The sequence below is a fragment of the Solanum lycopersicum genome, chromosome 11 (assembly GCF_036512215.1).
Source record: "Solanum lycopersicum chromosome 11, SLM_r2.1".
In the NCBI taxonomy this organism is placed as follows: Eukaryota; Viridiplantae; Streptophyta; class Magnoliopsida; order Solanales; family Solanaceae; genus Solanum; species Solanum lycopersicum.
This window is the reverse complement of record NC_090810.1, coordinates 37,680,538-37,752,626: the sequence shown is the minus strand read 5'-3', so window position 1 is coordinate 37,752,626 and position 72,089 is coordinate 37,680,538. Positions and strand designations below refer to the sequence as shown.

Here is a 72,089-nt window from a genome sequence, read left to right as displayed (position 1 = left end):
GTGGTGAATTTTGAACACAAAAGTATTGTATTTTTGATTCCCTCTCCGTCTCTTCCCTTGCGGATCCTTGTATGACATCTTTAATTCCAGATAACTTGGATTCAAAGTCATTTTCTAGTAGTTTTTGAAATCTTCATTCATCTTTGACCCAATCCTACAAGAAAATTACGACATCTAGAGTCTTCCGGTGAATGAGCTCCTTCGTTCACCAAGTCGTAGACATCCTTGGTGTCACAACTGCTTTTACATCATGAGCCATGACGAAAAGTACGGGAAATCGCCTTGTCTTGTCCTTCCACCTTGTTATTTGGTACAAATTTTGCTGAATGATTGGCGTTAAAACTACAAGTCTAAGATGGATCATATAGTGCAATCAGCTGATGGATTGCACTTCCTTTTGGGGGATAACCTCTGCTGATTGAACTTGTATGATGATATTGAATGCAGTGGTGATTTTGGTTGTTCTTTATCACCTTTTGGTGAAAGTCTTACTTCTTCTGTTGGCTGAATTCCTATTTATGATTTGAGTTACTGCTCTATGAGGATATTTTTCTAACTTTAACTTGCTAGTGAACATGTCATCAACTAATATAGCTATGATATCAGTTCTGTGTAAGGAAGCACAACAGTGTGAACAGAAGCAGAGGAAGAAATACACAGCCACCTTGGAACAATTATCGGCATTTGAAGTATTGCTTGATGAGGTTTATGTGGATTGTCTCCCTAAACCAAGCGATTATGATGCTCGAAGAGATTTGCTTCGTATCTTTAATGAAATAGCAAAGGAGGTTTATGGTAATTGAATAACAATATTTCTGTATTATGCTATTTGAATTTCATAATCTTTTGATGTGTGAGTTACACAATGTTCATCAAATTTGTCAGGCTACTTCTCTTTTCATTGTTATAAGTAGTAGATGGGGGTGGGGAGTCAAAATTGTAAATCCGTAGCATAGGGCCATACTCTCTGTACAAGTGCTCATTACTCTTTGTTTCAGGCTATTCTGCTGATGCTCCTGTTGTTGAGGTGTTTGGTTCATATTCAATGGATTTATTCTGTGTTAAAAGTGACTTGGACCTATCTGTCAACTTCACCAACAGAAAAGTTAACATTACACGGGAGAAGAAGATTCAGACTCTGAGGAAATTTGCAAAAAAGTTTTATCAACTTCAGAGTAACCTTTGAACTTGTTCTTCAACTTTCTGTGATTTTCATGCATATTGTTCCTTCAAGAATCTTGTAATCCTAAAATGTCATCATAGTGAGGAATGAGTAAGTTTAGGAAGGACTTTGAAAGCAAGTACTTAACACTGGCAAAATGAGCTAAAAGTTTAAGCATATTCTGGTTGATAAACTTACTGTTTATATTGATAGGCTTTGCAAGGGAATATGGAATTGTGGTAATTTGGTCATTACACGATGCCTGTTCATATTATACGTAATGGTGGTGACGGCTCTTTATAGAATTTCCTTAGATGCTAGTCTTAGTTTATTTAGATTTGGTTTGTGCGGGTGGGGTGGGGTGGGTGGGTGTCTTAAACATGTGTAAGGAAATGGGAGTATTTGGGTGGGTTGTGAGATTTGACTTGGCTAAGTCGGCTACACTAGGTAGAGTATCTAGGATGCTTTCTGTTAGCAATTTACTAATACTAGTTTTTTGTAATAAGTTGTTTAGCTCCATGTCAGTTAGGTTTTTTTTTTTTTATAACTTTAAGCTTCTAGAATCAAATTCGTAGATATTAAGTTTTTTTTTTTCAATCCTAGAATACCTTTCAGTTATGTAATTAAGTAGTCCAATGAATATTATTATTATTTAACAATAGTGAGTAGTTAAAAGTTAATAATTTGTTACTTCTTCTTATATGAAATTCCTTTGTACTCGTTCGAGAAAGTACGACATTGAGAGGCATTCTTGTCAAATTAAAGTTTATACTTATCATATTGTTATACTCCTAAGACCTAATATGATTATCCTTGTAATGTTATTCTCTCGTTACCTAAATTTATATCTTAGAAGTTCCATACGTTACTTCGATGACCATTCTAGCATGCTCACTGTAGGGGTATTACATTCTGACTCGTAAGAATTTTTTTTTTTGAAATCAGTAACTTTGTATCATATCAGGGATCCAAACAGTACTTGGGTAGTACTGAAATCATAATTACAATAGAGCTCTCTAGTGTCTTCCCTCGCTAGCTATAAAGAATCTAGAACATCTATCATAGACACGTATCATTAAAGTAAATCTGATTACACCAAAAATATAGCAGTAAGATGTAGTTCAACTTGATCTGCTGCACATCATTCTCTAAGCTCTAAAAACTTCTGGAATTCCTCTCCTTCCAAATTGTCCACCAGATACAAGGTGGGGCAGTTTTCCATCTACTCCTATCCTTAGCATGTGAACATGTTCCCTCCCAGTTCTTATCCTCTGTTATCTTGCCTGGCATTGTCCATGCTATGTCCTTAAGGTTTAGGATGATTCTCCTCAGATGAACTGTGTATGGACAATGCAGAAAAGATGGTTGACTGGCTCAACTGTTTCTTTACACGGGAAGCATATTGAGCACAATGTCATACCTCTACCCATCAAGTTGTCCATGGTTAAAGTGGTCTCCTTTGCTAGTCACCTCTAGGCTATCACTCCCTGCCCTAGCTACCTTAAAACCTTTATCTATCCATACAAATAACTGTTTTGAACATAGTGTTCAGTCCTTCCATGGCAATGATAAACAAGAAAGGAGACAGGATCTCCTTAAGAAATTTGGTCCCCTACTTCATTCTTGTCCTCCTAAAGACTTGGAGTGTTGTGGGTGTCTTATCCTCAAGTCATCCTCGAATTTCCAAGTTTTTTCTTTAGCTATGTAGTTCTTACATATTACCTTTGTTGATAAGACATTCTTCAAACGTAGTTTTCACACTTGACGATCCACTATAGCCACTGTTCCTTCTTGGAAGTCATGCCCTTTTCCACTGGTATGGTAGTAGTTCACTATTTTTTGGTTTAAACAAGAGTTGGTAGGGTAGATTTCATAGGAAACTTGTAAAAGTACCCAAATGGGGGGGGGGGTGTCCACCACTCTGTGGGTTGTTAGTTTCCAATTCAATATTCATTGAATGATGAATTGTTTGTGTGAATACAAAGTTACCCTTATCTAAAAAAAAAGTAATTCTTCGTACACGCTTGTGTTTGTATATTTCCTTCGAATTCATTTCTCCTCCTGTACTGACCAAAAAACTTATTAGCATTCTATCATTATCTTTTCTCCAAGTCAATAAATATCAAACCATTTAATTCCATGTCAATGACTATCTTTTCTTAGATCGATGCTAGGAGAACTTTGTGGTATGAAAATTTTCCCTCTGTTTTCTTCTTTCGCTCAGTCAGATATACATTTTTCATGTTCAAATGAAGAACATAGCAGCTTATTTGATTTAGTAATATTTATATATTCAAATTCAGTAAAAGTATAGAGATTAGAAGATATGATGCAGTAATGAAGCAGTGGAAGGGATTGAGCTGGCACTGGAGACATGTCTTGAATCATACCCATAGGGCCAATGCCATGTGCATTGAGTTATTCTACCAAAGCCCCTATCAACTACTGGATCTCAAGTATTTAAGATGGTAGAGATAGAAAGCTCTATGCAGTGACCAACAGATATACCATGATACATTTACAGTAATCTTCTGTTATTGTTGAGAATATAATTAAATAATAGAAGTGTGCTTTCTCTAACAACTTAAGCTTACACTGAGATTGAATTTCATTGCCACCCATATAAAAAATAATTTTCACGTGCTTGGCCCATGAAAAAGAATCGGGCCCACATGTGAACGTGTGTGTTGAGAATATAATTAAATACTAAAAGTGTGCTTTCTCTAACAACATAAGCTTTTAGATGAGATCACACACTTCAACAAATATGAAACAATTTCTTTGAAATTTCTTCAAAAACATACATATATATGTATGTATTTTTACAAGGTAAGAAGACTTCGAACTTCATTTCTGGTATTCAAAGTTAATTTTTTGATACCCATCCTTAGAAGTTGATTATCTTGACATGATATTTAAAGCATTTTCTGTAGTTATAGCTTCTATTAATGTTTTTGGTGACTCTGATGTTTAAAATTCTGCCTCAGGGAATGGTTTTGTTCGTGGTGTCAATCCAGTTACAACTGCCAGGGTGCCAGTTCTAAAAGTTGTTGACCGAGGAACTGACATTGAATGTGATATATCAGTTGAAAACCAGGATGGGATTTCAAAATCAAAGACAATTTACATGATTGGTTCCATTGATGAACGTTTTCGGAAATTGAGCTTCTTGGTAAAATATGCTTGTTGTCTCGCACACACAAATACACACATATCACAACAGAGTTTTAGCTTCCTTTGCACAGGAAAAAGGTTGCAGAATCATGTTAAGGATCACATTACATATTTGCAATATATTATGAATATCTTTCTTTTCTTGATATTTTTTTGGTGTCCTGGTTGGGAGGCCTTTTAATTGGATGCAGCCTTCGAATGAGGTCCTACATTTGTGATCTCATACATATACTTGGGAATCAGGAATATAAGAAAGCTGAAGAGTCTCCTCTCTTTTTGTTTTTGGTGGTGTTTTCATAAATATCCATCCTAATTTGGCCTCTCAACTAATTCATTCACCTTTTGGGATGCATTTTAATTGAAGGTTAAAAGCCTCCAAAAATGTTATTTGATGCGTTAATAATTTGAGAATATAAGGGACTTTTTATCCTGCAATTTCTGTTTGCAAGTTCTGAATTGGACTTCTAGGGGTGAGCTTCCATCATTAGGAGAATGTTAAGGATGCACCTCTTTGAATAGCAACAGACATAGTTGGAGCAGACATTTGGTGGACGAAAAATGAATTCGGGGTGCAGGCCATGTGCCTCTTTGATAAAGAATTCCGGAAAGAAAACAAAACCAGTACACTTGGCCTCAGTTTGCAAAAAGAACCTGATGTGAAGGCTACAAAATCATTGTAAACTGGTGCCCCAATTTTAGGTGGAGGAAATTTCGAAGTTGAGAATGAACTTTCATATGTTTCAAATTTGTTAATTGTTGGAGTTATTGCTTTGTCATATTGTCAGAGCTTCAACAAAATTGCTCGTGCGAGCAACCTAGGTTAAGAGGTTGTAAGACTTTTGAGAGCTAGAGCTCATATTCTAGGAAAGAAAGTACGAAGTATGTGGCTTGTACGAGTGTCTGTTCATAATCCATAGAAAGAAAAAAAAAGAAGCTTTTATGTGTATCTTCTAAGATTTGACAATGTACGGATGAAGCTTAATTATATGCTTTTTGTCTCCCTTTGCATTCAATTTTTGGAATAACTTGTATAGAAGATAAGACTGAGAGGTGACAAAGCCCCTGGGTCTAATGGTTATACTATAACTTTCTTTAGCAAATGTTGGGAAATAATTGGATCAGATGTCATAGCTGCAGTACAAAATTTCCATGATCAAGAAGTTTCTGAGAGGAGCTTCAATGCCACCTTTGTGGCACTTATATTAAAGAAGGTGGGAGCTGTGGATTTCAATGATTTTAGACCTATCAGTTTTGTTGGTATTGTCTATAAAATCATAGCCAAGTTGTTAGGTGAGAGGCTGAAGAATGTGATCAACAAATTAGTTGATGGTCATTAAATGACTTTAATAAGGGGAAGACAGATTACGGATGCAATACTAATAGAAAATGAGTGTGTGGAGGCTAGACAGAGAAGTAAAATACCTGGAATTTTATGCAATCTGGATATCCAGAAGGCATATGATCACCCAAATTGAGATTATCATTGGGATCCTACTGAAGATGGGCTTTTGCTGTAGGTGGGATCGGATGGACGGACCATACTTGCATCAGTACAGTGCAGTTCTCAATTCTTGTTAATGTTCACCAACATGATTTTTCTCTTCTAATAGGGGGCTGAGGCAGGGGAGATCCTTTGTCGCCTTTTCTATTCATTATAGCAATGGCGGGGATGAATGATATGCTCCAGACTACTAGAAATAGGTAAATACCAGAATAGACAACAACATAGAAATGTCTCATCTCCGGGCTTCACATTAATTGGGGGAAAGACCTTCATTTATTCAGTTAATATTATGGAGGAGATTCATTTTTGGGAGGCAAAGTGGGAGAGTTGCCACAGTTTACTTGGGTATGCCTTTGGGGGTAAACACAACTTAAAAGGGGATAAGAGTGGTGTGATAGGGAAGGGTGAAGTAAAGTTGACTGTTGACAAGTAGGAAGATGCAATATTTATCTGTGGGAGGGAGATTGACACTTATTAGTAGTTTGTTAGATGCTCTACCTACTTATATGATGTTCTTATTCCCATCCCCTGTTAGTCAAATGGGATATCATGAAAAGAAGCAAGGGAGTGGGAGGAGTGTAATCATGAATCTGAAGGCTCAAAATCATAGTTTGATGCTGAATTGGTTGTGCAGATATGCTACAAAAGGAGGACCAATATGGAAAGAAATTATTAGAAAGAAATGTAGGGAGGAAAGCAGTTGGACCACAAATTCAATCAATACTCCTTATGGGTGGAGTATTTGGAGGTTCATCAGGAATTTGTGGCCTAAGATGATGAGCAGAGCAAGATTAAAAGTGGGGAATGATATGAAGACTTCCTTTTGGAAGATAAGTTTGATTCAGCAAGGTGTTCTGCAACAGCATATATTATGCCAACAACAATCGGATACAGTTGCTTAAGTTTGGTCTTAACAAGGATGGAATCTGACTTTTAGGGATTTTAAATGATTGGGGAATGGGAGGATAACTGAGTTTTACAATACCCTAAATAATCTAAAGGGTTCCACTGGAAATTGGGATGTTATGGCATGGCTAGGAAATGATCAAGGAACTTTAACGGTGAAAGAGGTTTACAAGATTTTGAGCCAGTTAACTTTCCTCAAAATCTTTTTCCCTTCTCAAAAAAGATTTTGAGCGTAGTTAATATCAAGTAGGCTATCACGGAAAATGATTTGGGAAGTAAAAATCCCACTGGAAGTAGCTTGGTTCTCTTGGCTTATGGCTAAAGAAGCAGCGTTGACACATGAAAAGTTGAGAAGTACGGGATTTAATGCTCCAGATGTTTTTTATATGGGGAATGGGCAGAGATAACCAACCATCTCTTTTTGCACTGCAAAGGGACAAATCAATCTGAAAAATATTCATTAACCAGAGGGGAATCAGGTGGATGGTGCCAGGAAACACAAAGGAGGGACTAGACTGGTCTTTGTCCAATATGAAGGAGAGGTGGAGGGTTGTCCCAGCATGCATTTGGTTGGGGGGGGGGGGCGAGAGGAAGAGAGAGCACTCTTTACTATTTTTGGGGAACAGGAATGATTTAGTACAATTGAAAGATATTTTGATGTTTTAGGCAATAAGTTCTCTACTGATTTGGGGGACCGTACACTTGTTATAGTATACCTGTTAATATATAGAATGCTACCATTAAAAAAATGATAGCACTGCTGAAGATTTTTAGCTGTCAGTTACTTTATCAGCTTATTCTAATAAAAAATAGTTTCACCACATATATATGATCTACATGGACATTTTTACAGCAGTCACATGTATGAGTTGTCTTTGTTTTTTTTACTTTAGTTAAATACATTCAGTTCCTCGTTTTTTTTCTTTCCTTTTCTCAGTTTTGAGCAATGAGGTTTTTGAAGCCTCAGTTATGACTTGAATAAGGATTGATATTGAAACAGTTTAAATTTGATGTGATCAAATATGTGTTGCGATTCTCTTTTTGGGCTTGTCTAATATTTAGACCCATAAATTGCTTTGGGATTGATATCCCTTATGTAAACCAATATTTCTTTGGCTGTGTTTGCTTAGGTGCAATGTTCAATGTTATTCACTAAAAAGAATGTTTTGCATCGTTACTTCACATTTCTGTTTTTAGAACTCATGAATTTCTCTTCGCAGATGAAAGCATGGGCAAAAGCACAAAATATTAACAGCGCAAAGGATCAAACATTGAATTCTTTATCTATAATACTCTTGGTTGCTTTCCATTTGCAGGTATTCTTTTTAGGACAAGTTCATCATTTGCAGAAACCCTCAAGTTATCATTATTTTTCTATTTCCTCATTCTTTGTGACATACTAAAACCTCTTGTTAATCATGTCTTCTATTTGAAATTCCCATGTTTTCTATTCATCTGGATGTCATGTTAAAGAAACTTTAGGCGTCGAGCATTTTTTCGTTTTTCTTTGGGATGTTTAGCTGACGTGTTTTTATCTCCGCGTATAAGACCTTAGAGTTTATTATATGATAAGGGCTCCCGAATCTTGAATATGCTGATGCATCTAGTTCCTTAGAAATGTTGATTGAACTTTTTGCCATTTATTGGAAGACTATAATAAACAAAACTGCCATTTACTATTTTCTTAATATTTTTATCTTTGATAATAAATAAAATTTTGTTTACTATAAATTTCCATATTTGGATTATAAACATAGATATTGAATTCCCTTCATTAGCAGACAAGGCTTTAATAACTCACGTCAAATCATTAAAGGAAATTATTGAAAACTTACCAACTTTTTTTTTTTGACAAAAAGGATTACACTATCACGACAAGAAGTCATTTAAGGAAACATATTGTCCCTTTTCTTTTTCCTCTCTTAATTTCTTGGAGAACTTTTCCTAAATTATCAAGTTTCTAATTGTCTTCCTAGGCTTAGAGCTCGTTTGGATTGTTTTTGAAAAAGTAGTTTTTAAGTCAAAAATAATAAGTCAAACTGAAATGACGTTTAAGTCCAAAAAAAAAAAAGGTAGGGGGAGACCTTCTTTTGGGTTTTGACTTATTTGAAGTCATTTTTGACCTTGGCAATCATTTCCTAATTTATTTTTCAAGTTATTTTTTATATTTGCCAAACACTCACAAAAGTAAAAAATTGACTTAAAAGTAGGTTTGATCAACTTTTAAGCCAATCCAAATACTCTCTAAGTTGCTCGGATTCTTCACTTTTGGTGTTGCACCCGTGTCGACACGACATGGGTGGTGTGGGTGTAGGATCCATGTCCGATTTGGTTAACCAATTTTGGATACTTTGACCAAAATCGATGAAGAAAGTCCGGACAGTTTTAATGATTTCTATAATCCATACAAATGCTAAGGTGAAATTGAAGAAAACGCAATACATTTTTTATAGAAATTTCTATGTCACTCATTTTCCTTTTATCTCTTTTCAAGATTCTCCTCAAGTTCTCCACATAATATCTCATAATTTAGGTTTTATAACTCTATATTTAGATATTTCAATTACATTTAGGCGAATCCCTGCCTCCTTATCCATGCATGGATCCATATTCCTGAATCTTAAAAATTAGATCATGAAAGATCCGACCTCTAGATCCGCACCCTATCAGACACCCGCACTCGAGTCCGAGCAACTTAGTTCCTAGGGTGCTGTTTTTCAATAGAAATATGGCAATTCTCAATGTTAGTAATATTATTATGGCACGATTAAAACAATAAATACAAAAAGGAAAGAATTGAAGTAGTGAAATTTATACAAGACAAAATAAAGTATGCCTTTTTTCACATAAGTGGAGTTTGGCTAATTAGTTGGCGTAAGTTTCCTTTCACCTTGTATTTATCTCTTAGTTCTTTCCTTTTCTTAAGAACTTATCAATAATGTCGCTCTTCTTTGTTTTCTATTTTTTGTTCATGTTGAGAGTTCTATAGTAAATTCATGGACAAAATCAATATGTTTTTTTTATAGATAACCTACTATAATGCAAACATTAGTGATCGCTTCCACTAATTTGGGAGTTAAATAGTTTGGTGGTGTAACAGTTCCTTAATGACCAATTACAAATAAATAATGCATATGTGATATGATATCAGGTGAAATACCAGACAATCGTATGTTTGAGATACAATATTCATTTATAGGATTTTTTAACGTCAATTGCTACTTTTTAATAATTTTGTTTTTTCTTATTTCTGGTTTTATTGATTGACGTGAGATACACATGCAAAGCATGTACACTAAGTGACTAAACTAGTATATTTATACACATGTTTATGTGTGTATTTCTGATCCTCATCAAAGCATATAATTAGATCTTTGTATAGATTATTTATGAATATTTTTCCTCATCATAACTTACTCGGCTTAATTGAAAACCTTGCAGACGCGAAATCCTCCCATACTGCCTCCATTTTCCGCCTTATTCAAAGGTAAAACTCTGGCTTATTACATTTCAAGTTTCCCGTAAATCTATGTAGCATATTTGATTCTGGTTGAAATTTCTCAATCCATCATAAAAGGGCAAATTTCGTTTTAGAATCATTTTGGACTTCAGTATGTTTCTTTGAATATTTAGCATTTGATTTGAATAATTGCTATGTTGCTTAATTGTACTATTTACCATCTCTTAAACAATATCATGTTAAGTTTAGTTCTGGCATTTTAGGTTTTGGTATTAGACGTATGATGCTGTGCTGATATAGTGTTCTGTGAAAGTTATCTGTGAGGTTGGTTTTGTATTTAGTTCTTGTATATTGAGAGCTGTAAACAACTGTCAAGTCATATCCATGTCGAATGGTGGTGCTAGCTCAAAATTCAAGTCATGAAAAAGAGGTCATATTTAAGAGGCTTTTAACTTGGAGAAAGGCAAAAGTTTGTCTGATCAACCAGAAGAACGTATGCAAGTGCTTGTTCAAATATGAGGATCGTGGATTGTCATCTTTGAAGAAAACCGTTATCCTGTTCCATCTTGGTGCAGCCGTGAGTTGAAGGGAAGCTGCACCAAAAAAATTTATGACAAACATTCATTAATATACTATATGGACTTCATTGAGTTCGAGATTTAGGTTATATGAATGTCATTCATGTGCATGGAAAGTCTTAGGCAGAAAGCTCTAAAAGCCATAAATATGAAGCATTATTTTGCTTTGATGCGGCCTAAGTTTTCATACATCTCTTTAATTATTAGTCATGAATCTGTCTCGTTCTTTCTATTTCCAAGTATTATATATCCATCTTTCAGTTTGTATTTGATTGGTCACCGAGTATTTTAATTGACTTCCCATCTGTGTGCTAGATGGTAATGACTCAGTAGCAGTGGAGAGCTCTGTGTGTAAGTTTTCAAACTATGGAATAAGCAATAAAGAATCAGTGGCTGAGCTCTTTGTTTCTCTATTAAACAAGGTTGGATTTTTTATCCTCCGTTGGTATAAAATGGTTCATGTACCATGCAGGCTGCTATTTTTACATATTATGTTCTAATCTCTATATTGGCATTATATATAGTGTGATTTAACTATTGCAGTTGCTATCAGTTGAGAAGCTCTGGTCCGAAGGTTTGTGTGCCAGCACATTTGAAGGATCTTGGATATCTCGAACACGGGGTGATAGAGTTGGCCGTATAAATGTGATTGTGCTTGGCTTTGTCATTTCTTGACATGTTCTTAACAAGTAATAAATTTATGTCAGTTTAACGGTTTTCACAGGTTGAAGATTTCGCTGATAGATCTCAAAATGTTGCAAGGGCAGTAGGAGCAGTAGAAGTTAAACAGATTTACCGCTGTATCCAGCTTTCAGTCCAACACATATTTGATTTCTTAAATAAAAAGATTGGAGGGAACTCTTTAAGGGAGTTCCTATTTGGCCAAGATGTAGCCTCCAAGCTAGCTGGCGCTGGTACTGCAAAATCTGGAAAAAAGGAGGTGCAATCTGTTGCACTTTCAAAAGGAAATAAAAAAACTGTACATGTTGATTCTATCTTGACAAAAAGCAGGACATCTGTGAAAAGTCCGAGAGGGATGGCACAAGGAAAGCATAAACTTCTGGGGCCAACTGACTCCTCCTTGACAAAAAGAAGTCGAACAGATGATTGGTTGGGTGGCACCTTCTCTGAGTTGTCAAGAAGGCAGCCAGGAGAACAGCCTATGCCTTACTACTTGACGAATAGTTGGGGACCAATGTCAATGATCTCAAGAGAAGCCATGTACAATAGGCCTCAACCTGTTCCGTTTGAACCTACCTATGGAAGGATGAGATTCGCAGAACATTCTGGAGACCCAAATCTGATTGCTCCAGCTGTTCCTCATATGTTTCCGTCCAGGCACCCTATAGGTAGTCAAATTTCTTATGAGCCTCTGAGACATCCTGTTGGTTATCTTAATTCAGTTTTTGATTCTAGGCAATCCTCAGCATATATTTTGCCCCCTCATTCTAGGCGGTTTTGATGTGTAAGGTTAAACCTAATGATTCCCCATCAATGTAATTTTGACATGGGGATGTACAAGTTGAAACAGATACTAGTTTAAGGGTACAAGAAAGTTTTCTTTCTTCCTTTATACCTTCAAAGCTCTGAGTTTATACTTTGCATTCTATTCCAATCTGTATTTTTTGATAAATCCTCAGAGAGTAGAGTTGTCATGACAATTGTGTTTTAACTAGTTATTTTAGTCAAAATGCTCGTCTTATGGTTATTGATCTTATTTAACATCAGCCATCCCTTGATGCTGTTAAGTCCATTGCATCTTTACCCTTTTCACTAATAATATGAAATTATGAATATAGCTTAGTGGTTGTGGTTTCAATTTGCAAGCCTGATTGTTTATCATAATGGGAATGGGGATTTGGGCATTTGATGTTCATTGATTGTTGAAATCTTTTTCTAACTGTTTTATGTTGTGGGACCAAAATAAAATTAGTTGAGGATAGGATAAGAAATTAGTTTTGGTCCTATCTGTTGGAGTAGTTGGCAATACCATCTCATTTGGCATCAGAGAATGTAAATATGGATAAGAATTAATGTTTCCATCTTTTTTTGGAATATTAAAATTATCTTCTTTGCAGCTATCCCTATAATTGATTGATAGGAGTTAGGACAGTTGTTTATGGACAAGTAAAATGATTGCCTGATGAGTCATGGACATGCATTATTTTTTCTAATACAGGTTGATGAAATGATTGTTTTTAAGTATATATAACCAAGTTAAAAATCTAATGTCAAGAGCTTTATAATTTCGAAATATGCACAGAGCCCAACCATATAGTAAGTTATAAGGTTTTTGCTATAAGTTTTCTAGCACCATACTGATGACTAGTACAAAATTCTCAAAAGAAAATTATAGTACTATTGAAAGGAAACCAAATTGACCTATAATGTAATAACAACTTGAAAAGTGGTGCAAGTTGCAACATTGGATAAAGAGGCTATGATGGGTTAATGTAACAACTAACGACTTCTTCATTCACTTTTTAGGCTTTTAAGTTCTATACAGTACCGATAAAGTGTACAAATAATATATCGAGAAATCTAACATTAATAATATATTAAGTATAGTCCTAAAAAGTAAGATCTAAAAAGGTAAATTATATTGTATATAAATTTTATCTTTACCTCAGGAATAGATTTCTTCTGATAGACCATCAATCCTACGAAATAATCCAAAAGAGTCCAAAAAAAAGTTATAGAGGTACAAAAACAGTAACATAAATCACCGTTAGTAACAGAAAGTGAAGGACCAATAGAACTATCGGAATAATACTACAACTACTAATATGAACGAGCAACAAGAAAACACTTTTCTACGTACTGCTAACTTTCTGTTCTAATTCATGTCCTCCACACCGTCCTATCTAAAATCACGTCCTCAGTAAGCTAAAACCCTGTCATTCCTATCTAATTATTTTTTACCAGTACTTCTTCGGTCTTCATCTACCTTACGAAAAATCATCCATAGACAACCTCTCATACCTCCACACCGGAATATTCGTACTTCCCTTCTTCACATGCTCGAACCATTTTAATCTCGCTTCTCGCATCATGTCCTCTATCGAAGTCACTCTCACCTTGTTTTAGATTTCCTCATTTCTATTTAAGCTCTTGAATGTGAAAGTTCTTGACTGACCAACATTTTGTACAATACAAAAAAGTCAATCTAACCATCACTCTGCAGAACTTGCCTTTAAATTTTGATGGCACCTTCTTATCACGACTTTGCAGGAGCCGATGACTACTATGATTTATGAGTTTTTGACGAATTCCATAACCACGAGCAACAAAACGTTGTATGCTAACTTCCATTTCATCCATCCTATATCAATACAGTGAATGACAACATCATTAATCTCCTCATTTCCTTGACCGATAGACTCAAGATATATTTTAAATAATTATAGCAAAAATCCAATAAACAAAAATAATTGTGATCCAAAATTCATAAATTACATTCTAGCTTCGCCTTCAAAGCCAATAGTAAAACATATAAATTATTACAACTATCACAATACACAACTGTCAATGTCTTTTGTTCCTTTTTTTTTTTTTCCAAAAGAATTTCAAGTTCTCATCCTTGTTACTATAGATGATTTTAGTGATCATGGATATAATTATTTTTCAAATATCATTATGCATGTGGGGCTTGGACATTGGTTCTTAGCTACTTCATTTTCTTTAGTTTTATTTTATTCTTATCCTTATTTTGTGATGAATTTAAGACCAGCAATAGTAATGATGCAATTGATAGCATGAATATTTTATTAGTAGATCATTCCACTTGTATCATTCTCATAAGTCATTATTAATTATAGTTTCTTCAAATGGGGTCTTTCATGCAAAGAAACTTTGGAGATTTGTCGATATCATGTCTTTATCAAATATGTTGTATGGTCATACTATATTTTTGCAGCCAGCCAGAGTTACGTTAAAGAAATTGCTACTAGCACTATAAAGATATACTCTACCAGTTGCGTACTATGTGAGCACTGGGGGACCCTTGACTTGATATATATGTAGTGCATATGATATAGTAGTGTTTACATTTAGTCATTATCTAAAAGAAGAAAAACATAAGGGACACTTTTATGCAAAAACCGGATTTGAAACTTGTGATATTTAGGCCTCATTTGTTTTCATTAAGGTTAGACGTCAGAATCAGAATGGACATCTGAATGATGACGATGTTGTTTCTTGATGTGAATATACATAATGTATTTTTATGCACATAATAATTCAAATGAAAATTTATTAAATATTAAAAGAATTAATAAAATAAAATCATATTTGATTTAAAAAGCTGAAGCACTTAGACTTGCTAGTGATGGTGGAGGTAATTTGTAGTGGTGGTGGTGATGGTAATAGTTGTTGTTAGTAGCTAGAAATGATGGTGGTGGTAGTTATGACGGTGGAGGTGGTTGTGTATTGTTGTGACTATCATAATAGTGACGATTAGTAGTGGTGTTGGTGGTTGTAATGATGAAGTTGATCGATGTTAGTAGTTGGTTGATGGTGGCGGAAGAATGTGTGGTACTGGTTGGTGATGCATTTTGTGGTAGTTATGATCATGGAGGTAGTTGATAGTAGAGATTAACCATTGTGATTGTAACAACCCTAAAAATGGATAAGATAAGAAATGCTTAATGTGTCAAGAATGCCTATGATTAGACCAGGGTTCACACGGATTGATGTGCGTAGAACCAGACCTCGGAACCCTTGCTACAACCAAGAAAACTAACTTTGGGAGTTAGTTGAGCTTGGAAAGGTTGGGTCCAACCATGTAGGGCTCTCGAATATGAAAATTTACTTGAAGGAGTCTTTACCGAACTTAAAAAGGGAAAATCTTAGGTTTGGAGGTTCTAGGGGTAAAATGGTCTTTTTCCAGGCTAAGGGTAGTATCGTAATAACCCTAAATATACAACTAATTATTTAATTAATAAGGTGGAGGGGTATTTTGGGGAGAGGACCGAAATTGGGCTTTTGAAGTGAAGTCTTGCTCCACCCGGGTTCGAACCTAGGTGGAAGCAATGGATTAAAGTAATTTTTTATTTAAGCTATTGAATTAATGTAACTAATTAATAATTATTATTCATTATCTTATTTAAAATAAAATAAAAATCAGTTTTTTATTAAATAAACAAAACCTTATTGACTTAGTCCTAAAACTAGACTCCTAAGCCTCCTACAACTCCCACTCTCTCGCGTTTATCTCTCCACTCTCACGCTCAATCTGTCTTATTCCTTCTCACGTTTTTCTTCTGCCAAAATAATATACAAAAGCAGAAAAATTAACCAAGTTCTTCACCCTTGAAGAACTCACACGAAATCACAAGAAAACAAACGTTAATCGCACACTAGGCTAAGGGAGGTTGTCATTCGAGTGGAGTTGATATTAGGAGGCTTAGACATGTTCTTGGGTAAAGTTTTTGGGCACCAAGTCAAGATTTTAACGTCGAAAAGGTATGAGTTTTCTTACTCTTGGTCCCTTTCCCAAGAGACCCTTAAGGCTAAGATGAATCTACTCGAAAACTAGGGTTGTTCCCATTCTTGTCGAACTCCTTGTACCTAGTATCCCTTTGATCTCAATGTGAAATAGGTTAGAGATCATGTTGTTGGTATGTTTTCTGGTAGTTTGAGTATGAAGTTTTATTTTCGTGATAATGTGTTCTTGATTATGTATTTGGAATTGTAAGCATGTTAAGATATGTCAACCGAAAGTATGTGAAAAATGATATATTTTTATGGTTGAATTTTATGTGCGAATGTTTGCGTAAATCATGAGGTGTAAAAGTGGTGTAATGTTGCTGGATGAAATGGTAATTCTTTCCTGAATATAATCATAAAAAGTTATACTTAAAGATGCACCAAATGATCCACGAAATGTCTTAAGAATTAACGTATGAATGCTGATAAAAGGAAGCTGAAAATAGTGAACAAATTTTCAGCATTTGGTAGATTGGGTTTGGCCAAACAAAATGGTACAAAATGCAATGAAAAATGAATGTAAAATAAGTGAGATCACTAAGGATTGAACCCAAGACATCATTACATGAAAGTTACAAAAAAAATCAACAAAAGATTAAGACAAAAATGGATTGGAAGAGACTAAATTTTCAGCCTGCTGGAATCTCGGCCAACTTTTAAAAAAATGAGCTTCGTTTATTTTTTTTTAAATGTGAGGTCATTGCGTATTGAACTCATGACATCACTAAATGAAAATTTCATAAAAATTTTGTGAGAAGAATGCAAGAAAAAATAGATGTGGTGAGTGGGGATTGAACCCACAACCTCTTGAATAGATGAGAGAGTTAGGAGAAAATAAATGTGGAGATTGGGGATTGAACCCACAACCTCTTGGATAGGTGAGAAAGTTAAGAGATAAATTATAAGAAAAATAATGAGCTTGTGGGGGATTGAAACCCACAACCTCCTTGACTTAAACGAAAAAGGAGAGGAGAAAAAGAGAGGAAATATTATGGGTTGATGGGGATCGAACTAGGGTCCCCCAAATCTGAAAAATGCGATTATCAAATTTAAAATAAGATTAAGTGTTGTCCAAGGGATTTGAAATCGGGTTCCTTTGCCAAATTCCGTATAGGCACATAAGTCACACGTAAGTAAATATTTAATGAATGTTGCCTCTAAAGATCGAAATCAATATCTTGGCATATCTACAAGATGCATAAATCATGTACCACATAATCTTGGGTAAATATGAATCACTTAGACAAACTATGAATGAAGCCTCATGGATTGTATGTATAGAATCATAAGTCTAGCATACGTTTAAAAGTAAGTAAACCTAAGATGTATGTGATGAAATGATGTAATCCTAAATGGGTTGAGCAAGAATGTGAAACACACTAAATGACCAAGTGCATTGGCGTATGATGAAATGAAAAATGAACAAAGAAATGATGAAATGATGAAACCCTAGAAGGGTTAGGTAAGAGTGTGAAACACACTAAATGACCAAGTGCATTGACACATGATGAAATGAACATTCACATAAAATGGGGTGAGTAATTATGAAGAGCAAATGTGCTAATGTTAATGAATGTGGTGACAACATGATATGAGGCTACTGTAAAAGATGAGAGCAATCTCAAATGAGCCTAAGTAAATGTTACAGAAACTTACTCACCTATGAGATTGTAAAGTTAATGAAGAAACCAGTCTCTATAAACACTCTAATGAAAGTATTGAGATTAACACACTTAATACTAATGATGAGATGAGAAATCATCTATTGAGCTATGATGTCCTCACACTAGAAGCCATCTTCCATGACGTATGAGTTGAATGTAATGAAACTTTATACTGAGCACCGATAGACTAGCTATGAGCTGTGATGCCTTCTTTCGGGAAGGACGAAGGTTCACGTAACTCTCATGAGATGAGACTGCCTGGTATGCCGGGTATGAGTATCCTTATATCTTCTTGTCTTTAAACCTATACTGCCAATAAAGGGATCTGGTGGGGATCAATTCCCATGTATGCTAGCACGTTTTGGGTCAGTTTGGCCGGTGATTCCACCTCTTTTCGGTGTGGGGTTTCATGACACTGTATTTCATGATGCTCACATCTCTATGTCGGTTAAAGTTAAAGTTTCCCATGAATGAATGGGGTCAGCCTCAAATGATGCACATAATGAAATGAATGATACCAAAGATTTTAGAACAGGATAATTAAGAGGTGAGCTAGACTTAAGTAAGAGTGGCAGCGGAACCGGTACCTACCGGTTTCCGGTCCGGTCCGTCCCGGTCCGGTTCTGGAACAGGAACCGGGATGGAATTATGTAAATTCCGGAATTTATCGGTTTTGGTAATTACCGGTCCGGTCCGATCCGGTCCGGTCGGTCCGGTTAAATTTTTTTTAATAGAGCCGTTACTAGCCGTTGGGTAACAGCTAGTGGGCCCCCCCAACGGCTAGTTGAAGAGAAATTCATCCAATAGGGCCCCTACCCCACCCCTAACTTTTTAATACCCTAAAGTTTTAAAAATTACACTTTAACCCATTTTTTTACTTATAAATACCCCTAAATTTCATTCTTTTAAATCTCAATATCATCTATTCATCTTCTACTCTCTCAACTCTCTACTCTCTATCTCTAATCTCTAATTCTATAATATATAATATCTTAAATTCCGGTGTTGCCTTACTTGGTCTTTGAAAATTAGATTTGGAGCTTCAAAATTCAATTTTCAACTTTCCACACTTCGGCTTTCGGTGGTCATAAACGTCTACTTTTTTAAGTAGACGTTCGGTACATTTGTTTTAACTTTTATTTTATGTTTTATTTATATTTAAATAATTATTTATTTATTTATGATTTATTATTTGCAAAATTGCATAACATTTTTCGTATTATATTTAATCTCACGTTTAATTTTTTAATATGGATTTCGGCAAAAATATTGTTCAAAAAGGAAAGGGGAAAAAAGTGCATTAGAGCGTGTAAGAAATATTTGTAACTTTACATCCTCCGATAATGCAAAAACCGATAGTTCTTCTAAATCAAAAACTAAAAAATCTACTATATTAAGAATAAATACGGATGATTATACACATGTTGATGATACAGTTTATAATATTGATAGTAATTCAGGACTAGATCCTTATCATGAACATTTACAACGTCGCTTTGGTAATTTTGATGAGGATTTGCCTAGTGATAATGATAATGATAATGATATTGATGATTATACTGATACGCCTACTTTTGATGATGATGATGATGAAACTCAGCCACCTACGGCTACTACTACTCCTAGTCCCGCTCCCTTTCGTTGTCCTGCCCCAGTTCCCCCAGTACATCCTAGGCTTAAGGTAGAACGTGTTAAAAAATCGGTTGTTTGGCAATTTATGACACAAAACGAAGATAAAACACAAGCTATTTGTAATAAATGTAAACATATATTAAATCATAAAACAGTGGGCAAATCTGGCGGGACGGGACATTTGAGTAGTCATTTAATGTCTTGTTGTAAAAATGAATTTTTGCATGCTAAAGCGGTAGCGGAAGCTAAAAAAAAACGGTACCCCCCTTCCTGAAAATGTAGGAGTAGGCGGCTCTAAAATGGTACAAACACAATTAAATCCGTCTAATGTTTCTGGCTCTAGTTTACTACCTTCATATAGTAGAGAAAAAGATCTTGAAGAACTAGCTAAAATGATATGTGTTATGGGTTTGCCATTTATTTTTGCTGAAAATCCCGGTTTTACACATTATATTCAAATTGTATATAATTCAAATTTTAAAGGTTTTGCTAGAAATACAATAAAAAAGGCTGTATTTGATTATCATGCACAACATTTTCAATATCTTCGTTGTTTATTTTATTATAATACTTGTAAAATAGCTATTACTTCTGATATGGGTCGTAGTGTAAATGGTAACGATTATTTGACTGTTACTGCACATTGGATTGATGAAAATCGGTATATGCAAAAAAGAATTTTAGGTTATAAATGTTGTCAAATGCAAAAAACCGGTAGTTATATTGCTCAAACTATTTTAGATATTTTACAAAGTTATGGAATATGTGATAAAATAAGTAGTATAACCTTAGATAATGCTTCAAGTAATAATTCTGCTGTTCAATATTTAAAAACTACACTTTGTCCTTTCTATGGTGATAATTATCATATTAGGTGTACTGCACATATATATAATTTGATGGTTAGAGATGGTATAAATATGTATGATAACGGATGTACGAAAGTTGAAAATGCATGTAATTTTATATTTAAATGTCAAGTTAAGTCTCGGCGTAAAGATTTTCAAAATCGCTATTTTGAAAATAATCTTCCACCTAGAAAAATTTCAAAAACAATAGCTACTAGATGGAATACTTTATATGAAATGCTTTTAGTCGCTTATGAATATCGAATACCCTTACAAATGGTTTGGAATGCTCATAATTCTGATATGACATATAGACTAGATGATAATGATTGGCGTGATATAAATGAACTTATAGATTTCCTAAAAGTTTTTTACTTAACTACAAAAAGAATTTCTGTACTTTATAGTCCATCAATTTGTACTGTTTTGCCTGATATTTGTATGATTTCTTCTAAATTATATAAATTTAAAAATAAACCAAGATTTCAACCAACCATTAAAAAAATGATTATAAAATTTAAAAAATATTATATTCCTATTCCTCAAATTTATTTAACTGCATGTTTGTTACACCCTACGTATAAAGATTTCGGTTCATCAAGAATGGTTGAAAAAATATATTTTAACTTAGATACTAATGATGAATTAGAAGAAATTCCTAGCTGTCAACAAGTTAAAGATAGCATAAAAATTGAAGCAAGAAAAATTGTATGATTTATATAATGCTAATAAAAATTTATCAAGTGAAAATGAACCTGAAAGCTCTAGGGTTAGATTTGATGAAAATAATATTGATAATTATTTAGAGGATTATCTTGAACTTTTTCACGATAATAGAAATTATTTTGATGCATATATTAATCAAATTACAGAACCTACTGAAGATGTTCTCAAATGGTGGAGAGAGCGCACCAAAGGATTTCCAAGACTAGTACCGATGGTTCGAGATATATTAGCAACGCAAGCGTCGTCGGTAGCTTCGGAAGGCGTCTTTAGTGCAGCAAGGTTTCAACTTGGAGAACATAGGCATTCACTAGCAGCCGACAGCTTGGAGATATCGGTATTATTTCGAGATTGAATTAATACCGAGAGAAGAAATTTGGGTCGTGAACCACTACCGACCAAATTTCAAGATGATGTTGATGAAGTAATGCAGGATTATAGTGACGATGGGATTGAAGCAATGGAAGATCTTTCTATTCAACCTATTCCCGAACATGTTACTAAAGAAATGTTGAATGATTTACGAAGGGATTTATATGGTGGCACCAACTATTAATTCAAACTAATATTTTTGTAAATGTAACTGTAATTGTAATATCAAATATATATTAATAAAAATATAGGCTATTCGCCTTAATTTGTTTTTTAATATTGTTGTATTAAATTTAATTTTTGATATAGTCAATTTTAAATTTTATAACTTTAAAGTTTAAATTCAAAAATTTCAAACTTTAAGAGTTTGAAATTTAAATTTTATAACTTTAAAATTTGAATTTAAAATTTTCAAACTTTAAAAGTTTGAATTTAAAGTTTGAAAATTTAAACTTGAAACTTTAAAATTTAGAAAATTTTAAATTAAAACTTAAAAGTTTATAACTTTAAAGTTTGAAATTTAAATTTAACTTTAAAATTTGAATTTAAAATTTTCAAACTAGTTTGAATTTAAAGTTTGAAAATTTAAATTTATAACTTTAAAGTTTGAAATTTAAATTTTTAAATTGCTTAATTATTATAATAAAAATTAGATTCAATTAAATTTTTTTTTAAAATCCGGTTCGTCCCGGATACCGGTCCGGTCCGGTATAGTACCGGTTTACTACCGGATCGGGACGAAACAATAATTATTTTACCGGTTTCCCGGACCGGTCCGGTTCCGGTTCCGGAACTATACCGATACACACAGTACCGGTTCCGGTAATTACCGGTCTGGTTTTGCCGGTTCCGGTACCACTGCCACACATAGACTTAAGTAATGACACTAGGTCATTCTTGATCATTGCACAGCGAACCCAATGAAAGTCTTAAATTACATCATAGGTATAACTGGTGTTTAAACTGGCCCATGAATGAAATAAAATGAAATACGTATGAATGAATGAAGCAAACTCTTTGTTTGCTAAAGTAGACTCCCTAGTTGAGATCCCATATGTTGAGCCCTCATTTTTGGGAAGTCTTAATGTCAAGTCCATGATTCCAATGTCCCATGGCATACGAATGAATGATATGAACAACGTTATGTGTTATATGAATGATGATATGTGCTATGTGAAATATGTTATGTGCTGTTTGCAAAATGATAAGTTTGATGATGTATTTTACACTCATGGCATGACTTTTCAAATCCAAATTTGGTAGGTCCGTTAACTTTTTTGAACCAATGGCAAGTCCATTGACTTGACTTTCCATAAATCATGTTGTTAGGAAAGAGCTATTATTTCTCATGCATGTATTTGGTGTGTGATTGCATATATCCATACTTAGTACAAGTGTGTACTAATCCCATGCAACTCTAAAATTTAGGTGCAAGCACAGGTGGATGCTAGAGTTACATGTTGACGCTGAAACTATCCGGACGTGGAGCATTCATCTAGACTTGGTAGACCCTCATGCTTTCGAGGATGCTTACTCATTGTATTCTAGCTTAGTAATAGGATTGAGCTAGTGGAGTATGTTCCACTAGTGTTTCTTTCCACTTTTGTTTAGACATTGTATTGATGCCATTTTGGCAAGTATACATTTAATTCTATGTTAAACTATTTCTTTCATTTGATGATCTTAATGTTAGATGATTGATTGTGAAAAATTATGATTCTAATAGAATGATTAGTATGTATGTTAAGAAACAAAAAGTTTCAAATTTTCCTCTAAAATTAACCTAGACTAAGTAAGAATGACGTAAGTAGGCTTGTCCACGACCTTTGAGAGGTCAACAACGCCGGTCTCGTCTGGGGTCTATACTCCGGTCATGACAGTGATGGTAGTGGTTGATTGTAGGGATGAAGGTAGCAGTAGTGATCGAAGAATGTATGATGTAGTTGGCTGCAATGCTAGTTGTGATGACGGAATTTATTGGTTGTAGGAATAGGCTATAGTGGTAATATTGGTGGTGAAGGTGGCAGTGGCTAGAGAAACATGGTGAGCCATGGATATAATCATAATGATGGATGAGGCAAGTGTGGTAGCAGTTGATACTAGTGAGATTGTACCTGTAGTCCTTGGAGACACCAAAAAAAACACATCATAACTGAACTAAAATAAAGAGATACGGAAATCATACTCTCAAATGATAATCTCAACATATAAGGAAAACTCTGAATACAAAGACTTATGGGTGGAAGTACTAATATCTGTATAAGCCTCTATCATAAGTGAGTCGCTAAATCACAAACCCTAGGTAATGACATAAAAGCAACATAATGGCATGCCCTCGAACTATGAGGACTCACCAAACAGTATAAAGCTGATAAGAATTATGTATTAACCACAACCAAATGAATGAACGTCGGGACTTGTATAAGACAATATAGTCACAAGAATGTATACTGTCAATACTCGAAATGTACTGCATATAGGGAAAATATATAAACACGAAATGATAACATGATAAATTTGAAAATATGAAATGCAACAACCAAGTAACATAACATAAAGTCGATCATATGATTTCATAAAATATAGTACAAGGTCATGCATTGTTCTTTATATCATGACCATAATATATGAGGAAATCATAAGCTTTTGTGGTAGTTATGATTAACTGATATAAATCATGTGAGGTATATCATGGAATCCAATGTACTGCTTTCATACCGAAAAGAAAGTTTTCTACTTGCCAAGATAAGGACCAAATCATAAACTTAGGTGGATTTACTAACTAATGTCCAACCCGGATATAACCTATGGGGGTACGTAGCTTTGAGACTTGGGTAATCGTAATTAGTTCAATTCGATGCTAAGTAAACTCCCAATGAAAAACATGCATAATCATAATCATATTCACGATCTTCAAAATGGTAAGAATTTAGTAATAGTGAATCATTTCATATATAATTTTATACTCATAATAATAACTCCTTTAATTCATGATTTCATGACATACTTATAAGGGACACTTTAACAGAAAGCATTTAAATCATGATATTCTTTTTATATTAAGAAGTACTTCAATAGGAAGTATCTAAATCATGATACTCGTTCATAATAAAGGTACTAGAATCGGAAGCCTAATCTTCTCATATAATGAAACTTTATTCGAAAGTATGCATAATTCATATATCTTGTATATCAGAGTACATGCATATATCAACATAGCTTGATTCATAATCATAAAATTTTTACATGATATTGCATTTTGATCAATCATGCATAATTAATAATGTCAATGACAATGAATAAACTTGAAAACAATTGAATCCATAAGAAAAACCCTAGAACGGGGCAAGATTCATAATGAGAATTTGACGTTTCTTTAGGAGGAATCCATTGAAGAAGTCCTCACACACATGATTAAATCTCTAATTAATTGAAATTCAAAATGGAGACTTGACTTGAAACCGTAGCGTTCTAGGGGAAGAAGAGTTGATAGAGAAATTTTACAGTTTGAGAAAATGAGCATAAATAGGAAGGTTATGGGTCTTAAGAACCATTTTGAAGTCTTCAAAATAATTCCAAAATGATATATGAAGAAATCCAAAGTAAAATCAAGAGTTTTTTGAATTCCAACTAGGACACGACTTCCTTTCTGTAGCTATTTACTAAAACTCATTTTTTTGAGTCGCCAACCCATTTTCAGGAGTTTTTGACCAAAATGAGCTATTTTTAAAACCAATTCACCAAAATAATACGTTTTTAATTTTTTCACAAAACTAGTATAAACGTACTTCATGGTAACGTTTTAGGATATTTTCATTATAAAAATTCAACGGACAAAAAGTTAACGGGTTGACGACGTTAAACGCATAAACGTAACTGTGAGTAACGTTTTAGGTGTAAAACGTTACTCAAGAGTACGTTTTTGGAGAATGCAATCACGGGCCACCGACTCCAATCCTGCAAAGGCGGAGTCAAATCATTCAACTGTAAAACGTTACTATGAGTAACGTTTTACACCTAAAATGTTACTTTGACTCCCGTTTCTTAGATTTGATTGATTGATAGTTGAAGGACTGGTGCAAAGCTGTGTGTAGAAGATAGTAGGATAAGAATGAAAGTGAAGTACTCCCTCTTAACCATACTTACAGAGGAGTCATTGTTGATATAAACGATCGAAAGATTTCATTTCAAGCTTTATCTATCTTTCTCTATAGGACATTGTGTAAACTTCATCTGATATTTGGGCAGATATGCAGAAAGTGTTATAGCAAAGGTCAAATTGACCCAGTTAACAGTTGAGTGTGTAAAGAAATTATGAAACTTTTGTTGAAAGAAAACGAAGAGTTTCTGAATGTACATTTAACGTTCCTAAATGCACTCTTATTATTTCTCTGATCATTGCTTTTAGAGTATAATATATTTGTGCTTGAAAATGTTTCCAAGTTGATGGACGTCAAGAAAACATCTCACTGTTTGTTTGTAGTTCTGGCTTAAGTGGTAAGTTTCTTATATCATATTTTGCGGTTGTCTAAAGGAATAGAAAAGATATATTTTTTTCCAAATAGCTATTGGTAGTCTTTGGGATGCTTTATTTGAACGAGCGTGTTCTGAAATAGCTTTTCTATCTTCAAAAAATTGGGGTAAAGCTGTGTATATTCCACTTTCCGTAGACCAACATCAACTCCATTGGAGGTTTTAATATCTCTATCATATTTAGGAAAAAAATTAAAAATTTCTAATATAGGAACTGCCATTGTAAGTTAGCAATGTATGAGCCGCAACCGTACTTGCGTACACACAAAATTAGTAACTCTTTAGATTAAATTTGTCTCATTTAGTGTAAATACAATTAATATAAATACTCTATTTCTTATAATATTTGTATCAATATGAATGTTACCGAGTCTGATACAATTATGAAAAATAAGAATTAATAATAATAATAATAATAATAATAACAAATAATAATAATAATAATAATAATTTTATTCGTCCCCATTCCTTCAACTATCAATCAATCAAATCTAAGAAACGGGAGTCAAAGTAACATTTTAGGTGTAAAACGTTACTCATAGTAACGTTTTACAGTTGAATGATTTGACTCCGCCTTTGCAGGATTGGAGTCAGTGGCCCGTGATTGGATTCTCCAAAAACGTACTCTTGAGTAACGTTTTACACCTAAAACGTTACTCACAGTTACGTTTATGCGTTTAACGTCGCCAACCTGTTAACTTTTTGTCCGTTGAATTTTTATAATGAAAATATCCTAAAACGTTACCATGAAGTACGTTTATACTAGTTTTGTGAAAAAAATTAAAAACGTATTATTTTGGTGAATTGATTTTAAAAATAGCTCATTTTGATCAAAAACTCCATTTTCAGGGCCTCGTGAAACCCAAAATCACTAGACTTCAACTATTTCTTTTTGTGAATTGAGCGTTGCACTTTGGATATGTGTTGCAATATCTCCTCTTAAAAATATTTGCCCCAGAATGAAATTCAGATAAGCATGAGGAGATTAGGGGAAAAAAATCTAACACAGAATTCATAAAACTCTGTGGTAGTCGTTGGTAAAACAATAATAAACTTTTTACTCTAAACTTGAAACAAAATGAGGCAGAGAAGACACATAGACCTTAATTTGATAAGTCATAGGCCACATAATTCGATCTTAATTTGATCGGTCATAGGCCACATAATTCTTTATATGCTGATAGATAAGATCGCTTGAACTTACATTGACCTATGTAGAATATTTTTATATAAACTCAATCGATAAGAAAACTTTCAACTCAAGTTGTACTAGGGGATTCTTGTGACTTTATGATTCTATCTCATTTTTGTTCCACACTAAGAAATTGACCTTAACACCTAAGATAAATTTAAGAATCATTCAATCGATTTTATACGCAAATAAAAAATAATTCCAGTCTTAGCTTAGAAATTTTTGGAGTGCTTACACTTTGAATTCACATAAACATAAAGAACATTAATAAATCTCTGTTCGTTACTTTATTACTTGTCTAAAATTGTGATATTAAAATTGACTAGACTTTTGCTAAATCATAATTCGATACGATATTGGTTCAAACTAAATCATTCTATATGAAACATATGAAATATTTGTTATATCTAAATAATAATCATAATCTTGCTTTAGTTTAAATCTTAGCTATTAACTTTAATTCATTGCATACACCTTTCATTAAATAAAAACATCCAAAAAAAATAAGAATATTAAATAGAAATGGAGAGGAGTTGAATCCTTGTACGATATTATAAGTTAGTCATCATTAACTTTACACATCCATATAGATAAGAGAACTCAAAGATAACCTACCATATCATATTTCGTTTTCATATATATATATATATATATATATATATATATATATATATATATATATATATATATATTCATACGCCATTTTGAACATCTTAAACGCAACCTCCTCTATATATACCCTTATAATTCTCCTTAATTCCAATAATACTACAGATACATACTTACATACAATAATTATTTCCATTTTTCTATACATACATAACAATAATGAATGAAAAATATTTTATTCTCATTATTTTTGTCCTTGCATTTGCTTATTCCGGCGAGTCACGGCAGCCATTTGCATGCGATCCAGCAAACGCAGGGACACGAAACCTACGTTTCTGCAAAACATCTCTACCAATACACGTTCGAGTACAAGACTTGATCGCGCGATTGACGTTACAGGAGAAGATTAGATTGTTGGTTAACAATGCTGCACCAGTTCAAAGGCTGGGTATCAGTGGATACGAGTGGTGGTCGGAGGCACTGCACGGTGTCTCCAACACCGGATACGGTGTTAAGTTTGGTGGCGCCTTCCCTGGAGCCACCAGCTTCCCACAAGTTATTACTACTGCCGCTTCATTTAACGCCACTTTGTGGGAAGAAATTGGCCGGGTAAGTCATTTTACATTTGATTCCATACAAAATTTTAAAATTTGTGATTCTTAAGGGTAAAATTTATCATTCATTTTTGGAACTTACTAAAACAAAAAAAGTATATCACATAAATTGAGAATAATTAATTTGGATATATATACATATCCACTCTTTATGTTATCGAAATATTTTAATTCACATATAGGTAATACAAACAAGAATTTGATATTATGTTGCTATCACTACGTATAGAAAATGAATCTTTTATATGAAAATGACTTAATAAATTAAACTCACTCACATGATTTTTCACTATTTTCTCAAAAAAAATATAAAGTGCGATGATTATTTTTATAATTATTTTAATTTAATTGGTGAGAAAAATAATATAAAACTTTCAACTATTTTAGCTAGAATATGTTTTTTACCTTGTAAAAAAAATTATGTTTTGTAGTATAAACTATCCATGATTTAGCGGTGGAGAAAACTTTATTTGTAGTAATATTGTCGATATGATGAATAAACTCTAGCATGAATAGGATAAGATATTTCAAATATATATTATATAGTTTCTTTAGAATATTGTATTTATATAATATTCTTTAATAAGTTAGAGGACAATGGCCACAGACCACCAATAGAGTTAAATGTTTTATTTTGTTTGTGTCAATGAATAAGAGAGTAATTTTCAGTAGGTTAGGTAGACTCAACACATGTGACTTATATATACTGATGAAAGTTAGGACTTTATTATTATTAACTGTCATGTGATATATTGTCAACATATTATCATTGGTCGATGGTTACACATTTACTTATTTATTTATATATTTATTTTGCTTTCAATATTATTGCTATTTGAACGATGATGTTATTTGGTTGCATCTTTATTTTTGATTGGATGAGTAACACTTATCGTATTTATATTTTAACTACAAATATATGAAGTTAAAAGAAAGGGCCACAAAACAAAATATAATAGAGAAGAAAAGGGATCCACTATTATCATGTTTTGAGACACCAAATATCTAAAAGTGCCATCCATGAGATAAGTTACTATTCATATATTATCTATAAAATTGAACCCTTTTAACATTTTTGTTTTTATTTTTGAAAAAAGTAATAGGTATACGAAATAATAATAATAATAATAATAATAATAATAATAATAATGATAGTAATAACAATCATCATCATCATAATAATAATAAAGAAAAGAGGATAAGGTTTTGGCCATGCCTACACATGCATGAATGTTTTGTTTTGTGGTCACAAAATATTATTTAAAAAAAAGAAAAAGATTGGCCAAAAAGCAAGTCCTTGCAACTGGCAGTGGGTGGAAAATGGGGAGATTCTGTTGTCATGATATCGATATTTTATGTTTATTATTTTAATGATGATATTGATATTTACTAATTTGATAGGTACTTTCTTTTGGGGATCATGAAAAGGGTTAGGATGAAAAAAAGAAGCAATTAGTAAAATATATTTATTTGAATACACGACATGAAAAGAATTACATACAATTTTGATATAATAAACTAATAAAATAAAACTTGTGCAAAATATCTTTACAAATACAAAAAAAAATATTGAAATCAAAGATATCAAAACTCATGTTAAACAAAAAATAGTACTAGAGAAAGAAAAGCAAAAAAGCAAAGAATTTTAAGTTTAGAAAGAAAACGTCAAAAAAATTTAAGTTTAGAAAGAAAACGTTAAAGAATTTTAAGTTTAAAAGAAAACGCTAAAGAATTAAATTTAAGAAAGAAAACGTCAAAGAAGTAAATTAAGAAAGGAAACGCCAAAGTTATGGTTGATGCAAGTTGAGGAGGTTGCTATCATTTTCCTTTGTCTCAATAATATTCATGCAAATATGAATGGACCACATCCCACATGTATTCTTTAATATAATAATGATATTTATGGATATTCAAATTTAAACAATTTACCAATTACTACTATTCATCTTCTATCACACTTAATATAGAAAATTTTATATATTTAGAAGCTAATTATATTCTATATTGAAAGGTTTTTTCAATTACAAAAAAATTTAAATGTTTCATTATTTTCAAATACATTATTTGGTTGCCTGATATGTTCACTGTTTGTACATTTTTTAATTGATACACGTATTAAAAAAATTATTATTGACATAATAAGTTTACCATTTTATTCTTATTAATTATGAAGTGGATGAATTAAAAATTTAAGTTTTTCAACAAATTATACCTTTTTCAAACTAATTAATTCAGAATATAATAGGTAAAATTATTATATTCTTTCTTGATTTGTCAAAATGATCAAATAATTAGGAACAACTATTAAAGGAAAATTGATCAAGTAATTAGGGATAGAAGGAGTACATTGCAAAAGAGATATTACTTAATGGGAGGGATATATCCTAGAGAGGATAAAGGAGAGGGATGAATCGAAAAATAGATAGAAATATATTTAAGAGAGGAATTTTATAATATTTTTATCATAGAAAATTTTAGAGATTATGATAACTTAAATTATGTATTTATGTAATTTTACCGAATATGATATAATGGAATGAGAAAGTAATTTTTCAAAGAAATCGCTATTTACATAATTAAGTTCATTCCTTCATTTATCCTTGGAAGTGAATGAAACTTTTACCTAACAATTAAATGAGATTAGCTACCGGGATTATGTTCTCTTAATTACTTCAAATAAAGTATTTTATTTCTAAAGACGTAAAGTTCCTAAATATTGTACAGCTGCAAATTCCAAATTTGATATCCTTTTTCTTCAACTTAATGTACCCATATTATTATTATTATTATTATTATTTTATTATTATTATTATTATAATAATAATAATAATAATAATAATAAAATAATAATAATAATAATAATAATAATAATAATAATAATAAGTAGCACTATAAAAAAACGCGACCTTTTTCTTTTGTCATTGTATGGAAAAAGTAATAAATGAAAATTAGGACAAAACTTGTTAATAGTTGGTTTTGGGTCCCATTAGTACTTAACAAATCGTCTTATTAATTTGTTGAGTGTAAACTTTGTCTTAATTAATTAAGAGTTAAGTTTTTCCAATTCACAACTTTTTTCTTTCCTTAAAATAATGTCTTTATCTTTCACTTATTTTCTTCTTCATTTCTTTTGGATTTTTCGACTAATTAAATTACATCACTTTCAAAGAAGCCTACAAGAGAAATTATTGTCAATGACAGACAAACGTTAATTATACTTCATCATGTTAATATATTTCCTCGATCCCTCCATTTCATTTTTTTTATATATAAGTCACGGTTTGATTAAATATTAGAATAATTTTGTTGAATATTATAATATTAAACGAAGAATGTGTTTTAGTGTATCAAATTCTTATTTGACTTCTTTGATCCGCAGAGTCTAATCAATTTTTCTTTGCAACATTCACAAATACACCTCATAATAAATTTAATTACACTCCACAGCTACGATTTGCATATTTACAGGTTATAGCTACATCTATGTCATTTATATGATTGACGGATTTGCATATACAATTCGCAAATTTATATAATTTGCAGGTACATTTGTATAATTCAATTATTTTATATAAACTTGAAATAACGAATCTATACAATCACAAACATTAGCAGTGTAAACAATTAGACAAATTATAGTATATAAATTTCGAATTATACGTAAAACTAAAAATCCTAACTACATAATTATAATTAAAAGTAAGTTACGAATGTATAATTAAGACAACTATAGCTATGTTAACTAGTATACACATAAGTTTTCCGAATAATGAATTAACGTGATATGGGATTTGTTTGGATACGACATAAGGTGGTTTCTGAGGAAGGTAGAGCGATGTATAATGGAGGAGCAGCAGGACTAACATTTTGGAGTCCAAATGTGAATATATTTAGAGATCCAAGGTGGGGAAGGGGTCAAGAAACACCAGGGGAAGACCCTCATTTGGTTGCACAATATGGCGTTAGCTATGTAAAAGGACTACAAGGAGGTGGCGGTAGGGGCAATACACGGTTGAAGGTGGCTGCTTGTTGCAAGCACTACACGGCTTATGACCTTGATGATTGGAATGGCTATGATCGTTATCACTTCAATGCTAAGGTAATTAACCATATCTAATTACTCCTACGTCCCGTTTCAATTTATGTAACACATTTCAAATTTTAAATAAGTTTATCTTATTAGTACTACTTTGATTTCCTAATCTATTTAATTAATTAGTTTTTCCTTATCCTCTCATGAGGTTGAAATTTGAGACCTTCTTTTTTTCTTGCTTGCACGGAATTTCATCTTGAATAGACATGCTGCGAAGTAATATTTTGAAAAGTTCTATACATATCTTTTTATACAAACTATCTATAAGAATGTGTATGTGTAGTAGCCACATATGCAGAATCTTTTGTAAGTAGTGTCAATATTTAAAAATTAATAAATAATAAATGATTGATATAATAACATTATATTAATAAAAACTATTTAGAAAGTGAGTCAAGTAAATTACTAAACTATCTTCGATGAGTATTCATATTTTGAAATGTATTTATAGTCGTCTCATTGAAAATAGTATTAAGTAATAAATATTCTGGTGCAATTGACTTATTTTACCTTAATTTGACTATAGATAGGAATTTCGAGGTTCAAATCTCGATAATATTTTAAAAAATTTGAAAATTTCTCAAAAATAAAAATAATATTTAAAAGTTTCTCAAAAGTAAAAAATAATTTGGCCTCATTAATTGAGGCTCAACTTGGCCCATGCCACACGAATGCCCATTGATTTCACACTACAAACGAGCCAAGTGATTCAATTGTTTTAATATTGAATATATATATATAGTCAGTTATTATTATATGTGAACTTGTGATTGTAAGTATAAAATTCATGAAATTTTAGTTTATATGAGACTCTTGCTAGCTATTTTTCTCATATTATTATTATTATTACTATTAATAATAATGATAATAGTATCATTTATTCATTTTCTCTTGTTTTTTAGTGTTGCAAATTCACATAGGCCAAATTGTAGAAGAGGGAAAATAATGTTGAAGTATTTATTTTAAATTTGAAATGTGTAGGTAAGCATGCAGGACTTAGAGGATACTTACAATGTGCCATTCAAGGCATGTGTGGTTGAAGGTAATGTAGCAAGTGTGATGTGCTCTTACAACCAAATCAATGGAAAGCCATCTTGTGCTGACCCTACTCTCCTACGTGACACAATTCGTAACCAATGGCATCTTAACGGGTACGAGATGAGATAAATAAAGTTAATTCTATGAATTGAGATAAAATGATTTTGCATGTTATCACACGAGTCATCATTACACATGTATATCTCTATCAAAATTAATTAATACTCGTACCAAAAATTAAGTTCATTCTAATTATTCCGCGATGTTATATGAATGAACTAAGTGCTATGTAATCTCAAAAACAAATATATGGGAATTAATAAGAGAACTTTAGATTAATCATTGATATCATCATGTCCAATCACTATGGTTGAAAAATTAGACACAAATATATATATATTGTAGTTGAATGATTATAGAAGCTATAGTACATGTTGTGTTGTACTAAATAATAACTTGTTTCCTTGTAAAACAGATACATTGTATCAGATTGTGATTCTGTTGGAGTACTATTCGAGAAACAACATTACACTCGTTACCCTGAGGATGCTGCAGCGATCACTATCAAAGCTGGTTTGTTTCTGTTATTTTCCTAAATGTAAGTTTCATACTTAAATTATCACTTATTAGTTTGACGATCGTATAGGGTTGGACTTGGACTGTGGGCCTTTCCTAGCCATCCACACAGATAAAGCTGTCCGTACAGGCAAAGTTTCACAAGTAGAAATCAACAATGCTTTAGCCAATACAATTACAGTCCAAATGCGTCTAGGAATGTTTGATGGGCCCAATGGGCCTTATGCAAATTTAGGCCCAAAAGATGTGTGCAGTCCAGCCCATCAACAGTTTGCCCTTCAAGCTGCTCGTGAAGGCATTGTTCTTCTCAAAAATATTGGACAGGCTCTTCCACTGTCCACTAAACGACACCGTACAGTTGCTGTTATTGGGCCCAATTCAGATGCTACACTTGCCATGATTGGCAATTATGCTGGTAAATATTCCATATATAATAATCTCTCTTCTTTTTCTTATTTATATAAATATAAATTACAAAGGGGAATTGATCTTATACAAAATAATACCAAGGTGTTAGGAATATGTAAGATTTACTACAAAACATCATAACTATTGTCTTGAATATATTACGTATCTTACCACTACTAATTAAGAGTTGAGAAGATACACTTAGATACATGTATCTTTTGCAAACTGAAATAAAAACAGAGAGGCGAAGGAGATTTTGTTATGCATCCATATATATGGGATACCAGATGCATAAGAGAGTGGCGAGCGAAGTTTGTTATGTATCCCCGATACATGCGAATCCACTTGGATATACCATGTATATCTAGAACAAATTTATGTATCTGGACATATCTGAACGCATCTGAATGCACCAAAGTTTGGTAAGATATGTAATATTACAAATTAAAATTTATCTAATACTCTTTTATATTATATGTATATAGGTGTTCCATGTGGTTATATTTCACCATTACAAGGAATATCAAGATATGCAAGGACAATTCACCAACAAGGATGTATGGAAGTAGCTTGTCCAGGGAATCAAAACTTTGGGTTAGCAGAAGTGGCTGCAAGGCATGCTGATGCCACTGTGTTGGTAATGGGACTTGACCAATCCATCGAAGCCGAAGCTAAAGACAGAGTTACCCTTCTTCTCCCAGGACACCAACAAGACCTCATTTCTAGGGTAGCTATGGCTTCTAAAGGCCCCGTAGTGTTGGTCTTGATGTCCGGTGGCCCCATTGATGTTACATTCGCCAAAAATGATCCTCGTGTTTCCTCTATTGTTTGGGTTGGCTATCCTGGTCAGGCTGGTGGAGCTGCCATTGCTGATGTTCTATTTGGAGCAACCAATCCAGGTATATATGTATGTTATATACTTGATTATATCACCTTGTTAACCATTTAACTTTAATGAAATGATTTATAGTCACACTGCACAGTACACAAGTGGTATATACATTTGAGAAGAGGTTATTCTTTTTTAAACAGACTAAAAAGGAAAATAAGATTGAATTTATTTTATTTGGTGATACAAATAATAGTTTGTAAATTTGCATATTTCAGGGGGGAAGCTACCAATGACATGGTATCCACAAGATTATGTAGCTAAAGTGTCAATGGCAAACATGGACATGAGAGCAAATCCATCAAAAGGGTATCCCGGTAGAACCTATAGATTCTACAAAGGCCCAACAGTTTTCCCATTTGGGGCTGGCATTAGCTACACAACATTCAGCCAACATTTAGTCTCCGCACCAATCACTGTTTCAGTGCCAACTCTTCATTCTCATGATCTTGTATCGAACAACACAACAACATTGATGAAAGCGAAAGCTACAGTGAGAACAATACATACCAATTGTGAGTCACTTGATATAGATATGCATATTGATGTGAAAAACACAGGGGACATGGATGGAACACACGCGGTCCTCATTTTCTCAACCCCACCTGATCCCACGGAGACAAAACAACTCGTCGCCTTTGAGAAAGTTCATGTTGTGGCTGGGGCTAAGCAGAGGGTCAAGATCAATATGAATGCTTGCAAACACCTTAGTGTAGCTGATGAATACGGAGTTCGAAGGATTTACATGGGAGAACACAAAATTCATGTGGGTGATCACCTCAAACATTCTATAACCTTTCAACCTTCATTGGAGGAGATCAAACTCTAAGAATACTTTTAAGGACTAAGTCATAGATAGTCATGCTTTGGTTTCTATTCTTGCAATGAATACTTGTTAATTGTTTCTTTCCCCTCATCATAATAAAAGCCAACAACAAGTGTAAAGAAGCTCTGTTGTTTGGGAATGAGAGGGGAAAGGTTAAAAACAATATTAATTAGGGATTTGGGATATATATAATTAAGACAAAAAGTTATAGCAAGTGTTGATTGGGTTCAATATAATCAAATGTGACATAGAATTTGAGGATGAAGCATTTGAACACCTTCTTTCCAATGATTGTTTTCCATTGTAAGTTGGAATATAGTATTGTTGTATAATATCGATTAATTCATCATTAGATAACGACTAAAAGTCTCATTTTGTGAGAAGACTTATTTGGTGTGATCGCGCCGTTACCATAGTATTTTCTTCTCATTTTTTCTTTAGTTATTATTTAATAATCTTATCTTATCTTCTACTTTACCTATTATTCATAGTACTAGTTTTACCTCGTATCCTACTTTTTTTTTTTTTGTAGGTTATCATTCGAATTGTTGATGTCTAACATTATGTAACGAAATTGATGGTCTGACTTGGATTTTTAAATTAATTATAGCAACTAATATGAGATGGAAGAAGTATATTTTCTTAGCTTTAATATGTGCATCGCTTTCCGATTATGAATCTCAAAAAGTAAATTAAATAATTGCAATGGAAGGAGGTGGTGTCACTTGGATTAGAGTATATGGGTCCTAATACCATCTTCAACTTCAAGATGCATGTTTCTTTGATTATTTGCATGTGGTGAATTTGAGTCGGTTGATATGCCTTCTGCTACTAGTATGTGTTGTTTGTAATGATACTATTCTTGTTATGCCACTTGACATAGTTTGGTTGTAGGATTTAGTGATATTTTATAGGTGAAGACGATGATGATCTGTGATAACTTCTTCTCCTATTTTTTTTTATGGTGTGAATTGTGTCTTATTTTTTCTATCATTTGTACTCTTTCAAAGACCTTGTACCTGATTAGACTAGCTTCTTGGTAAAGATTGATATGTTTCTTTAAAAGAACTTTTTAAAAATCAAGTTTAAGAGTATTTTCTACTTTTAAATAGGGTATTAGATTATGTTTTGTTCATTTCGCATTTAATGTTTCAGTTTTGAAGGTAAGAATTCTCCTATTTAAGTGAATAGAGTAGGTATTTGTACGGGCCGTTGGATTGAATTGTGACATTATTTTATGTTGCATGCTTTGGACATGAAATAATACTTTTTATTTTATAACCAACAATATATGATATATTCATTTGTAAGACTTGTGTCACATTGGTGGAGAAACACTTTCTCAACCAAAAATTTGTATTCTCATAACTTAGGACTCAAACATTTGTTTTAAGGATTGAAGGATCTTATCCAATCCACCCCTCACAGATAGGAAAAGTTTGTTATTCAAATGTTTCACCCTCTTCAAAACAATTTCCAAGCAAATATACCAAAGTATTAGGTCATGCTTGTTTAGTGGAAACTAACAAATTCAAATTGTAAAGTAAATATATCAAAATGAATTCATTTAGATGGTTTTTTTCTTATAAAACACAATACATAACCTCAAATAATATTCTCTAACACTATTTAGGTGTGTATACCATCTAGTGAATCAAGAATATTGATTTTGTTTTTTAAAAAATATTTGTTAGCTATTTTGTACATGGTTCAAACTAATATATAATTTTAAGTAAAATTAGCAAAACCAACACCTCTCATCATCATCCTCTTAAACTCCATAAAATCAATCCTTCCATCTCCATCAACATCCACATTGTTAATCATCTTCTTACAATCCTCAACGTTTCCCCCTTGTTTGAGTCCGAGGGATCCCAACACTGATTTTAGCTCATCGACTGTGATAAATCCGTCTCCATTTTGATCAAACACGTTGAATGCCTCTTGCATGTCTTCATCTTCATCTTCATCATCATCCATAAAAATCATCTTAAAAAGTGCACTAAACTCATCAAAATCGACATATCCATCGCCATTGACATCAATATTTTGTATCATTTGGCCTAACTCACAATCCGGAATATATATACCCATTTTCTCCAACGAATCATTTAGCTCGTTCATTGTTATATGTCCATCGTTGTTCTTATCGAATATCTGAAACAGCCGCCTCAGCTCCTCCGCATTCATCTTTTTTAATAAAATTATGCGGTAAACGGAGACGACCACCTTTATTCAGAGATTGATGTTAAAGAATATACCTAATGTTGTCATTGAAGGTTTTTTTTTTTTATATGAAAATGAAATAATATCTAGTGGTTTTGCTATCTTTGAGTGAGAAAATTCTGCAGAAAAACTTGGGCAAGGATCAAATTTATTTTTTATGAGAGGGTTGGAAAAACAATAGTCAATCAAAATTTAAATATATTCTATATTTTATAAAAATAATATACATTACTCAATTTGTCACAATTTTATTAGACAACAAAAAATATTCAAAGATCACCAACGGCAATTATATTAGCACTCTTTGTATATATGTCCCTAAAGTCTTTAGCGATATTAATTTTAATGACACTTAACTAATGCCAATAAAAACTTTGACGCTCTTTATTAATGTTAATATTTATTGCCGCTAAAAGTTGTTTTTGTGTAGTGCGTATAACTAGTTTTTTTTAGATATGTAAGTTTATTCTTAAGTTCAATTCATAGGGTTTTAGTTGGTTTTTTCATATATTATATGTTTCTAAAATTATTTATTTTTAATCTCCGCACAACGCATGGATACGGATACTAATATTTTTGAAGGAGAAAGGCCTAAAATGTCATTAAACACTACAAAAAAATACTTAAAATCTGGGGGTTAAAATTACATATTCCGGAGGTCAGTAACCCCCGCAACTTAGTTTTATGGCAGTTGCAGAAACTCCTACAATTAGGTGTGCCACAATTATGTTGCAGGGTTTTTTTTCCAACCCCTGGTACCAATAGCGGGGGTTTGCTAACGGGGGTTTTGAACCCACAAATTGATAACTGCACAAATTCTAGGATTTAGAACCCCAACAATTTATATACTCTGGGAGTCAAAAACCCCACGATTCATGAATTATACATTAAAACTAACAAGAGTTTTAACTCCTGCTATTTATGAAATGTATCTTTTTCTAAAATTTTGCTGAAAATTAAATATTCAAATTTAAATAATAATAACTAATTAATTAACATAGACAAATCTAAAAGGGCATATTAGTATATGAAATAACACAATAGTTCACCACAGAAGCATGTCATAAAGTGTACTATTAGTTCTACAAACTTAATTAGAACATGTTATTCACTTCAACCATATTATTACAAGAAACTTTCAATCACTACAAAAACTTGCTTCAACTTCAAATCACTACAAAAAATTGCTTAAACTTTAGATCACTAGCATCCAAACTCAAGAAAGGATCTACAATTATTCATGAAACTTCAGCGGGGTTCACTACGATTACTATCACTAACATCACCTGGCTGCAAAGGAAAATACACATGTAAGTGACTTCATGCAAACTCAAGACTTTTACTCTGATAAAATATGAAATAATGCAAGCTAACACTAAGCATGTGAACAACAATACTAAATTCACTACTATGAAAGTAAATACCAATGCCACTCATTAACAAATAGGAGATGTAATCATGCACTTTGCTTAGAGATATGAACTGTCTTTGCAAGTACAACAAGACCAAGCAATTCAGATGAGTTTATGCGGAAATACTCATAGCATGATTGCGTTTAAGGATATGAAAATCACAAATCCTAAAACTGATTCGACCTCAACAAATAACAATAGTAGTACATATCTGCATATGTGCAAATATGCATACGTACAATATTTGTGATTTACCTGATGTTACTCGGCAGGCTAAGGAAAAGAAGTCAACAACAAGAACAATGCAAAGTAAATACAAACTTGTCGTTTAGACGCCAGAAGAAAACTCTTCATGGACTATAAATTAGGTTGTTGTGTATTTCCATAAGAGTACATAATGTTGCACCAAGAAGCTCAAAAGGAAAATCATCTCCATTTACAAATATTGGACAGTAAAGGCCAATTTGCTGCACATTATACACTAGCAGTGGCCATGCATATGTAGAATTGTTTTTCAATTAGTATTTGATGCACTAGCATTTGTTTTTCAATTAGTATTTGATGTAAACTAAACGAACATATCTGATATATAAATAAGGTCATTGAAGAAGAGAGAATGTAAACATTATATTTACCATTGTAGTAGTAGGAGCAAATAACCCCACAAATTGTTCTGGTAATGCCCCTTCTTTCATTATCATATATGACTTGAAATCAGCCATCATTTGAATGTGAGAATTCAACAATTTATTGTAGTTCTCCTGGCAATTGGATGGACATGAAACACTCGAAGCATTCATACCGCTGAATCGAGGTCTTGCTTGTTTAAAAACTCTAGTGGGAACAACTCCTAATCCCAAACACCTTACCCTTCCAGAGTGCTCTTTTCCTAGAATTTTTCCAACTGCATCATCTGGCGATATTATAGACTCATCCACAGTGCTTTGACTCAGAGTTTGCTAAATTTTTTCCTGAGTATAGTACACACACAAAACACTTTATCAAAATTTTAAAAAGTAATTGAGAACAAAGATGTATTACCTAAATATAATCAAAGTGCATTCACATATTCCTGAGTTAGGAATTCCTTTACTCTTGAGTTTAGCATTCATAAAATAAGCAAAGTACATGCATATATTCAATCCAAGTGAGAGAGAATTAGTGAGACATAATTTTCAATCATTTACTCAAGCAAGGATTTTAAATCACTTCAAAATGACAGCACACTATACTAAACAAGGCACCATCAAACTGATTTGAACAATAACAATGACGAAAATATTAACAGAGAATCTCAGGTTTAAAATAAATAAGAGACTAAACATAAACTGCTTGACTTAACTTGTTAATAGAATAGGGACAGACTTGACACAACCAAGGAACTGGAGTGCTATTATTTCCCCCATTAACTAACTTACACAGATAACTTTTGCCGCTTCATTTACAAATGCTCCATCTTCATTCTTATGAGTAGCAAGATAAAGTTCTGCTCGTCCAGGCATTTGACCGGTCTCAGCCATCTATAAGCAAAACAATCAACTTAGAATAACTTAACTAATTAAAAATAATTACAAAATAAGTCATCTTAATAACTAAATAAAATGAAAAGAACTAAAATCTTTAACCATTTCAGCCCTTCTTCTAGAGTTAGCTTTGGATCCACCTGTGTGTGGAATGATTTGTTTCTTTCGACTTTCAGCATTTCTGTTGCACATTTCCTAACAAAAAAGATACACGAAATTCAATCATTAGAAAGAAATTATATGACTACACATACTACTTAAAACAATTAAATATATATACTTGTGTTTCTTTTTTATAAAGATAATTAACATAAGAAGTCCGCTGATCTCTTAGAATTCCAGGTGGAACATTATCCATAATCTGAGTTTTGCTTTTAAGTAGATCACCGAACACTTTCCATATGTCCAACCTATTTGCACTCCACTTCTTTGAAATACGGTTATAAACATATCGTCGAGCAGCTAAGTTGGTTGTCTCAAAAAAAAATCGAGGCTTCAATAATAAACACTAGTTAGCTTACCTATTAAATTTAAATATAAAGATTCGAGAAAAGAATATAAGTATAGTATTCAGAATATAGAGTTTATACCACTATGATTTGATCAAAGACGCTATCGAAGTATGACATAGGCATATTTGGCCATTTGTCAAAGTGCATTGGAAATAAGGACGAATCAGCAGCTAAAATTCCACAAAAACCAGAAAGAAGGGGTTGTGCTTCTCCAAATGGACAATCCAGGTAGTCAAAATTGACCACAATACGATCTTCTCCAGATAAATTTAGCACTTCTTTGACTTTCACTTTGAGTTTTTTTTTGTTTCCTTATGAATCTGGAATAGTGAAAATGATATAAAATGAAAACATGTTCAATTTTCCAACCAATCATGTTCTAGAGTGGGTTGTAGTACTTGTTTATGTTTTTAATTGTTTCACTCTATTATAGTACTTGTTTTTCACTTTGTGATTAAAATGAAGGGAGTAGGTAGAAAAGAAGATGAAAAGTGAGGGGAAAAATAGGACAAGCCCCTCTAACAAAAAGAAGAAAAACAAGACAAATGGAGAAGAAGAAAAAAAGATGAAAAAGAAAGCAGAAGTGTGAAGTTTACCTATTGCTTCTACGGTCCAATACTCCGTAGACTCACATCCAACAACACGCTTCTTAAATGAATTCGGTTGTGATTCGGCCTGACTTGATGAAGTCGAATGTGATACAGCCTGATTTGAGGAAATAGACTGTGATGCAGCCTGAGTTGACTGAACCGGCTGTGATGTAGCCTGAACTGAGGAAGTCATCTGTTTTTTGGCCTGAACTGATGAAATCGATTGTGATGTGGTTGGTTGTGCGTTGGGCTGAACTGACAATGTAGGTTGTGTTTGAACTGAGTTTTGAAAGTTCTGCCAGCGCTTGGTCTTTGCCATTTCTACAATAAACCAAAGATAAGATAAATCAGAAATTCTTAAAAAAAATACTGTTATTGCAATACTTGTAAAGATTACTGGTTCATCCAGTTATAAGGCTGCAGATTTTCATAAGAAATTTGTATCCAGATCCACCCACACATGAAAAGTTCAAATCTTAATAAAAGACTGATGTGATTAGCATATACAAATAGTTTTTCCTTTACACCAAAACTAAAAAGCATGCTATGTGTGTTCAGACATATGCTCCTCTGTTGAGATTTGGACATTTCCATAATCAACATCGAAAAAATTTTCAAATTCTTGTTGTTGGTAGGGCTCATTCTCAAATATATCTTCTTCATCAACTTGTCCCATGTCAAACACATCTCTTGGTTGTAAATGTATAGCTACACTCCATTCTTTATCTGTTTCATCATCAACATAGAAAACCACATTTGCTTGTGATGCTTCAATATAAGGATCATTATCCTCACGATCACCAATGTGAACAATTTAGAAAAATTGACACAATTAAAGTTCCAAACATCTCTTTTAAACCCTCTATCTCGAGTAGTGTCAGCCCACTTGCATTTGAAAAGCACAACCCTGAACTTTCCATAATAGTTAAGCTCAATAATATCTTCCAACTTCCCATAATATGGCAAATCTGCTTGTCTTGCATTTCTATCAGCACTAGATGCAACGCAAGAAGTGTTAGACATAAGAAAAACTCCACTATTTTGAGTTTTCAATCCTTGTTCTCTTGACAAAGTTCGAAATTTGAACCCATTAATGTTATAAGCAGTGAATCTTCTTGCATATGGCGCTGGACCTTGTGCTAAAAACTTTATATCATCAGAGATTGTGTCTTCTATATCAGGATTCATTATCTAAATAAGAAAAATATTTTCGTCAGATATTCTAAATTGAATTAGAAATCCTATGCAAAACTATCATCTAATTTCAATCACTCACCCGCTTAGGAAACCAATCAGTAAACTCTCTATTAATTCTCTTTTCTACCTCTGTTATCGAAGGTTTTCTGCCTCTTGAACTCCTTTCAATGTGTTGCCTAAATTCACTACAAATAAAATCAATGAACAACCATTTTACTAATGTTTTTTAATAGATCAAGCTTATTTAAATTACTTACTAAATAAATGGCTTTGCTGAAGCGCAATTAAGTAATACATATCGATGAGCTTGAGTTTTCTCCAAATGAGTCAAAGCAAATGTTATGAAGCCTCCGACAACTTTACCTTGTCGAGGGAACATAGATGACCTTTCAGGAACCTCATCATGATTTGTTTCATCATTTACTCGTTTAGGCCTATTTACCCTCGATTCGATATCCTCAAAATAATGAGAATAAAGAGTTAGAGCTTCTTCAATTTTTTGACCAGCTATACATCCTTCTGCCTGTGATTTGCTCCCTATAAGTGACTTGAAATGACCTAACACTCTACCATTAAAATTACATAGTATTAGAACAAGCATTTACTTTGAGACAAAAGTTTTTAAAAATAAGATATTTTACCTTTCAACAAAATACATCCATCGATAATGTACTGGACCACCTTGTATTACTTCGTCCACTAAATGGACAGTTAAATGAACCATTACAGTAAAAAAGGATGGAAGGAACAACATCTCTAGGTGGCAAAGAGTGATAACAATCCGTTTTTATAGTTTTTCAAGGTCCATGAGGCTCAAGTTTTTCAGACAAATGTGTCTAAAAAAAGAACAGAACTCTACCAAAATTGCTACAACTTGATTTGGAAGCACATTACGAATTGCTATCGGCAGTAATTGTTCCATAATGATGTGACAATCATGACTTTTTAATCCAAAGATCCTCTTTGATTCTAGATGTATACAACGAGATATATTACTCGAATAACCATCGGGCATTAAGATATTCTTTAAAGTTGTAAGGAAGGTCACTTTCTTATCCTTTGGAATTGTAAATGCACCAAGCCGAAAATCACCATTCTCATCTGCCCAAAGGTCTTCCCTTATACCCATATCTTGTAGATCTTTTCGAGCTTAAATGTGATCCTTTGACTTTTCTCTATCATTTAACAGAATGTGAGTAATATTGTCAAAAACATTTTTTTCAATATGCATAACATCTAAATTACGGCGCAACAAGTTGGATTCCCAATAAGGAAGATTGAAGAATATGCTTTTTTTCTTCCACTGTTTAGTTGAACCTTCACCCACACTGCTTTGTCTATTTTTTTTTCTTTTTCTTTTTATTTTATCATTCAACTTTTCTTGTCTTCCAAATGTAACATTAATATTTGTCACTTGTTGCAAAATATCAGATCCAGATAACTTTTTTTTTTTGGGGGGGGGGGGGGGGGGGTTCTTTCTTCTACAGTTCCATCAAAATGATTCCTCATTAATCTGAATTTATGATTTCTTGCCAAAAATCGACGATGACCAACAAAGCACCACTTTCTACTATGAGTAAGTCGACAAGGTTTCATGTCAAAATTACAAGATGGACATGCAAAACCGGTATATGTGTTCCAACCAGATAAGATACCGAGTCTCGGAAAATCACTAATTGTCCACAAAAGAGCTGCCTGCATTCTAAACATTTCATTCTTTGATGAATCAAAAGTCTGTACACCTTCACTCCACAACTCATTCAACTCCTGAATAAGTGTTGTAAGTATACATCTATGTTATTTCCCACCATTCGTGGACCTGGAATGATCATTGATAGAATAGAATTTGGTTGTTTCATGCACAACCAAGGTGGTAGGTTATATGGAACCAAAATTACAGGCCAAATGCTATTATTAGTACTCATCGCTCCAAAGGGATTAAAACCATCACTAGCTAACCCTAATCGAACATTTCGAGATTCAAAAGCAAATTCAGGATAAGTTGTATCAAATCTCTTCCATGCCTCACCATCTCTAGGATGCCTTAAAATTCCATCTTTGTTACCACCTTCCGTATGCCACCTCATATGTTCTGCCATCTTAGAGCACATGAACAGTCTTTGTAATCTTGGCTTTAATGGAAAGTAACGCAAAATTTTTGCAGGTCTCTTTTTTTTCTTCTTACCCCTAGCAACCACTTTAATGTTTGTATTCTTCTCATCAAGCTTCCATCTCGAAGTATGACAATGCTTGCATGTTTCCTCATTAACATCATCTCCCCAATACAACATGCAATCATTTGGAAAAGCATCAATCTTAACATAATCAAGACATAACTTGTTGATAGTTTTCTTAGCCTCATAAAAAGAATCAGGGATCTTTGCAAATTCAAAGGCATCCCTGAGTAGATCCAATATCATAGTCATTCCTTTGTCACTTAGACTAGACAAACACTTTATGTGATATAACTTTAACAAAAACTCTAATTTTGAGTACTTAGACCCTTCATACAATTCTTCCCTTCCATCTTTGAGCAACTCAAAAAAGTCTTTGTCATATGATGTGGGTATATCCTTTAATATCTCTTCTTCTGCCACTATTTGCGATGGACCTACATCAAATCTCTCTTGCCTAAAGCCATGAAATGCTTCGTTAATCAATAATTCTACAGGATTTTTTGGAGGCAGTGTATCCTGAGTATAAACTCTCTTCTTTTAGAATTTTGTAACACACTTGTTTCCCCATGCATAACCCAAATGACAAAATTTTGAGGAAATGGCTTGCAAATCAAGTGATCAAATACTACCTCTCTAGTCTGCCATTTTCCAAAACAACATTGAGGACACAGGCATTTTATTCTATCTTCTATAGCTCCATTTTTAAAAGCAAATTCCAAAAACTGATTCAAACCAACCAGATATTCCTTTGTGGTCCTTGGCATTCTAATCCAAGATTTATCCATCGAAAAAACAAAATTAGCAGACAATATCACCTATAAAATTTTCATGAGAAAATAATAAGGCTAGAGTGATATTTTAACAATTTTATGTACCAGCTAATGCAGAAATGGAGTATATGCAGAAATGGTCATAATGTTTTCTTTTTGCATGCCAAAATTGTAACATAATGAACACAGGAAGTGGATGTGGATTTACAGAACAACAATCTGAGAGAAAACGTGTATTTTTTCTCTATTTAGTACTACTGTAGTAAGCGCACCTGAATTATTTACAGGCTTGTACTCGATATTCAATCACTTTGTATATGTACTAACTTATTCGGCAAAAACTCATTGATTTATATTGTAATTAAAATAAAATAGATAGCTGAGATTGAGAAAGATCAGCATCAACAAATGAAATTGATACCAGGAAGTTCATCAAGCTATCATCAAAGAGTACCAACATATATCAAAAGGGGGTCAGAGTACCTCAATTTTCTTTATCCTTAAACAAACAAGATCTAGCAGCTCTCCAGTTCCAGCCCCAGTTCAAGATAAAGCAAATATTGAAAGGGAGGTCAGACCTGATAAATTAAACAAAACAAATATAGTATGTGATATATCCATTCCAGTACAGCCAAATCACAATTAGGAGTAACCTATTTGACTGCTAAACTCAATAGTTGTATGCTTTGTTATAAGAAACTTCCTTGCATTGAGCAGAATATTGGCATACTGTCTGACCAGAAATACTAGATAAACCAGTTTGATCATTGCAATCTCCACACAAATAACATTTCAAAACAACACCTAACTAGAAAACAGGAACAATATCCTCACATAGTAGTAGGTGTAGTCAGTAATGATATAATCCATGTAATATGAGAAAAGCAAACAAAGAAATTAAGAGATCCAAAGAATATAAACTACATTTTGAAAAGCAAAATTCAGTCTTTATAGGCATATGATCTTCTGGATCAGCTGTTAAAAAAAAGTTAATGCCAATTGTTTATCAAAAAGTTGGCAAACACCTGTGAACATGTATTGAATACCAATAAGGTAACAGAGATGTAAAACCAGCTCAATATTTTCTTCTGGCTATACTGCAGATCAGACATAAAATAATTTCGAGTGATCTCAAAACTATGCAAGGTTTCTATTTCTGACTCCACATCTATGAAACTGATTAATGGATTCTTAACTGATGGGCTTCAAATCAGAATAGAGGAGATCAAAAAATAATGCTGCTTCCATCCATTCATATACAAAGTGATTCAAAATCATAAAAGGCAGCACAAGTTGAGAACTTCAAAGACATAACACTGAAGTGCAAATCAAGTACTGCACTTACAAATTCGTTGTGATAGTTCTTTATGTTGTATGGGTTGATACCAGCAGGATCTTCCTCCAAAAAACTCTCCACATAGTGTAGTAAAAAAAGCCCACAGACCGATAGATTTTGCTGTTGCGGTAGCTACCATGGATGAAGGGAAAATGTAAGTGCTTATACTCACTCAAACATATGCAAACTAAGAAAGCTAACTATCGAAAATCAAACACTCTCTTAATGAAGAAAAAATAGAAAATCTTAACTAGAAACTGTTTCAGGTTCAGGATTAATTAGAAAAATTAGAAAATCAAAAATCAAACACTCTCTCAGGTTCAGGATTCATTGAAATAGAAACTGTTTAAGGTGCAAAAGGTACTACAAGAGACGGAATGGTACAAGGATTTGGACGCGGTGTTCTTAACTAGCAGTATCAGTCATCTTTCCCTCATATAAGTTGCAGAGATTGGCTTGAAACGTCACAGGCAAACATAGATGACTACACAAGGTCACTCCTATGAGATAGACTTTATCAACTCATACAAGAATACAACAATCAGACTGTTCCAACATCGTCATTAATAGATATTACCCCACGCCCATCTCTAATAAGAGTATTTACACCAATTTGAAACTTTTCTAACTCTGTTAAACCAACCATTAGATTTATGTAGCGGAAATAGTACATATCATCAAAATCCACTAAAACGCAAAAACTGGCTGAAGGAGAGTAACAAGTTGTAATATTTTAATTTTTATACCATGCTGATTTTTCTTTCTTTTCTCCCACAAGACTGATACTGCATCAGTATTAACAGAAGCCATTGGCTATATTCAGTTCCTTCAGGACCAAATACTGGTAATAACATACTCATTCTGCTTTATTAATTTCCTCTTGAATTCAACTTGATGTTCATATAAAAAAAATCCCTTATAATTATGCAGACATTGATTATGCCTTATACGAAATCAACTGAAAGGAAGCTCTATCACATAAATCTAAAGGTAAGTGAGAAATTAATATTGTTAAATATACTGGGATAATTTCAGAGACCGGAACTCTGCTAAAACAGGACTTGGTTGTGTAGCTAAACTAACCTACTACAGTTAATAAAAAAACATATGCTGATAAGTGAAATCGAGGGCATATGTAGCAGCTAAACAAAGAGAAACTATATATACCTTATGCATAAACAAGAATTGACAGAGAAGAAAAATTTTACAAAGAAACAAGCCACCTGTTGAGCAACACGATTGAGACAAGAATCTGTAGACACAAAATGCCTTGAAAAATTTGTAATTATCGCCAAAATTATAACAAAATAAACCTAATTCTACCACAAAATACATGTTCAAATTTAATATTTTGAATTTTTCCTCCAAGACTAATACAACAATATTAACCTAATTTTACCTCCATGCATCTATACAAACAGCCAAAAAACAAGCTTACATAGTAAATACAAGCAATAATTTGTACAATTTGTGAAGATTCAGATGAGAAAATCCAAAAATATGAGGCTGGTTCATTATTCGAAGAGGTGATAAGTGGAAAACATTACCTTACAACACCTATCCCATTTTGAATCTCGTGAGTAGCTGAAGTTAATAGAGCTGTGAGGAGACGCCGGAGGAGTGCGATGATGACGACGGAGAAGTACCGCTAGACGTCGGAGGTGCTTGTGACAGTGAGAGAAGTGTGACAGTGAGAGAGATAATTTGGAAGTTTCCTAAAGTTGGGTTTATTTTGTGTTTTGCAATTTAAAGTAAAAATAACTTTTTATTAAATTATCTATTTCCAAAAGTTGTGAGTATTTGTATTTCATAAATAAAAAATATATATCTTATATTATGAAATAAAAAATATATTTTAAAATAACAGATATTTAAACTCTCGGTATTTACTTAAATTTTTCTTTAGGAATTTTAAATTCCGCTAAATATTTTTATTTTCCGTCAGCTATTAAACTCTCGTTATTTAATGTAATATGTGGAAGTTGTAGCTAACCTCCGCTTTGAAACCTCCATGATTTAGGTGTTTTTTTGTAGTGAAACTATTTGAATTAGTAAATTATTCCTATTAATATCCTATCTTTCAGCTCCCTAATACCTCCAACATTAATTTTTTGACTTAAAGAGTATCCTTATTTTTGACGGCTCACTCTCATATAGTGGATGAGAGGCAATATTATTTTTTTCAATAAAAAATAACTCTATGTAGGTATATTTGACCCTTTCATACTATTGAGGATATTATTAGATCCTTCTCACAAATTATTGTTTGCTTTTTTTTAATTCAACGAGTAATTTGGGTTTATCATCTAATGATTAAATTTATTTTTCACTCTTATCTTCTCATAAAATCATATGCGTCAATTTTTTTTCTCATGTACAAAAGATAATTTACCATATAGTCACAAAATGTGAGAAATAATTCTAGTAGAATAGCATTTTTTCTCAATAATTGACCTTACATAAATTTGGATTATTTAAAACTCAGCGTGAGTATAGATTATTGAAAAATTAAAAACACTAAAAGAAATCAAATTAATTTTTCTTTTTATATTGACAGGTTGAAAATCAAATTTACAACAATATAAAAAGAGAGGGACTTATTATTGAGAATTTTAGCAAGATGTAAATGTATGAAATTTGGTCACACAAGGGAGAATTGTTGGAACAAGGTGAAGGCTACTAAGAAGGGACAAGTGTATCAGGAATTAAGGAAAAAACCTCATTCAAGGTGTAAATCAATAGTCAAACAACTAAGTCCAAGATAGATATGGGTGATGCAGTAAGAGTATTATCTTCAGTTACTCCTTTAGTTTTAGATGGGGAACAACTCAACCTATGAGTCACATTGCAAATATTCCTACATCTAACAACTTTAAAGGATTGGCTGACACTCAAACAGGCGACCCCCAAGGTCTGATCTTGATAGGATTGTTGCAATATGGAATATTAGAGGACATAATTAGTTTTCTAAACAAAAAGAGGGTGAACATAAGATAGATGTATTTATGAGTGTTATAAACACGAGAAAATGAATATAAGGAACAAAATATGCTGAAGAAAATAGGTACTGAATGGTCAGATTGTTGTAATTATCCTATTTGCAAATAAAAGGAGCTGGTTGGTATTGAACAGATTCGCTGCACTATAACGTCTAGATATTCATGAACAATATATTCATTGCAAACTATTGATTCAACCAGCACTTTCCAATTTCTATTTTACTGTGATCTATAATAAGAATGATGACAGCTTTAGAGGGATATTGTGGAAGGAAATTATTAGACTGGGAAGCTTAGGGAATGAATGATGGTTTATGGGTGGGGACTTCAATAATGTTCTTGATTTAGAATATAAGTTGGGTTCCATGGTACTACCAAAAGAAAATCGAGCTTTCCAATCATGTCTTGACTGTTTTATCGAAAAATAATTATTTTAATTATTTCAAAAAAGCATTTGTCTGTTTTTAAAGGCATTTCGACTTTTTAGGAGTCGCCACTTAATTTTTAAGAAAAATCAAGAAACTTATTTTTTCAATCAACTAAACAGAAAATCGCTTGAAAAATATTTTAAGGGTTCGGGATTCCTATTAGTGTCTTAGGAAGGTGTTGAAGGCACCTAAGACACTCCGTTAAATATGGTTTTCCGGCGATTAACAATTTGACTATTTATTATTTTACTGTTTGCGAATCTTTTGTTATTTTGAACTTATTAGAAAATTACTAAGGCGAAATCACAAGTTTTGAAACATTCATTGTTTATTTTGTAATTCCTTGCGAATTTGTTTCGAAGTTTAAACTTTTTAAGGCTTTTATCTAGACAGACTTTACGAGTTTGCAATATTCATCGCCTTAAGACTTAGTTTTAGTTTTAACTTTGAAAAATAGAAAGGCGTTTCGATGGGGGTTTGGAGCTTTCTAATCCTAAGCTAACGACATTTAAACAATCGCACAAATAAGTAATAAAGGGAGAGGGAGAGAGAGAGAGAGATAGAGATTTGGGTCCAAATTCGGGTTCTGTCCGCCTTGACCGAATTTCGGACCCACCTGTTTTCTTGTGGGTTTTGACCCATTTTTGTACCTGTCCTAATCTAAACATACAAAATATATAGAAAGTAAAAAAAACGATAAGAGGGCTTATGCCCATTACAAAGTAAAGTACAAAATAAAGTAAATGAGGAGGTCTTCCAATCTGTCTTCTTCAAATTTCTTCAACCTTCGAAATTGGGGTCCACACTTTGCCATGACTCGGCAGGGGAACGGAGCCTTTACGGCCCTTCCGAAATGACAAAAGAGGAGGGGAGTCCCCAAACGGACTCGAGAGGAAAATTCCACATATAATCAAACAAGTGTGAATTAGCCTTTTGAGTGATAACGTAACCAAGCAAACCCCATGTAAAACATAAAGCAAAAGAAACATGCACACCCATTTAAAATTCAAATCAACTAAAAAAAAACCACAATGATTCCAAAAGGAAAACCTATATAAACTAAGCAAAAGCTAAGAAAATCTCAACAAAAAGCAAATTGAGAAAATTTAAAGTGGAAGCAAATGCTAAGGAGACAGCGAGTGAACTCAAGCAAGACAAATGAACTAGCCGTTAGCATGGGAGATTTGATCTCATCAAAACCAAAACCAACTTGAACTCTCATTATCTAGGCAACCTTCCTAACAGCTGCAAAAGCAGACGAGATATTCGAATGAAAGTCTCAACCAAATCCAAATTACACGTCTCAAAGCTTTTATTTACCCATTCCAGACCGAACTAATAAAAAAAATAAAACGAATACCATATGACAAGATGGATGAGAAAAGGAGAGAGTGTGCACCAAATATGCAAAGAATACCAAGGTGACGTACCCTAAGAGATGCTCAACAGGTGATATAGACCCCTATCACATTAAAAAATTCATGTCACACAAAACAGACTTGCCGATACTAACCATTATACTCAAGATATAGAGGATGCGGAAGGCGTAGGAAATCGTATAGACAAATACATATATATCGTTCCATGACATCTTAACAAACAAAATTCGAATGAAAACAAAGAGTCAAAACAAGAACACATTCTGGGGGATTAAAACCGAAGGGAGGAACTCAACTGACATCCTTGTTGTTCTAGAACTCAAGTTCGCGTTCATGAATACAAAATATTACCATTGAATCATGCTGACTTGAAATCACATTTTTTAGACGAACTTATAACAGAATCAATCCACGACCAAACATGACGAACTATGACGACTAAGAAAGAAAGAAACTAAGGACTGCAGGCGAACCCAACCTAGCCATGACGAACTCATGATAAACAGATGAACAGCACAAACGAGCAAGCATAACGAAACAAAATTAAAACTAAAAAAACAGGACCATTATGCGAGGCGTCTTGCAGAATGAAACCAACAAACAAGATGTAACGTCTCAAATATTCACAGCAACATGAACCATGGTTCGAACTCCATAAAGAAAATAAAACGGAAGATGTACCTTCTTCGGAGCGGCAAACTGGGACGACGAGGAGAAGGAGACTTCAACACCTCACACGAAGACTCGAACTCGAACGATGCTCAAACACAATAGACCTCTACTTTGGGCGTGAATCTGTTGTAGGTGGGTGGGTATAGGTGCTGGAACGAACGTAAAATCTCTTGCTATAACCGAGTCTAAGCAAACTTTTTCCAACTCAAAATCCTTCTGTTTTTCTACACAGACCGAAAACAAACCCCAAAATTTCTCCAAAATTTTCCCACCCAAGAATTTCTAACCACGAAACTTCTCTAGTATAGGTGATTATAAAGGAATAACAAGAGAGCTTACCCTGTCTAAGGTGGGGGTTTATATAGGTGAAAGAAATAGGGTTTCTCTCTTTTTGAAAAATGAAGGGGGGGGGGGGGGATTCGGACGACCAAGGACCTATTTCAAAATTCAAAATTCCAAAACCTTGCCATTTTAGGCTAAACCAACTTTATCTGAAAGCTGGACTCAAACCAGAAACGGAACAGGGGTAGAGGGCTTGGATGAATTGCATCGTCCTTTAGGGAGCAACGTGGACTGATCTCGCGTTGCAAGGACGAAAATGCATCTGGCAAAGGAGAGAAATCCATCCTGCCAGCTGCGAGGCGTACTGGCAAGGGAGAGAGGCGCGTACGCGTGAGGGAGACGCGGGATAGGAGAAAGAGATGGGTGCTTGTGCGTGAGGGAGAAGCGAGGGTTCTGGGGATGTCGTGTTTTCTGGGTTGCGTCTGGTTTCTGGATTTTGTCGTCATCCTGGGAATTGTTGGGGGGAAGAAGGAGGGGAAGGGAAAGGGGTCGGGTTAAAAGTCAAACGGGCGGGTTAGATTTTAAAATTTAGTAGGCTGGGTTTAGAAAAAGAATCGGGTTGGATGAAGAAGATTTGGGGGTAAAAGAAATGTATTGGGTTGGAAGAGTTGAGATGGGAATTAATTGGAAAGGGAGAATTGGGCCTCAGAATTGGGTTGAAAGATTTAGGATTTGGGTCTGGGTGGCAAAAAATAAGAAGAAATTGGGAGTGGGGGGGATTAATTAAAATGGGGGAAGGGAATTGGATTAATTTAGTAAACAACAATTAAAATGACGAATTTGTATTGACTAATTAAAGAGCTTATTTGTTTAGTAGTTTAATTATTAAAATCGTAAAAAGTGATTCAAAAGTATAATTATATTTTAAATTAAACTAGTTTAATAAAATATTTAAATGTATATTGTGATGGTTTTTGAATAATCATAAGATTTACTACTTATATACATAATTATGCAAAAATATATTATTGAAAATTATGTTAAAACGTATTCGAAGTAACATAAAATTTATATTCGTAAAATTTATAAAAATAATTAATTTTAAATTATTTGGAAAATTTAGAAAGCTCGATAATTAACTTATACCGACGCGGGTCAAAATTGGGTGTCAACAACTGTCCCTCATTTTACTTGGGTTGATGCAAGCAACTCGAGGAAAATGAAATTGACCAAACCAATTTTGACCAACCCCATTTGCTTTTTTAAAAGAAGGATTTGACAAAGAGTTTGGGAATTATGGTCGAACCCTTGAAAATGGGTCTCCTACACATCTCAGGCTATATGAGAATTCAGGTCACTCGTAGTTCGATAAGCTTGATTTACCGCACGATTTTGAAGGAATCAAAAACCATCTCGATACCGAATTATGAAGCTACCAAAATGCTCGGGAATAGAATTCGAGAGCGAATGTTGGAATACAGCCAAGTTTTCGACATTGAACCCGCCTACATATCCTTAGACCTTCGGAATCAGGCTGTGTGTAGTTCGACTCAACTGGTGGAAAAAGGAAATCTATTATGCTAGGTAACCTTCGGCTTTGGACGAGTGACAAAGTAACGAGTATGAAAAGGAGGCTTGCAACCTCTTAGCCATGAATGTGGCGCGCTTCACACCCATAATTAAGAACTTACACGGACACAATTTCCAAAGCTCTTGGCGCATTTTCACTCAGATTGGAAACTTGCTTCCGATAGATCGAAACTTCCGGATGCGAGACTGAAACTGACAGAACTAAAGGAAGACCCGCATGCCTCGAGAGGATGGTTCGATTGTGGTGGAATTCGCTCCTCTGCTCGCGTCCTAAGAGTTTGACATTCCTATTTGGACTGTGTCCCAGTTCGCTGCTAAGAAAAAGTTTCACGTTGTACTGCATCCTTTTTTATGTCGTCCGCACCTGTGGTTTTTTTTTTGAGAATTCATCCTTTTGGATGCTCTCGACAAAGACTGAGATAAAACTCGTCAGCTTAAAATGCAATTAGGATGGGAGACAGTGTCTTTTTACCATGTCGACACTTCATTGTTTTCCTCAAATCGACGTCGACTCGATCAGTCTGGCGTCCAGCCAATAAAGCTTATGCCTTGTGTTTTGCGATATACTCTTCAATGTATTCTATATCTGATGTCGAAATAAATAAATAAACTATAATGCGATATTAATGTCTCTTTGTCGTTATCTTCGATGCTCTTCTTGATGTTTACTTTTATAAGAAATAACATAATACAATCGAGGCCAATGGATAAGTGTTGCTCTCTCTTTATCCGTTTATGTCCTCTTGCGGGGCATGAATATCTTCCCGCGATACTTAACTTTCCGTGAGGCATGAAATCTTCTCGCAATTTTCAAATTTCAACGAGGCGTGGGTTCTTCTCGTGATGCATAAATCTCGGCAAGGTATGAACTCCTCTCGCGATACCTAAATTTCAGCGAGGCATAAAATCTTCTCGCGATGTACAAATTTTGACGAGGCATGAAATCTTCTCGTCGTGCATAATTGTTGACTCACAATGCATGATTTTCCGCAATGCATGACTTTTCCGCGATGCATGAATTTCAACGAGGCATGGACCCCTCTCGTGATGCACAAATTCCAGCGAGGTATAAATTCTTCTCGTGATGTCTAAATCTCAGCGAGGCATGAAATCTTATCGCGATGTATAAATTTTGACGAGGCGTGAAATCTTCTCGTCGTGTCTAAATTTCGGCGAGGTATGAAATCTTCTCGCGATTTATAAATTTTGACGAGGCATGAAATCTTCTCGTCATGCATAATTGTTGACTCGCAATGCATGATTTTTCGCGATGCATGGTTTTTTCGCGATGCATGATTTTTCAGCAGTGTATGACTCCGCGATGCATGACTCCCGCGATGCATGATTTTTCCGCGATGCATGACTCCCGCGATGCATGATTTTTCAGCAGTGTATGACTTCCGCAATGCATGATTTTTCAGCAGTGTATGACTTCCTGGATGCATGACTCCCGTGATGCATGATTCCGCGATGCATGAATATTTATATCACCTCCGCGGATAATACGGCAAGACGATCTTCAAATAATATATCGACTTGATCGATAATGATAAAATAATAATAGCATAACTGTCTTTTCTGAGGTAATGCATCGTCTTGATTGACAATAATTATCTCGTCTTGATAACGTAATGCAAATAGCATCCTCTACAGAGATCGCAAAATCCTCGTTGAGATTCCTTCTTGATTCACCTTTGAATCTGGCTAGACACTTTTGTAGATTTCATATCATCGGGAATGACTTGAAATAAACAAACACATTCACAAGCATCTTGACATAAGCGATATGAAATGCCTCCTGCTTTCAGTAAAATCACTGGTTTTGGAGATAGTTTTCTCCTCTTTGGGAGCTCTTCGTATTCATGAATTAGGCCGATTTCCAAAACAAAGCTATAAACCTGCATCCACAGAAAAATTGTCAGTTTTAAACATACTGATCTGTGTCGATCCCTTGGTTGTTTGCTCCTTGTCTTGATATCTCTTGTTGATTTCCTGATATCCTGACTCGATAGATAAGAAAAATATCTTATGTCAAAACAAATGAAACATAAAGGGGAAATTTTAAGAGAAATAAGAAATCTTAAAAAAAACGTCTTGAAAAAGTCACTGCCAAGTCATGTCATATCAGGCTTAACGAGCTCCCTTGAATCTGACACTCGCTGATGAATTTCAAAGGCACTCCGGACTTGTAGGGAAGACCCATAACGGAATTTTTAGGCTATCCTCAATATTTCTGTCCCAGTTTACCACCTTGTTCATCGTTCCATTGTAACCGAACAGATCGCGGAATTTTTGAAATGTTCTAAAAAATTCTGTCCCAGTTTCTATTGTAAAGGGGAGTAGAAATCTTAAGGGAGATATGATCGAACCCTTGTGGCGCCTACGTATCCCGTTGAGGCAGGAATCAGGTAAAACGTAGTTCCCCTTAGAGATTAACCAGAATAAAATTTACAAAGAAGACTGACCGAGGCCGACAAAGGCCGCCTACGTATCTCATTCTTGAGAATTCAGGTCAAACGTAGTTCAGATGCAAAGAAATAATTAAAGGGGAGTAAATGGGGTAACCGAAGCCAACATAGGCCGCCTACGTATCTCGTTCTCAAGAATTCAGGTCAGACGTAGTTCGTTACAAGAGGGATAACAATTCAAATTGAACAAATACAAGCCAACAGAAAGATTACAAGTAAATACAAAAATGAATTTTCACGCATAGTATCTCTTGACAGCATCTGAGTTGATAGGCTTGGGCCATACAGTGTCATCCATCTCGGACAGGACCAAAGCACCTCCAGATAGTACTTTACGAACCATGTAAGGACCTTGCCAGTTTGGTGCGAACTTTCCTTTGTACTCGTCTTGATGAGGAAAAATACGCTTAAGAACCAACTGACCAACTTCAAAATTTCTGGCTCTTACTCTTTTGTGAAAAGCGCGAGTCATTCTCTGTCTATACAATTGACCGTGGCATATGCCGACCATTCTCTTCTCATCAATCAAGGCTAGTTGATCCATCCGTTTGCTAAACCATTCGGCTTTACTTAATTCAGCTTCTTGGATGATTCTCAATGACGGTATCTCGACTTCAACAGGCATGACTGCCTCTGTTCCATATACTAGAAAGTATAAAGTAGCCCCAGTCGATGTTTTGACCATCGTTCGATAACGCAGTAGAGCGTATGGAAACATTTCATGCCAACCTCGCTGTTTGTCGATCATTTTTCTCAAAATCTTTTTGATATTCTTGTTGGAGGCCTCTACAGCTCCGTTCATTTGAGGGCGATAAGCAGTTGACCTTCGATGAATAATCTTAAATTTTTCACATATCTCTTTCATCAGATGACTGTTGAGATTTGCACCGTTATCAGTAATGATGGATTCTGGAACTCCAAATCTGCATATCAGATTGTTGCGGACAAAATCGGCCACCACTTTCTTGGTTACCGACTTGTAAGAGGCTGCTTCCACCCACTTGGTGAAATAATCAATGGCAACCAAAATGAATCTGTGTCCATTAGAAGCGGCTGGCTCTATAGGACCGATGATATCCATTCCCCAAGCTACAAATGGCCAAGGTGAACTCATAGCGTTAAGTTCGTGAGGTGGCACCCGTATCAAATCGCCATGTACTTGACATTTGTGGCATCTTTGTATGAATTTGTAACAGTCATTCTCCATAGTCATCCAGAAATAACCGGCTCGAAGAACCTTTCTTGTCAAAGTAAGCCCATTCATATGCGTGCCGCAAACTCCAACATGTATCTGTTCAATAAGCCTCACAGCTTCAGCAGCATCTACGCATCTTAACAGACCCAAATCTGGAGTCCTCTTATACAAGACTTCTCCATTCAGAAAGAAATTGAGAGCCATATGATTCTAGTATGCACAAAATAACTCCTTTCTACCACAGAGTTTGGGACATCAGGATTGGCGTGGACGTCCAATTTTGCAGCATCTCTCCTGGTTCCGCATCGCGAATGCCAACTGGCTCGACCTCTTCCTCGATGATAGCATTGATCTCCTTGAAAAGGTCACAGATTCCTTCCCCACAGTCTTCAGGTTTGGCATGCTCCCGGACTGGAAAGGATTGATACAGATGCGGGATCGGCTTAGTCAACTCTTGATCCTTTTTCCTTTTCATCTTGACATCATCATCTGTGGGGATGTACCCTAAGCCAAACTTTGATCCTGTAGCAAGGACTGAAATTGGATCGATGATCCCTTGGGCATTTCTTCCAAATTCGAACCCTGGTTCGAATCCGTTTTGCAGCATTACTGGCGATCATTCTGTACACGGCCGGCATGGGAGTCTGCGGGACCAAGCCTTCATCGGTGGCATTTACCAACTCCACCGTGTAAAAATCCGAACCTTGCGGCGTCTCGTCAAAGACTGGCACTTGCTTGCCCGAGTGGCTCCTTTCACCGTGAATAACTAGTTCTTCATTTTTCCATACCAGTTTCATCATTTGGTGGAGAGTGGAGGGGACGGCTCTAGCCATGTGAATGAATGGCCTTCCCAAAAGAAGGTTATAGTTGGTGTCAATATCCAATACTTGGAACTTTGCCTCGAACTCCGTGGGGCCCATTTGGATGGTCAAATTTACCGCTCCTAATGTGTCTCTCTGCACACCGTCGAACGCTCTTACATTAACCTGGTTTTGCTCCAATTTTCCGAGGTCAAACCTCAGCTGCTTCAATGTGGACAAGGGGCATATGTTCAAACCGGATCCATCGTCTACCAAAACACGATTGACGACCTTTCCACGGCATATCACAGTGACGTGTAAATCTTTGTTATGGAATCTCCCCTCGGCCGGCAATTCATCATCGCAGAAGCTGATGCGGTGTCCCCGAATGACTTGATGGATCATGGAAGCTACATTATCGCTGCTTGTACCTGAGGGCACATACGTGTCATCCAGAGCTTTCATCAAAGCCTGTCTGTGGGACCAGGAGCTCATCAGTAGGGCCCACACAGAAATCTGGGCTGGGGTCTTCTCCAAGTGCTTGACAATGGAGTAATCTTTAGGCTGCATTCTCCTCCAGAACTCCTCGACTTCTGCTTCAGTTATTGGTCTCTTGGCATGATCTTTCTTTTGTCCTCCGAGAGCAAGCTCATCAGGAGTGTAGCATCTGCCAGATCTAGTCATGCCTTGAGCCACGGTCGTTTCTATGACAAACTTCGGTTTGGCGACAGTCTTCGAGGGCACCAAGGCAACAACCTTCGCAGGTGTCAGAATAACGAACTCTCCCTTTTCCCTGACGCTTAAAGAAGCGACAACATTTTCCAAGTCCTCCTGCACAACAGGAGTAATCCTCTTGGTTTTTGATATACCGTGGTTTCACGGTATAATTAATACTTTTTCCTTAAGTTTAGTGTGTCTGAAAGTCTTTTTGTGCTAGTTTTCATATAAGTTTCTCCTTGTTTTGCAGGAAATCTGTCCAAAGTTGAATGGGAGATTTTGAGTGAAGAAATGCAGAAGAGACCACCTACGGAGCTGATGACGGTCCGTCGTGCTTGTGACGGTCCGTAGGTGGCAGCGTAGAGAAGCTGCTGAAGGAAAATGGGGAAGTTTGACCAAGTGTGGGGTTACGTAGCTTGTGACGGTCCATCGTGGCTATGACGGTCCGTCCTGCAGGTTCGTCATGAAGTTCAGATAAGTGATCCCAGTACCTAGATTCCAAGAGTTGAAGTGTTTTGAAACGAAGACCCTCGACGGACCGTTGTGCCTATGACGGTCCATCATACTTGCCGTTGAGGGGAATGAAGAGAGCAGTAGAAGAAATTGCTAAGTATGGAACGACGGAGTCCATGACGGTCTGTCGTGACCACGACGGTCCATCCTGACCACGACGGTCCGTCGACCCACCGCGTTTTGGCAGATTTCCAGAAATTAGAATCCTTGTTTAATTAGGTTTTTATTTTTTATAAATAGTTCGAAAACCTCGTTTTTGAGGTTAGACTCTGCTAGATTAGACATCATATTATTAGACTCTGTGTATTAGTATTTCGATTTGGAGAATCTTACAAGTGATTTTTGGTGATTAATCAAGCAAATTTTCGGACTTTATTCTTTCTCATTGAAGTAAGTACATGAATTCTTATTTAATATATTTAAAAATTGTATTTATGGCTATGAGTAACTAAACTCCATAACTAGGGTTGTGGGAACCATAGGCAAATAATGAGATAAACCCTAATTAAAAGAACAATTCTAGAATAGTGTCTTGCATGTATTAATAATTCTTTCGTTTAAAAGTTTTTTAACGGATGGCCAACATTAGAACTCGCCTTAATGCTACTTGCCGGACCAAGGAGGTAGATAATAGGAAAAGAATTATTAACATAGATTTAGTGCATACTATCTAATAGGCTAGTATTGATTGGTACGAGGTAATAACTTAGTCAAATATCGAATACGATGCTTAATATGAGGTGAGGATAAGGGTTAGGATAGCAACACACGTAGCCGGACAAAGGTGCGGAGTGAGATTTTCTAGATGCCGGACCAAGGATTTAGAAATACAGAACTTATCACTTTGCATGCAAGATACTAGGAATGAATTGTTATAGTTAGAGTTATCAAGTTATGAACCTGTGGGGAACACGTAACCCTAGTTACTTTGATTAATTGATAAAAAACCCAACATTAAAAGTTTTTAAGTGTCTCTTTCAAGTTCGTTGTTTATTTTCACTTATTTAGAGATAGAACCCCCCTTTTTATATTTTTACTTTCCAAGGAAGTTATTGACCAAACGATAGTAATAATAGGTTGAGGTTAAGTCTAGACTATTTTCCTCGTGGGAACGATCCCAACCTCACTAGTTGGGTTATTTACTTGACACGACCGCTTTACTTCTCATTTGAGAAGTAAGTTTGAGCATATCAGTTTTACGCTCATCTTCGTCAGTTTCTATCATGTTGATGTTTCCACCCCCATGATTTGGCAACGAATTTGTGTTGACATTTGGCACCGCAGGCTGAAGAGAGACCACTTCCTGGTCAATCAGATCCTGGATCTTGTGCTTAAGATTGATACAGTCTTCAGTGTCAGGTCCAACGCTGTTGGAATGATAAGCACATCTCTGTTCCAGTTTGTAGAATCTGGAGTTGACATCCACGGTCTTGGGCACCACAAGGTGGATGTATCCGGCCGCGGATAATCTTTCGAACAGCTTGGTTCTGCTTTCAGCCAGTGCGGTAAGGTTTCTGGAGGGCTTCTTCTCAAACCTGGGACGAGAAGGATCATACCCGCTCTGTTGAGGGGGAGGAACTTGTTGATAGCTGCGAGCATTGGGCGTGGAGCTTGGGTTCTAGGGTAGGGATTTGTCTGGTAGTTTGGCACTGGAGCTTTGTAATTTGGGAGGGGGCTTTGATATCCTGGAGTTTGGATTTGATATGCGGGGGAAGGTGCTCGATAGCTTGGTTGTACATTAGCGCAGCTGGGAGCAACATTCTGGTAAGGGGGATGAATTTGATAAGCTTGGGGGTAATTTGGGTATACGAAGGGAAAATTTAGGGGATTTGGGGGTGGCTTTGGATATGACAAAATTTGAGCATCTGGATAAGCGGGGGCAGCATGGTAGTTGCCGGAATGATTGGATTGTGGACGATAGGCTTGGTGAGACTTTGGTGGAGGCTTAGAGCGGTCTTGAGGACGCGAGGAGCTTCTAGGGACTTTTCTTCCCCCGTATGAAATAGCGACAACCTCCTATCTCTTCTTCCTCACCATTCGGGGAGATCCAGGCGATGCGGACACTCGAGCTATCTTCCCCGACATCAGGCCATCTTCGATAGTCTCACCCACTTTGACTATCTCGGCGAACTTGGCACCGATCAACAAGATGATTCTGTCATAGTACTCGGGCTCTTGCACCCGTACGAACACCTCTACAATCTCCTTCTCTGTCATCGGAGGCCTCACCCTCGCTGCCTCTTTCCTCCACCTGTATGCAAATTCCCGATAGCTCTCTGTGGATTTCTGCTTCATTTTCTCCAAAGAGTACCGATCAGGGACTATCTCGACGTTGTACGCGAATCTGTCAATGAAATCTTTAGCCAGCGCGCTCCAACTGGGCCATTGTCGAGTTTCGTACGACGTGAACCATTCGAGGGCCTCACCGCACAGACTCTGGCTGAACAACCTCATCAGCAAAGCTTCATCTTTGCCAACTCACACGAGTTGGTCGCAGTATGCTCTCAAGTGCGCCATGGGGTTGCCCACCCCTACGAAGGTATCAAACTTCGGGATCTTGAACCCTTCAGGCAGGTTCAAGTCTGGGTGGATGCACAGTTCCGCGTAGCTTAACCCGGCGACGTCTGGTATGCATTGCAACTCTTTCATTGCCGTCTTGATCTCTTCCTTAATGTCGAGCTTCGCCTCTTCCCTCGCCCTCCACTCTTTCTCCTGCTCCTCGTAATTGTCCAACTCGAAACCGTGCACCTCATGCTCGGCTGGGACGGGGACTTGAAAGGTGGTTCTTTTAGGGAGGGGTAGGGCTATGGAAGGGCTCAGGACGTTCTATGCAGTTTGATAGTTTTGTTGATAATTATGGGGATTGGTATTTTGGGTCAAGTGGGGATATGGTGTCTAGGGGTTGAAGGTGGTCAGATTTTGGTTCTGATTTTGAATGGGTGGGGTTGTTTGAGTGTTTTGGGGGTGTGGTGGTATTTGTGGAGGGTTGTTTGGGAGCGGTGAGGGAGTTTTATAGGAGACTGAAGCGTACTGGGGGTTTTGGGTTGTCATATCTATCCCGAACGGGTTATGCACGGGCGCCGATGGGTGGTTCTGAGTTGGATCCACGTTGGACGAGGGGAAGTACATAGGATGCCTTGCGTCGATAAAGTTGAGGCCGAATCCGCGTGGAGGCGTGTCCTTCCTTCGTTGCATCTCGACCCTCATGTCAGCTATCTGCTACATTAGCTGCAATTAACTCATTTTGCTCTGCCACGGTGGGCTGAGCTTGCACAACATCCGTGAGGCTAACTTCCTCATTGTTGTCTCCCATGGCTGTATTTGCGTTTGGTCCGGGGAAGGAATCTGCGGGACCTTTTGATCTGGTGAAGTAGGGGTGATCTGCCAGCTTTTATCGACACAGATCAGTTAAAGGTACCTGAGAGGTGAAACAACTCAAAGGCAAATTTGTTAGTGTATATTCGGAGTACAAAATACATAATATCGCACAGAAAACAGATAAACACACAAGTTTCTTTGTTTGAGGATATTTTAACCCACGAATGAGGACGAAAATATTCTTTGAACAAACAGGAATTTGTTGGTTTAATAACGGTATCTCAGGAAGGCTGAGTCACGTTGAGCCATGGTCTTCTTGCAGCTGCTTTTCGACGCCCGTTAATCTGATCTTCATATCTTTGTAACACGGAGGAGAATGAAAATTTTTAGCGATAGGGGCCGGGCCGGGAAAGGTTGCCTACATATCTTGCAAAGAGAATTCAGGCCCAACGTAGTTCGAGACTTAGGATGAAATCTTTTCATTCATTCTTTCAGTGCGATTACAAGGGAATTGAAAAAAACATCATTGAAATTCCTAGAAGACAACATTTCGGCAATTTCTCGTCTTGTGGCTGCGTCATTCCTTTCCTTTCAAACAGTCAGAGATGGAGGCTTGTAGACGATTTCCTCCTCATCGTCCTCCTCAATTACTTCACGGTCCGGGCCACTGTTATCTGCTCCCTGATCACGGGCGAGGTACTTTCCGCCCTTTAAGTTGCTATGGGTCGCCAATTCCTCATCGAGTGCCGCACTTCTGGTCAACAATACGGCAGTTTCAATATCTATCTTTGCTTCTCTCGTCTTTCCTTCGTTCACTTCCAAACAAAGCAAGTTCAACCTTTTTCTTAGGCTTTCGGTTTCCATCTCAACCTCCTTCTTTCTTTTTATCTGCGACGCCAGATCTTCATCCAAGGTCGTGACCGCAGCTCTGTAGATTGCCGTGGTCATGTCTACTTTAAGTCCTTCCTCCTTGATCTTCTGAATTTCTCGAGTGACTCGCTCGATCTTTCTTCGCAATTCCTTTTTAGTGAGCTCTGCCTGGACGTTCTTGCCTTTGTCCATAGCGGTGATTCACCTTTCTTGAGACGATAGAGCGATATTCAGGATTTGTGGTGTGGGAGAGGGATTTTTGCGTGAGAAACTTGAGACTCGGGAAATTTGGTCGGACATTTATTATAGTGGCTTCTGTATACTCTTTGGAATTTTGGCTAGGAGTGGGTTTACGATATCCTCATTCGAAGCAACGTAACACATAAGCATTTAAATACACACATATATCGCGTCCTAATCATGCATGGGGACCCTTTTGTGCCAAGGGTGGGCCTAGCGCATTTGAACGATGTACGTGTGAGTTTAAACCAAATAAATGATTCCCCCCAAAAAATAATATTTAATAATGAGTAAGGTGTTCGAAAGAGGGAAATAGACATGAGACAAACCCACGCAGGGGCCATTAGAAAGTGCAATAATATCAGGCCTACGCAGGGGCCAAAATAATGCAAATACAAACAAAGAAAAACCCGCACAAGGGTGATGTCCGCTATGCTGCTCCGGATGGTCCTGCTCCGTCGTCGCCTTTCTGGTTTTTGTGCTGCTGAAACATGTACCTCAACATCAGTAGGAAAACTTCACCCAAACGCCCTTTGTCTCCCAGACTCCCGTATCGCATCCTCTCGATTTTCCGCTGGATCCAGTTATCAAACTCGTCATACCCTTGCCTCAGTCTTTCGATCTCTCGAGTCGCCTTCTCAAGAGCGTCTTGATTTTCTACGAACTTTGCGTAGACCTCATTAGCCTCCTCCTTTAACTCTCGCAATTCGGCCACTGCCTTGGCCTCCTTGTCCGTCACACTGCGAAAGCTACGCGGAATCTGAAAGGAAATATTTTGTATACCCCTCTTCAACCATGCTTTGTAACCTTCGTCATATCCAGCGTTGAATCGGTCAGGGGCGATAGTATCTTTACCCATGAGCTTAATGTTCTTCCATTCTCTGAGCATTTCCGAAGCGTCGTCCACTCTGTCGTCCCCAATGTCATATACATAAGCGCCATAATACGCTTCTCTGGGCACGGTCTATTTTCTTCCGAACTATCGCAAGACTCGGAATGGCGCGTAAGGGCGGATTCCCTGAATGCCAGGTAGGGGGAGCACGACACATCTGCAACTCTCCACAACAACTTCTTTGGATATGAAACGCTCGAGCATCCATTGGAGGTCGTCTTCTCTTAATTCAGAGAAAATCTGGGCCCATCTTCCTCTCGTTCTCCGATTGTTCATGTTTGCCCAGAATAGTAAGTTGTTCAGGTCCTTGAGAGTGTTCTTGTTGTCGAGAGTGTGAAATTCTCGAGTTCCAACACCCTTCGCCAAGTGGCTGAGAATCCACCATTGGAGGAGCAGATTACACCCCTGGAAATACCGATGTCCTTCTTTGCACTTACCCAAGGATCGATATATGTCTGATAATATGACCAGAGCTACGGAGTAGTACTTTGTTATTCCTTGATTTTCGTATCCCTTGAACAACGTATGGACGAGCGTTATGACTCTGGTGTTGATGCTTAGACTCGGGCTGTGCGGGAAGACCATTGTTCCCAACAAGGCCACGGCAAACGCCAAGGGGCGGACCTCAATCCACTCTCTGTAGGAAATCTTAAACTCTCGATTATACGCGGCGTAGAAACTCGCGTGTCCGAATCTGACGTAGAGATCTCTAAACATCACGTGGGAGTCCTTACACCAATAAGTGAAGTTCTTTTCTTAGACCTAACCAAGCCGAGATGTTCTCAACGGAAGGTTTGTTGGGGATGAAAATGTCCTCTTGTTTTCGGGCTCTTCTTTCTATACTCGTGCCCACGGTGTCTATGCAATCTCTTATCTCCTCTAGCGTTGGGGTAATTTCGGCCGTTCCAAAATGGAAGACCATTCTTTGGCTGTCCCAGTACACCGTAAGCACCTCGATCAACTCTGGCCAACCGTCCATGTCGATTAGCTCGGTCAAATCCCCTACGTACTTGTTGAGAGTTCGCCTATGATCTATGTCTAAGTCGTTGTGCCACATTGTAAGTTGAGGTGGCGCTGAAACGACCATGTTGAATTTCGGGAAACGATCCATCTGAAAAATAGAAACCTGTTAGATTTTTTCCCCTACCCCCAAGTTGGTTTTCACACATACGTTTTCGAATGTCACATAATATGATGTGTCGTGAGGTCGAAGACCTTAGATGCGATTTTGGCGGTTTTCTACTAAAATGGACTTAATACGCCTTGGATATTAAGTCATTCTAGGCTAATGCCTAATTTTGGTTTTGGTTTCGCTCTATCTTAGGCTTTCTAGAGTTGTTTTTCAAATAGACGGTTACCCGAGTCGGACAAACATCGGGATGGAGCTTTCGAACAACGTCGGACGACCACATTCCGACTATTTGTTTGATACTCCCAAATGATTTCTTGGGTATATTTGAGAGAAGTCGCAGTAACCCGCGTAACTTCCGTTTCCTAATGCAATCTATTTGCCGTTTGGCGGAAGTTATGTCATGAAAAATGCAATTTCTAGAAAGTTAGAACAACTTAAACAAATAAACAGTTATTTACAAATAGTCAAATAAAGTTAGTCATTAAGGTTAGAATCCTCCGTTCCCCAACAGAGTCGTCATTTCTATTTTATCGAAAAAAATAATTTCGAAAAAGCGTTTGTTTGTTTTAAAGGCATTTCGACTTTTTAGGAGTCGCCACTTAATTCTTAAGAAAAATCAAGAAACTTATTTTTTCAAACAACTAAACAGAAAATCGCTTGAAAAATATTTTAAGGGTTCGGGATTCCTATTAGTGTCTTAGGAAGGTGTTGAAGGCACCTAAGACACTCTGTTAAATACAGTTTTCCGGCGATTAACAATTTGACTATTTATTATTTTACCGTTTGCGAATCTTTTGTTATTTTGAACTTATTAGAAAATTACTTAGGCAAAATCACAAGTTTTGAAACATTCATTGTTTATTTTGTAATTCCTTGCGAATATGTTTCGAAGTTTAAACTTTTTAAGGCTTTTATCTAGACAGACTTTACGAGTTTGCAATATTCATCGCCTTAAGACTTAGTTTTAGTTTTAAGTTTGAAAAATAGAAAGGCGTTTCGATGGGGGTTTGGAGATTTCTAATCCTAAGCTAACGACATTTAAACAATCGCACAAATAAGTAATAAAGGGAGAAGGAGAGAGAGAGAGAGATTTGGGTCCAAATTCGGTTTTTGTCCGGCTTGACCGAATTTCGGACCCACCTGTTTTCTTGTGGGTTTTAACCCATTTTTGTACCTGCCCTAATCTAAACATACAAAATATATAGAAAGTCAAAAAAAACGATAAGAGGGCTTATGCCCATTACAAAGTAAAGTACAAAATAAAGTAAGTGAGGAGGTCTTCCAATCTGTCTTCTTCAAATTTCTTCAACCTTCGAAATTGGGGTCCACACTTTGCCATGACTCGGCAGGGGAACGAAGCCTTTATGGCCCTTCCGAAATGCCAAAAGAGGAAGGGAGTCCCAAACGGACTAGAGAGGAAAATTCCACATACAATCAAACAAGCGTGAATTAGCCTTTGGAGTGATAACGTAACCAAGCAAACCCCATGTAAAACATAAAGCAAAAGAAACATGCACACCCATTTAAAATTCAAATTAACTAAAAAAAACCACAATGATTCCAAAAGGAAAACCTATATAAACTAAGCAAAAGCTAGCAAAATCTCAACAGAAAGCAAATTGAGAAAATTTAAAGTGGAAGCAAATGCTAAGGAGACAGCGAGTGAACTCAAGCAAGACAAATGGACTAGCCGTTAGCATGGGAGAGTTGATCTCATCAAAAACAAAACCAACTTGGACTCTCATTATCTAGGCAACCTTTCTAACAGCTGCAAAAGCAGACGAGATATTCGAATGAAAGTCTCAACCAAATCCAAATTACACGTCTCAAAGCTTTTATTTACCCATTTCAGACCGAACTAATAATAAAAATAAAACAAATACCATATGACAAGATGGATGAGAAAAGGAGAGAGTGTGCACCAAATATGCAAAGAATACCAAGGTAACATACCCTAAGAGATGCTCAACAGGTGATATAGATCCCTATCACATTAAAAAATTCATGTCACACGAAACAGACTTGCCGATACTAACCATTATACTCAAGATATAGAGGATGCGGAAGGCATAGGAAATCGTATAGACAAATACATATATATCGTTCCATGACATCTTAACAAACAAAATTCGAATGAAAACAAAGAGTCAAAACAAGAACACATTCTGGGGGATTAAAACCGAAGGGAGGAACTCAACTGACATCCTTGTTGTTCTAGAACTCAAGTTCGCGTTCATGAATACAAAATATTACCATTGAATCATGCTGACTTGAATCGCATTTTTTAGACGAACTTATAACAGAATCAATCCACGACCAAACATGACAAACTATGACGACTAAGAAAGAAAGAAACTAAGGACTGCAGACGAACCCAACCTAGCCATGACGAACTCATGATAAACAGATGAACAACACAAACGAGCAAACATAACGAAACAAAATTAAAACTAAAAAAACAGGACCATTATGCGAGGCGTCTTGCAGAATCAAACCAACAAACAAGATGTAATGTCTCAAATATTCACAGCAACATGAGCCATGGTTCGAACTCCATAAAGAAAATAAAACGGAAGATGTACCTTCTTCGGAGCGGCAAACTGGGACGACGAGGAGCAGGAGACTTCAACACCTCACACAAAGACTCGAACTCGAACGATGCTCAAACACAATGGACCTCTACTTTGGGCGTGAATCTGTTGTAAGTAGGTGGGTATAGGTGCTGGAACGAACGTAAAATCTCTTGCTATAACCGAGTCTAAGCAAACTTTTTCCAACCCAAAATCCTTCTGTTCTTCTACACAGACCGAAAAACAAACCCCAAAAATTTCTCCAAAATTTTCCCACACAAGAATCTCTAGTATAGGTGATTATAACAGAATAACAAGAGAGCTTCCTCTAGCAATTTCCCAACCTAAAAAAAAACTTTCCAACACCAAAAAAAATCCAACCTCTTACCCTGTCTAAAGTGGGGGTTTATATAGGTGAAAGAAATAGAGTTTCTCTCTTTTTGAAAATGAAGAGGGGGAAAATTCGGACGACCAAGGACCTATTTCAAAATTCAAAATTCCAAAACCTTGCCATTTTAGGCTAAGCCAACTTTATCTGAAAGCTGGACTCAAACCAGAAACGGAACAGGGGTAGAGGGCTGGGATGAATTGCATCGTCCTTTAGGGAGCAACGTGGACTGATCTCGCTTTGCAAGGACGAAAACGCGTCTGGCAAAGGAGAGAAATCCAACCTGCCAGCTGCGAGGCTAGTGGCAAGGGAGAGAGGCGCGTACGCGTGAGGGAGACGCGGGATAGGAGAAAGATATGGGTGCTTGTGCGTGAGGGAGACGCGAGGGTTCTGGGGATGTCGCGTTTTCTGGGTTGCGTCTGGTTTCTGGGTTTTGTTTTTGTCCTGGTAATTGTTGGGGGGAAGAAGGAGGGGAAGGGAAAGGGGCCGGGTTAAAAGTCAAATGGGGCGAGTTAGATTTTAAAATTTAGTGGGCTGGGTTTAGAAAAAGAATTGGGCCGGTAAAAGAAATGTATTGGGTTGGAAGAGTTGAGATGGGAATAAATTGGAAAAGGAGAATTGGGCCTCAGAATTGGGTTGAAAGATTTAGGATTTGGGCCTGGGTGGCAAAAAATAAGAAGAAACAGGGAGTGGGGGGAATTAATTAAAATGGGGGAAGGGAATTGGATTAATTTAGTAAACAACAATTAAAATGACGAATTTGTATTGACTAATTAAAGAGCTTCTTTGTTTAGTAGTTTAATTATTAAAATCGTAAAAAGTGATTCAAAAGTATAATTATATTTTAAATTAAACTAGTTTAATAAAACATTTAAATGTATATTTTGATGGTTTTTGAATAATCATAAGATATACTACTTATATACATAATTATGCAAAAATATATTATTGAAAATTATGTTAAAACGTATTCGAAGTAACATAAAATTTATATTCGTAAAATTTATAAAACTAATTAATTTTAAACTATTTGAAAAATTTAAGAAGCTCGATAATTAACTTATACCGACGCGGGTCAAAATTGAGTGTCAACATTGACACCATCCAAATGTCAACACACAGAAGGAAAGGATGTCACTATACTTTTTTGCAACAATCAACAGTCGACTAGCGGTTTATTCTAAGATTGACTGGGTGTTTAGGAATCTTCAATGGTTGAATTCCTATGGACATGTGGAAGTTGAAATCCTAGTGCCTGGTGTTTCAGATCACTCTAATCAAATTATTCAGATCAGTCCTCAACCTTACATGAGACCTAGACCTTTTAAACATTTAAAAACAGTCTTAAATCATCATGAGTTTGGTAGCGTCCTAAGGAGAAATTGACACAACTCTTTGCAACGTACCAAAATGGAACAATTATGGAACAAGTTAAAAGTGGTTATGATGGGTCTAAATGAGCTAAATGCATATTTGACATCATATGAGCATAAGTTAGCACATTCTAGACAAGGATTGGAAAGAACCCAATTGCTTCTTCTAGGTTCCCCTTTATGTCCACGTTTGATTGAAGAGGAGAAACAATTTTAAGTAGCCATCAAGAAT

At 35.4% G+C, this 72,089-nt stretch overlaps 5 protein-coding genes across 25 annotated transcripts in view; 2 read left to right on the top strand and 3 right to left on the bottom strand.

Annotated features, from left to right (window-relative positions):
• LOC101254056 (protein HESO1) overlaps nt 1-12,475 on the top strand; it is a 14,470-nt gene extending 1,995 nt beyond the window's left edge. For all 5 annotated transcript variants that reach the window (XM_004250708.5, XM_010314788.4, XM_019211090.3 and 2 more), the window contains 8 exons: nt 607-795; nt 999-1,175; nt 4,150-4,334; nt 7,967-8,062; nt 10,188-10,233; nt 11,100-11,206; nt 11,328-11,429; nt 11,509-12,475. In XM_004250708.5, coding sequence (XP_004250756.2) covers nt 607-795; nt 999-1,175; nt 4,150-4,334; nt 7,967-8,062; nt 10,188-10,233; nt 11,100-11,206; nt 11,328-11,429; nt 11,509-12,246 — 1,640 coding nt within the window. In that variant the 3' untranslated portion in view covers nt 12,247-12,475. The remainder of the gene's footprint in view (nt 1-606; nt 796-998; nt 1,176-4,149; nt 4,335-7,966; nt 8,063-10,187; nt 10,234-11,099; nt 11,207-11,327; nt 11,430-11,508) is intronic.
• A 15,523-nt stretch (nt 12,476-27,998) lies between these two features.
• On the top strand, nt 27,999-36,671 carry ARF/XYL1 (alpha-L-arabinofuranosidase/beta-xylosidase). Of its 2 annotated transcripts, none has more exon segments than NM_001279175.2 (7): nt 27,999-28,453; nt 32,270-32,557; nt 33,533-33,702; nt 34,065-34,162; nt 34,236-34,580; nt 35,059-35,472; nt 35,681-36,502. In NM_001279175.2, coding segments are annotated over 7 exon segments (2,316 nt in total). In that variant the 5' UTR covers nt 27,999-28,063; the 3' UTR covers nt 36,292-36,502.
• A 1,165-nt stretch (nt 36,672-37,836) lies between these two features.
• Nucleotides 37,837-38,555, bottom strand: LOC101254659 (calmodulin-like protein 7). The gene has a single exon (XM_069291115.1). The coding sequence runs from the start codon at nt 38,476-38,478 to the stop codon at nt 38,017-38,019; it is 462 nt and encodes a 153-aa protein (XP_069147216.1). The 5' UTR covers nt 38,479-38,555; the 3' UTR covers nt 37,837-38,016.
• Nucleotides 38,556-39,520: 965 nt separating this feature from the next.
• LOC101245321 (uncharacterized) lies at nt 39,521-49,810 on the bottom strand. Of its 16 annotated transcripts, XM_069291104.1 has the most exons (13): nt 49,579-49,810; nt 48,041-48,163; nt 47,179-47,273; nt 44,390-46,740; nt 44,006-44,314; nt 43,828-43,933; nt 42,558-43,742; nt 42,040-42,281; nt 41,552-41,644; nt 41,345-41,446; nt 40,796-40,897; nt 40,562-40,687; nt 39,521-39,804 (listed from the first exon to the last, which is right to left on the bottom strand). In XM_069291104.1, the coding sequence occupies exons 4-7, from the start codon at nt 44,500-44,502 to the stop codon at nt 43,260-43,262; spliced, it is 1,011 nt and encodes a 336-aa protein (XP_069147205.1). In that variant the 5' UTR covers nt 44,503-46,740; nt 47,179-47,273; nt 48,041-48,163; nt 49,579-49,810; the 3' UTR covers nt 39,521-39,804; nt 40,562-40,687; nt 40,796-40,897; nt 41,345-41,446; nt 41,552-41,644; nt 42,040-42,281; nt 42,558-43,259. The 16 variants fall into 16 exon arrangements, 15 of the variants coding, with proteins under 15 accessions (XP_069147205.1, XP_069147202.1, XP_069147204.1 ...); XR_011212276.1 differs by lacking the exon at nt 44,390-46,740 and having other exon boundaries at nt 43,828-43,924; XM_069291101.1 differs by having other exon boundaries at nt 40,562-40,897; nt 41,552-41,942.
• Nucleotides 49,811-59,299: 9,489 nt separating this feature from the next.
• On the bottom strand, nt 59,300-64,387 carry LOC138339387 (uncharacterized). Its single transcript, XM_069290980.1, has 6 exons — nt 64,298-64,387; nt 63,557-63,900; nt 63,109-63,514; nt 62,228-62,635; nt 59,548-60,675; nt 59,300-59,455 (listed from the first exon to the last, which is right to left on the bottom strand). The coding sequence occupies exons 1-6, from the start codon at nt 64,385-64,387 to the stop codon at nt 59,300-59,302; spliced, it is 2,532 nt and encodes an 843-aa protein (XP_069147081.1).
• Between the last annotated feature and the right edge of the window lie 7,702 nt (nt 64,388-72,089).

Bases quoted from the DNA above. Each gene is read 5' to 3' on its own strand.
- ARF/XYL1 (XM_010314716.4), top strand. From the start codon at position 32,294: ATGTATAATGGAGGAGCAGCAGGACTAACATTTTGGAGTCCAAATGTG. The intron at 33,703-34,064 runs GTACGAGATGAG...CTTGTAAAACAG, and splicing joins AACCAATGGCATCTTAACGG to ATACATTGTATCAGATTGTG. The intron at 34,581-35,058 runs GTAAATATTCCA...ATATGTATATAG, and splicing joins CATGATTGGCAATTATGCTG to GTGTTCCATGTGGTTATATT.
- LOC101254659 (XM_069291115.1), bottom strand. From the start codon at position 38,478: ATGAATGCGGAGGAGCTGAGGCGGCTGTTTCAGATATTCGATAAGAAC.
- LOC101245321 (XM_069291101.1), bottom strand. From the start codon at position 44,502: ATGTTGTTCCTTCCATCCTTTTTTACTGTAATGGTTCATTTAACTGTC. The intron at 44,315-44,389 runs GTAAAATATCTT...TTTTAATGGTAG, and splicing joins TGGATGTATTTTGTTGAAAG to AGTGTTAGGTCATTTCAAGT. The intron at 43,934-44,005 runs GTAAGTAATTTA...TTTTATTTGTAG, and splicing joins TCAGCAAAGCCATTTATTTA to TGAATTTAGGCAACACATTG.
- LOC138339387 (XM_069290980.1), bottom strand. From the start codon at position 64,387: ATGGGAGACAACAATGAGGAAGTTAGCCTCACGGATGTTGTGCAAGCT. The intron at 63,515-63,556 runs GTGAGTTGGCAA...GAGGTTGTTCAG, and splicing joins GCATACTGCGACCAACTCGT to CCAGAGTCTGTGCGGTGAGG. The intron at 60,676-62,227 runs GTCGTGTCAAGT...CCTGTTGTGCAG, and splicing joins CTCAAATGAGAAGTAAAGCG to GAGGACTTGGAAAATGTTGT.